At 34.5% G+C, this 72,089-nt stretch overlaps 1 pseudogene; it reads left to right on the top strand.

Annotated features, from left to right (window-relative positions):
- The first annotated feature begins 22,507 nt into the window (after positions 1–22,507).
- Positions 22,508–58,823, top strand: LOC149545301 (SNF1-related protein kinase regulatory subunit gamma-1-like; annotated as a pseudogene).
- Positions 58,824–72,089: the final 13,266 nt, after the last annotated feature.

The following is a 72,089-nucleotide window of genomic DNA, read 5'->3' as shown; positions in this document are numbered from 1 at the left end:
GCACCAGGACATAAAAATTCTAGTTTTTGATTGTAATATCTGTAAACAAAGATTTATTTGTATCTTAATTACAATAGACACCTTAATTTATTTATGTGTTTCATCTACAAAATCTTTACTCATCTTGTCATTTGCAAAAAGACATTGGCATTGTAAAGAAATTATTGATGTTAATCTTGAAGTGTAAATTATTGCTTCTAGTTCCTTTAATAAAACTAAGTTTCAATAAATATTTATCTGGCCTTGCATATTAAATGCATGGGAATTTTGTTAATCTATACAAGGATTTATTCAATTGGAAAACCTTATCACTGAATAGTTCAAAGGAAAACCATAAGATTTCTCAATGTAAACTTCCTCTTTTAAATCACCATTCAAGAATGTTGACTTGACACCCATATGATATATCTTGAAATATTTATAAGGGTGAAAGTACAAAGCTATGTCACCCTCTATGATATCAAAGAGGGTTATGGCCATACCTCTTTTGGCCATACATATGTGGCAATTTCACGTGCCAATGTGGCTTGTACCATTTTGGCCAAAACCTCCAAGTTTTACAAAAGTGTCAAAAAACACTTTGCAGCTACCATTTTCACTATAGTGGTTCTGAACTTCTTGGAGAGCAATCTAGATGTTTTGGCCATAATAGGTTAGTGGCTTTTTTTCCATTTTTAATTTTTTTAAAGTGTTTTTTAATTGGTAAATGTTAATGGTAGTCAAACTAACTATTTGTTACATGTTTTATGAGTGAATTATTTAGATTTGTTAATCTTTTAATATAGTTAAATTATTTTCTAGATTTGTTAGTAAATTATTTAAAACATAAGCAAGAATGTAGTCAAACATTAGGTAAAAATGTAGAAAAAATTTATTTAAAAATGTAGAAAAACATTAGGTAAAAATGTAAAAAAAATAGTAGTTAGAAGATGTAGAAAAACATTGGGTAAAAATGTAAAAAAACATTAGTTCAAAAATGCATAAAAAAATTAGGTAAAAATGTACCTTTATATGAAACTTAGAAACACTTTCACATTTATATGAAATTTAGAGAAATTGTTTAACCCTGTAGTTAAATCAAAATCTAATTTAGTCCAGAATTTTAATTTTTTTATCGCATATACATGTGTACACTTAGTTATAATTTAATCGAGAAATTTTTTTATTTTTTTTCGCATATACATGTACATCTATGAATATTTATTTTTCACATTTTCATGAGCACGTTAAAATACATTAAATATGGTCTCTAAGATAATTTTTTAAAAAATACATGCATTATATGATTGAATAGCACCATAAATTTAATGTTGTGTATTTATATGTACGTGTATTTCAAATTAAATTTAACTTCTAATTGTTTTAAGTTATACATTTGTATGTTTATATGTGTAAATATATATGCATGTGTAGATCTCTAGATATTTATTAGTCTTATAGATTCACACTCATATCCTCATACATTATATACATATATACATTATGGCATCTAGTTTTGGGGATTGTGGTCCTACATCCTCAAGGGATGCTACCATCCATAGAGGGGGTTAGAGTGCTGAGTCTGGCACAACATGTAGATTGACATCCTCCACTGAGGATAGAGAGTAGTTATTTAGAGATACACTTCCCATATTATCTCATGCTATAGAGGTTTTTGACTCCTGGCTTTCATCTTTTGCCACCTTCCCTAATAGGGAGAAGATCATAGCGATGTGAGAGGAGTTTTTTGTATGATTCCTACCATTGAATCATACAACCCTTTTGATGATATTAGTATTGAGACATTTTATTCTTCTCTATCTCACAGTGTCATTAGCACTATGAAGTATAGACAGGTTGACATTGAGGTCTCCATTGCCATGGTGAAGACCATGTATCCATTTTATACAAATAGAGCTAGAGTTAGAGGCTACTTTGTGACTAAGTGTACTAATGAGCTTGTCATACCATTCATATATCCTTATTGGTTGGCTACTCATCATAGATGGCCATAGAAGGATGAATTCCCTCTGTGTTTCTACAAACAATTATTTGCAAAATTTCATTTACACCATGATGTTGATTACACAAATTATCTAGGTCATGTTGGGCAGGGTGTAGGGAGACTTTTAGGTAGATTCAAACTAGTGGGCACTCTTGCACCTATTAACAAATGGGAAATGGTGGGTCCAAAACTTTTGGTTATGCTGAGAGGTCCACAAATGGTTGTTGCAGGCCAAAGTGTTCTTGATGACACAATCAAGATAGATTTATTCAAGCACCACCACCATAACCACATAGTTGCATGAGATTTATTTTGATCGGTGTGGTAGATATATGTTATGGTCTCGAGGTATCATTTCCACAACTACATCATCTAGCACATGTGTTGATGATTTATATGGGGTAGCAGACATACCTTCTCCACTAGAGGTTTCTGTAGTCTTAGATATGGATGCATTGCATTTTTTGTGATCCTATTTAGCATCTGATCTTTTGGATTCATATCAAGCATTATCTATAGTCATGGGGATTCCACTTTGTGATACTAGCTCTTAGATTAGTCATATTTTGTCATGTATTGTAAGATCAAAGGGTTTGTAGAGGTAGGATGACAATCCTACACCTTCTATTACTCATGCTACTCATGCTACTACATAGGCCCATATAGCACTAGCCCCAGCTACTCAGGAGCCTACAACACCAACCCGCGCCGCCCATCCCCCCCCAATCCCCCCACCCCCCCATCCCCCCACCACTTAAAATTTCACTGCTAGACAGCCTGGTCTATTTACCTCTATGCTTTTAGATGGCACTATTTACTTGGATGTTGATAATGTTTTATCATTCCATGATTCAGATATCAGTTAGATCGGCAGAGCATTGCATGATGCTACAGTAAATATGTCTATATGTTTAAATTTGTATATACATGTGTGTTTGTGTATGTGTTATAGGATATAAGTGATAGTCTGTTACGTTTTGGTGATCTATAGACATGGAAAGTTCCTACATGTCTTGAGTCTCAGGTATGTTACAATTTAAATATATATTTTATTTATATGTATGATATAATATGTGTGTACATAATTTGACACTATCATTTGATAGAAGGTTTAGACACAACTAATAGACCCTTTTTGGGACATCCAAGATCAGGAGGGGGATGTAGCCGATTGGATCATGGTCTTTTATTTTATACATGTTATTTTGGAGACATTTGATATAGTATTTTGGATATACAAGTTTATATGGACACTTTTATGTTTTATATGTTATTTCTAGACACATGTTTATATGGAGATTTTGATGTTTTATATATCTTATTTTGAGACATTTGATATATGATATTTTATACAGTTGATATGGGTAAATTATTCTCTAGATATATTTTATTGTATATGTACATGTCTTGGATGTTATTTCATAGATGTATATGTACATATGTTCATGTTGAATGTGCATGCATGTTTTCAATATTAATATTTTTAATAATGTTTATGTACATGTTATTGATCTTTTAATGTCTTAATCTTTTATGTTTATGTATGTGTTATTCATGTTTTTGTATATGTTATTCATCTTAATTCCTTAATCTAAGTGTAATTAACTATGTTTAATGACATGTCTTAAGGGGAGATCCTAAATTATACATAAGAATGTAGATTAATTTAATGTATTTTTTATTTCATAGATTTATGTATATATGTTCATGTTAAAAGTAGACATGTATGTTTTCAATATTCACATTTTTATGTATATGTTATTGATTTTAATGTCTTTATCTAAGTGTAATTGACTATATTTAATGACATATCTTAAGGGAAGATCCTAAATTATACATAAGAATGTAGATTAATGTATATTTTATTTCATAGATGTATGTAAATATGTTCATGGTAAATGTAGACATGTATGTTTTCCATATTCATATTTATGTATATATTATTGTATTTAATGCCTTTTAAATCCAAGTATAATTAACTATAATTAATGACATGTCTTAAGGGGAGATCCTAAATTTAATATATAATAAGAATGTAGATGAATGCATAGGTAAGAATATAACATTTACATGTACATAAGTGTCAGAAATATTCAAGATATGATAGGTTACTGAGAGGGGAGGGGTGAATCAGTAACCTTAAAACTTTTATTAATTTACCATACATCCATCTATTCTACTACATGCATTAGTTTTGAAATATAAAAAAATCATTACACAAGTGAACACGATAATTTGGTGACCCAAAAACCTTCCAAATAGAAAGTAAAACTAGGGTGGGGATGATACCCACAAAACTTCAATACTACAGCAAAAAGTCGGCCTTTTAAGGCTTACATTGACCACTTCTAGTGATCTGCCCTATTAGGAGCACAAAGGATTGCTAGGTCCACCTTGTTAGAGGATTTACAAACATAGAATGGAGTATGCACTCTGTTAGGAGATTTGTACAAAGACTGTTAAAGTCTACCTTGTTAGAGGATTTGAAAATCTGATTCACCTGTTAGGATGAAATGGTGGATCTTCTTGAAATTGATTATTGCTAATATCCCTTATACACTGATCACCTCATGTGATGGATATTACTTTTTAGTCTCTAAATTGACCTTGCTGTGTACCTTGAACTGCTGCTAATGATCTTTCGCATATACTTCACATTACTTAGCAATTCTTTTTCATTCCATGCATCATAAATATTCTCATTCATTATATCTGATATCTTACAATACATCTTACATATATACCTTTCAAACTTACAAAATTACAAGGTCAACCAAAATACAAGTAAAAGAATACATTACAGAGTCAGCCCAATTGTAAATAACTTGGGTTCACTGAACTGACTTGGTGACCTTTTGATACTCAACATCCACTGCATTAGTCAGCATCACCATGCACTTGATAGAAGTGAAGTCTCGGTCCATAGTAATCACTCGATGTAGTTGTGAACTCGGTAACCACTGGTGGCTCGGTAGATGAAGTGTCACTCGGTCGATACTGTTCACTGAGTTTACCTTGCTTCACTCAGTAAACACTGAATATTTCATTGCTTGGTAGACACTAAATCTTTCATGACATAAACTATCTACTTAGTAGATACTATGAAGCATGATAGATACTGAGAATCTCAATAAACACTACTAGACTTCACATTGTTTGTATTTTCTTAGTAGCCGCTATCTACTCAGTGTAAACTACAGAACTACTAAGTTTACAAGGTAACCACTAGATGCTCAATAAGTATACAGAATTGAGTAAGTGTTGTCACTAATGAAAAAATAATCATAATGACAAAAATCTCCCCCTTTGGAATTAGTGACAAAAAAACTTATGAATCAAAACTTACATTCTGATTTACTCTATTATTTACATATCTTACATATCTCTCCATACATATGGTATGCATAGCATTTATCTATACAATGTCTTTCTTATTCCTTATTCATCTCATATTCATAATGATAACAATCTTGTCTCCCCCTACCAACAATCTCATCTCCCCCTTTTTTACAATAATGCCAAAGAATGTATATAAAATAAATTTAAATTGAGATACCAAAATGTGAGAGAAAATTTGAGTGTACCTTGAGAATAAGAGACAATGTCTTATCCCAATTGTCTTGCAAAATCTTGCAAGTGGAGAGAGCCACTTGAACTTCTATAGAAAGTTTAATCATATGATCTACTATTGAAAAATTATTGTCATGAATCAATGTTTTTGAGTAGGAAATGCGTTTCTACATTTGATCCATGACTGGAAGAATCATATTTTGGATCTCAATCAATGTAGACTAGATTTTGGCTTCTTCTCTTAGTAACTCTGCCTACTTTTCAGACAAAAATTTCACCTTTGTGTAATGAGATGAGCTTGAACTATGGTCAAGTTATAACTTTTGAGTGCTATCTTTCATTTCCACTTCCAATTTATTCAATTTTTATTTGACTTCCTTTGTCAACTCAGTAACATCATAGATCTTGCCAAAAAGTGATGTTACATTTGTGAAAGCTTGCTCAAGATTGCTCAAAATTGAGGTTAATTCAACCTATTTTATTGCAATGTGCTAAGCAATGTGCTCAAGCACTTTATTATCAAATTTCTTTTCTGCCTTTTCAATGAGTTTCTCTTGCCCAGAAGTGTCCTCATTGAACTTATTTATAGCCTCTTCTAATTGCTACAAAATGTGTTGAGATGAATCAACATCAACACCAATAGCTTCAATAATTATATTTTTAGCATTTTCTATTATAGTATATTCTCTATTTCTCTCTTCTATGAGTTACTTCTACCTTACCTTTTTCTCTAGAAGCTGACTAACCATTCTCATTTCTTTGGCTGAGGCATTGTCCAAGTCTATCTTAGGAATAACAATTTCTATATCCAAGTCTATGTCTTCATCAATTTGTTTTCTAGTAAGCAAAAGTTTTAGAGGAGTCTTAAACTTCACTTCTGTGCTTACTTCCTTGCATTTTGAAATAGAAATAATAGCTAACATGGATGGACTAGTAGAAGATACTTGAATAGGTGCAACTGGAGGAGAGTTGAGAGAAGTACTAGTTGATTCCAAAATTGGTGTGCTTCCCAAGAATAATGTATAAATAGGTAGTGTACAGATTGGAATATTTACTATAGAAAAAATTGTAGAACTTACTATACATTGATCAAAGGAGGTTGACACAGTTGATGCTCTAGTGACTGATTGCTTGGGTGTTGATGAAGAAAGTTGTAGCTCAGTAGATGAAGTAATGACTACCTCCATAGATGATGCTCAAAGCTATGAGGAAGTAGGAGTAGATGATTTTTTTGATGTGGTCAATCCTGCTGAAGCTATCTCCAACCTTGATGATGTTGTACTCTTAAGTGGAGAGTGAGGAAGGGAAGCAATCCTTGTACTGCAATCTTCATTGGATCATCTTCTTCATCCTCTTCCTCCTTGTCTTCTTCTTTATCTTCTTCCTCCTTCTCCTCTTCTTCCTTCTCCTTAATCAATTCTTGCATGTCTTCATTAGTCATTGTAACTGAGGGAGTATTATCATCTTCCTCATCCTCTTGGTCACTATCATCATCCTTGATTTCTATAGGATCATCACTAGGATTTTGTAGATGATAGATGTTCTTCCATAGGTTTGTTGCATCTCTTACAACATGCTCAATTTCCTTAATTAAAATCAAACAAGTGTCGAATCTAATCATCATTCTTCCTTCATTTTTCTTCATTGTTGCCTTTATTTTTACCTCAGTGAGACTCGGTAGAAGATTCTTCAAGGATTGCTCATATATGTCCTTGGCTATTTGGGTGGCTAACTCCCACCTTGGTTGCAATATTACCAAAAAATCTTTGGACATTTGAGGGGCAATCTAGTTTGGGGAATACTTCCATTTTCCCATCTTAGTAAGTACCATTTCCTCAATCTACATCTTCTCTACATCTTTCCTTGTTCCAAACTTTAAAGCTTTGAAATTTGCAATGCTAGCTCCCTCTTCCATCCGTTTCAATCTTTCTTGGAAGGTCAGTTGGGGCTTGCTGAATACTACTTCACTTTTATTCTTACCTTTACCTCTTCTTGTGAAAACAACTATGGAGGCCTTGGGTGGCTTGGTAATGATTACCTTGCCCTTCTTCTTGACTAGTTCTTTCTCTTTCTCTAATTCTTCCTCTTCATTTTCTAGTTCTTGCTCCTCTTCTTCATCCTCACCTTTTCCCTTGGTAATCATTAAAGGCTCGGTAACAGTCTTCAACTTAGCAACCTTTCTCTTACCTTTATTGATTTCTTGGGGAAGTTTGATTTCCAATTCTATTATGGCTTTGGCCTCATCATAGGTTCCAAAATTTTGTTGCTCGGGATCTACTAGTTCATTTACCAATGCTTCAATAATATCCCTAGTTTCATCAATGTTTACCTCATAAGGTAGAGGTTTTACCCATGCAACTTGGGGTCTAATTGCATAAATATATACTTTGTCATAGTCAACCATAAAACAAACATCATCTTTGTAATCTTTAACAACTTTAGGATGGATTCTAAACCTGTTGTTAATTCTTTCCTTGAAGTCCTCAAAATATTTGTCCATTATACTATCAAAATTGACACCCATTTCTACTATAAATTCATTAATCTGATATAGAATAGGGACATCCTTTCTCCATACAATAGAACCTTTGGAGGGAAAGAATTTTTGTACATAGAAGAATAAACATGTCAACAAGGAACCAAATTTATAAGGGTTATTCTTGGATGATCTAATACTGTCCATGTTTTTGTTTAGCTACCTTAGCAATAGCTTAGACAAGTCATACTCCAAATTCTTCTCCACAACCTTAAATACCAGGTCTACGGTCTCACACAACACACTGTTCAATCAGCTTGAACTATAGATCTTGTGAGCTACCATATGAATTCCATATCTAAGTTCAACATTGGTAATGTTGCTAATCTTTAAGCCTCTGCCATCCCACTCAGCTAGGGTTTTCTTCTAAAGTTCATCTCGACCTAGGGTTTTGGTAGTTTTGGCTTTGCTGAGTATGGGAAGGCTAGTAATTTTGTGAATCATTTACTTAGTGATCAATATGGGTTGCTCCAACCATAACTGACCATTGTGAACATGGTTGAGAATATACCTAATCCATTTTATTTGAAAGCTTCTTGGCATATGGGAGATGTGGGTCAACCCTTTTGTCTCCAGATGTTTGTGCTCAGGTTTCAGAGAGCCACTAACACACATTTCTTCTAATGTGCTATCCATTTCTAGGGTTCTTATTTCTTGAATTGAACATTTGAAATAAGTTTAGATATCATTGATTAAAAGTACCTTTGGTGGAATTCATGATTGTGCACCATTAGGGTCTAGTGCCTCTACAACTGTGGGAACCAACTTGAAGTTTAGTACTTTCCATTCTATGCCCTTGACCAACATTTCTGATCCACATTTTGCCTTGCTGGTACTTGTGCTTGCGATAGCCATTATTTCTTGGTAGGTGATGAAAATCTTTGAACAAACTTTTTTATTTGCAAATTCACTCGAAATCACTTTGAAATCACTTGAATGCACTTGGAAATATTTTAGCTCTAAGAATACAATGAAACTAAGGTTGAATTTTGCCCATTTTGATAAAGAGTTCACCATTAATGATAGGTACCATGTTGGCATAATGTGTGACTGACTATCATCCACTAATCTAACTCGACATAAGTATCAACTTGGTAGATGAACAAAATTCCTTTTACTCTCATCCTTGCTCAGTAAAGTCATTAACCATTTTGCTTTGTAGAGTCTGATGCACTCATTGAAAGTTAAATTTTCTATGATCTCGGCATATCTACAATACTGATTGGATCATTTTCTCTCTTTCATTTGGAACTGCTCTAGATATAGCTTGATGATACAGTTCCAGATCTCCCTTTATGAATCTAATTGAAAATGGTGGAGTCACCCACTTCTTGAGTGACATGGCCATCATTTGAACTATTCTGCTCAGTAGATTTAGGAATCCACTGTTGTCTCATCTACTTCTAAATGTTTTCAACTTTAGCTTTCTTTTCATCTTTAATTCTTCCTATATTAATGCAATTTTTAGCTATATGGCCAAGTTCTATGCATGTATAGCATCTTATAGTAGTGTCCTTCTTCCTTAGGCGATGTCTTGCACAATTTATACCAATGTGTCCATATTCTCCACAATAATGACATCTGCACCAGGTATTGTAGTCCCATCCAAATATTGCTTTAACAAGTTGTTCAACTAGATTGAGTGATTTGGATCTACATTGGAATACCTTGTGACCATGCTTCTTGCATTTGTGACAATTACCTTCAAATTTTGGTTTATCCTTGCATTCATTGGCTTTGTGACCATGCTGATTGCAGTTGTAGCATTTTCCATTGAATTTTCCTTTTCCATTACTCTAGCATTTGTTTGATATGTGACCAATTTTTCCATAATGATTGCATGAGGGTTTTGAACTCATTTTTTCACCGTTTTCTTCATTGTATTCAAGTCCAGCTTTATCCTTTTTCTTATGAAGATTTTGCCCATTTTGCTGAATCAGTTGATTCATGTCTTCTTGTGATTTCATCATTCTTTAATTGATTTTCTTTTTATTATTTAGGTTACCTTGTAATTTTTCAATAATTTAATTTTCACATCTTAGTTCTCTCGGTATTCTTTCATTAATTTCCCTTTCACTATTTAGATCACTTCTTATTCTTTCATTCTGTGCTTTGAGAATCCTAATTTCTTCATTTTCTCCAGAGTTTTGATCCACGAGGTCTTCATTTTGATCGGATTGATTATTTCTTGCCTCCAAGTCTTCATTTTCCTTGTTTCTCTATTGCAAAACTTCACATAGCCTAATTGATTGGATATCTTGTTCTCTTTTAAGCTTTCTTACTTCTTCTTGCAGAGAGCCATTCTTTGCTAAGAGTTCCTTGATTGCCTCATTAGCTTCATCTAAACTACTTGATGGTAAAAGGCATTCAATATTTTCTTCAACATACTAATGGTCATTCATTTTTCTTGCAAGTTCCTTCCTTCTTTTTAGGGATTGGGAAAGATACTCTTTTGCTTCTTTGAGTTGAGCCATGGCCATTTCTAGATCTAGTTTTTCATTTTTGATTACCTTGTCAAGTCTAAATATCTCCATTTATCCTTTAGATCTTTGTTCAAGCCGTCAAACTTTATCCTGAGAACCACAGATGCTCTGATACCAATTGTTGGAAATATTCAAGATATGACAAGTTACCAAGAGTGGAGGGGTGAATCAGTAACCTTAAATTTTTTATCAATTTACTATACATCCATCTATGCTACTGCATGCATTAGTTTTGAAATATAAAACAATCATTACACAAGTGAACACGATAATTTGGTGACCCAAAAAATTTCCAAATAGAAATTAAAACTAGGATGGGGATGATACCCAAAAAAATTCAATATTGTAGTATAAAGTTGGCCTGTTAAGGCTTACATTGACCACTTTTGGTGATCTTCCTTATTCGGAGCACAAAGGACTACTAGGTCCACCTTGTTAGAGGATTTGAAAACATACAATGAAGTATGCACTTTGTTAGGAGATTTCTACAAAGATTGTTAAGTCTACCTTATTAGAGGATTTGAAAATCTGATTCACTTGTTAGGATGAAATAGTGGATCTGCTTGCAACTAATTTTTGATAAGATCCCTTATGTGCTAATCACCTCATGTGATGGATATTAATTTTTAGTCTCTGAATTGACGTTGTTATGTACCTTGAACTACTGCTGATGATCTTTCACATATACTTCACATTACTTAGCAATTATTTTTCATTCCATGCATCATATATATTCTTATTCATTAATTCTAATGTCTTACAATACATCTTACATATATACCTTTCAAACTTACAAAATGACAAGGTCGGCCAAAATAAAAGTAAACAAATACATTACAGAGTCAGCCCAATAGTAAATAACTCAGGTTCACTAAACTAACTCGGTGACTTTCTGATACTCGACATCCACAGCATTAGTAGACATCAGCATGCACTCGATAGAAGTGAAGGCTTAGTCTATACTAATCACTCGATGTAGTTCTAAACTCGATAACCATTGGTAACTCGGTAGATGAAGTATCACTTGGTAGATATTGTTCACTAAGTCTACCTTGCTTCACTTGGTAAACACTGATTCTTTCATTTATCGGTAGACACTAAATCTTTCATGACACAAACTATTTGCTTAGTAGATACTGTGAAGCGTAGTAGATACTGAGAAGCTTGATAAACACTATTGGACTTCACATTGTCTATATTTGCTCGGTAGCCACTGTCTGCTTGGTGTAAACTACAAACTGCTAAGTTTACAAGGTAACCACTTGATGCTCAATAAGTATATAGAATTGAGTAAGTTTTGTCAGTAATGAAAAAATAATCATAATGACAACACATAAGAACATTTAAAAAGTATGACCTAATGAATGCATGTTGCAACACTTAATTCATAAAAGTTAATACATACAAGAACATAACTTCGATTATATACAAACATAAAGAATGCTTATTTTATTTCATAGATGTATGTAAATATGTTCATGTTAAATGTAGACATGTATGTTTTCAACATTCATTTTTATGTATATGTTATTGTTTTTAATGCCTTACTTTAAGTATAATTAACTATATTTAATGACATGTCTTAAGAAGTGATCCTAAACTTAATATGTTATAAGAATGTAGATTAATGCACTGGTAAGAATATAACCTATACATGTACATAAGAACATATAAAGAGTATGACCTAAATAATGCATGTTACAACATTTAATTTATAAGTTAATATATATAAGAACATAACTTAGATTATATACAAACATAAAAAATGTATATTTTATTCCATAGATGTATGTAAATATGTTCATGTTAAATGTAGACACGTATGTTTTCAATATTCATATCTATGTATATGTTATTGTTTTTAATGCCTTAATCTAAGTATAATTAACTATATTTAATGACATGTCTTACGAAGAGATCCTAAACTTAATATGTTATAAGAATGTAGATTAATGCACTGGTAAGAATATAACTTATACATGTACATAAGAACATATAAAGAGTCTAACCTAAATAATGAATGTTACAACATTAATTAATAAATGTTAATACATATAAGAACATAGCTTAGATTATATACAAACATAAAGAACATGTATCATATAAGAATAGAAAGGTTATTTACATAAATACATAACAACATTAACAATCAATAAGAAAATATAAACAATGTATATAAATACATACAAATTTACTAAAGGGGTTGTCTTAAGGAGAGGTCCTAAGAGGTGGTACTAAGGGGATGTCATAATAGGTGGTATTAAGGAAAGGTTAGGTAATAGGTAGTCCTAAGGGGATGTCTTAATAGGTTTTCTTAGGGGGAGGTCCTAGGAGGTTGTCTTAAATGAGATATCCATGTCTAATTTAAATAAAAATAACAAAATATGTCTAATTTCACCTATCAACTTGATAAATGATCCAATGTAAACAAATTTATAAAAAAAATATCCTATCAACATTAAATGTGAAAGTATAATCTAGCTAATTGACATAATTGAACTAGAGCTCTAGAACAAGTACATAGGTAAACTAGAGCTCCACAAACATTTTATTGTTAGGATCCTCTCTAGTTTTTATTCTTCTTTGAATTGCTTTAATCTGTAACTTTTTTGCTATAACATGGTTACTATAATGTACAACTTTTTCTCTAGGCTTGTATTCAATAAATTCAATACCAATATCAGTTACCCTTGTTTTTTGATAATATTTTCGTTCAATAACAACTGATCCAATTGGATATGATTGTCCATTAGCATCTATAGTTCCTTCTAGCAACTTGTTTTTTTCCTTTTGTGCATCTTAATAGATAATAGTCCACATTTTTTGCATTATCTGGTAAGGCTTGAGTTACATATATATAGAAATACATAAATATAAATTAATTTTAAAATGAATATACATGTATATTAATTTATATATATGTATATATGCACAAAAACTTGCCATAACTAAATTAGAAATGCAGTCATAATTAGCTGAATATGTAGGATCATGAATGTCAATGTCAATGTCAGCATCTTCAAAAGCAAGCTTTCTAACGATCTCCTTTAAATTCCAATGTGAAACATATCTAGTCACAATATTTTCACATACACTCACTAGGTTGTCCTTAATACAGTCATCACAAAATCATATTTTCTCTCTTACTTTGATTACTGGAGGTTTATGGTTTCCTGTAGTCATCACTTGATGTAAACTTCTAATACCAGGAATTGTTTAACAATTGTAAGGATTAGATCGATCTATATCTATTACAAATAAAAAAGGTAATTGTCATATTTTAAAATAAATATTTAATAAAAAACTCAAGAATTTGAAAAATAAAATAAAAATAAATATAACTTAGTTCATCTTTCACTTCCCAAAAGTAACACTTATTGTATTCAGTATCTCAAGTAGCAAAATGAACGTTGCACCATTCAACAATTTGATTTGCACTCTCTATCCTATTCCCTGTATGTATGTACAACATGCATATATATAATTTAAAATATATGATACTAGCATTAAACATGCACATTAAATGCATATTTACCTACACATCCATGTTGTCAAAGAACATGCTTTATACATTCTCCTACTCCATCATGCTCCCCTTTTCTGTGTCCACTTTCAAAGAAATTCCATAAAAACCTAACATTGGTTTTAGCATGTTGCATTACTAACAAATTAAATACTTTTGTAGATTTGAATTGTCTTGTAAACATGAAACATGATAAGTAGAAACAATTATGCATGTACATGTATCAAATCAAAATAGACATGTACAAATAAATATAAGTTAAAATAAAGTTAAATAAATGTGTAAGTTCATGTATACTAACTTGCACATCCATCAGACCAAATCTAGTGCTCTAAAACATTTATTCCATGATTTCTAATATCTTTAGAGAACATTATAAAATAATGAGCGACATAACTCCTATCATGAACTCTATCATCACTAATATAGAAATGAACCTCTTTGATGATGATGCATTCATTTTCATCCAACCTTTCTATCTCATCCACCTCAAATTGTGCATGTCTATAGGTCACTTGTAAAAATATTGCAACTTGTTCAGAATGATAATATTGCCCTTGAAGCTCTATTTGAGGTGCAAATATATAATTCTTAGAAAATCCTACAAGTAAAAGTATACGGCTAGCTGAAAACCAAATTTTGAAATCACGAAACTATTTAGCTTGCCATTGTGCACTATGACAATGTTGGATATGTGGATATATCAATGGATGGAACTTGGCCATAAACTCATCATAATGCAATTCTCTTTCCTTCAATATATTTTTATTTGGATTCATCTCCTATCTTATTTTGGTATGTCTCATATTCATATCTCATCCATGAAACTAGTGTCAATTCATTAATATTCTCAATTTACATTTCAAAAAATTTGCATAAATCTCCACAATCTTCACACTAATTTTTGATGCATTGCACTTTGAATTCATCTGAATCTTCTAATTTATCACATAATATGGACTTCACAAATTGTGTTGTATAGTTAGGGATGACCAAATTAAGATCAAGTACTACCATAACTTTTTTATATGATTGTAAGTGTAGACCAAATTCAACATGATTTTGAAAACAACAAGTTTCATGCATCTTATTTATGCATAAAAAGGAAGAATGCAAACTCTCAAACATTCTTTGACATATTTTGACATATAAAAATTCTTGCTTGAATGTTTGGAATAATTAACTTTGAGTTATATCTATGAAATGTTTTGGATGTTCAATTTTGGTCCCTGTCTCTTTATCTTTAATTTGTATAGTATCATGTATGTTGGAAGATACATGAGAATGTGTGGTCCAAAGTTCAATCACTTGTCTTTTTACATCTTTAGAAATTCTATCTTTTTGAGGAACTCTACAAATATTCACCCAGTTATTCTCAATGTTAAGTCTCATATCTTTCCTCCTAAATAACTTGACAAATAATTGTGCCTACCCAAATATACTTTTATCTTTGAAATATTCATCCCACATGTTCTAAAAATACTTTCTAATAGTTTTATCATTTATCACATCTTTAGATGGAATTTGGTTAAAAAGTAGTTCCTCATCCGAACCCATCAAAATTGTTATGCCTTCTAATTTGTTTCTATCAATAGAACTGCCAATTTCTTCCTCTTTATTACTTTCATTCTCTTCATGAATCTCAGCCTATTCAAGAATTTTGCTAGGTTGGTTTTGGTTACATTTTGTATGACCTTTCATTTTGTCATCTCTTATTCTATTATATTTCCTAGATCTTTTCCTTTTACTGTCCATTGAATACTTTAATCTATAGAGAAAAAAAAACTTAATTTAGATTTCGCTAAACACCAGCTAATGCTCCAATATATAATACATAAAAATAAAAATAAGTAGATAAGAAAAACACCTTAAAAATATTCAATCCATTGCAATTATGATTAAATCTGCAAAATAGTTGTTGAAAATGGCTTCAAAATTCATTGTCTTTAGAAAATGCTCTTCTATTTTTTTGTTGTTTTCTATATTTATTAAAAAAGAAAGAAAAAACAAATCTTATTTTATATGAAACAACAACATTAACCACTAGCAGTTTGATAGGCTGACAGGGGTTTCCACCAAAACCTTTTTAGCCGAAAGTGTTTTGGTCATAATTGTCTGTGGCATCCTAGGTGGCAACCACACAAGAAAAAATAAGAACTTCTATAAACCTCTCACTTTAAGGCCAATTTGGCCTACTAAATTGAATTTTTTATTAAACTAAAAATATACTTTTTTAGTCTTGGAGTCAAGATTATGATCATATAAATTTTCTATTATTTTGATTAAGGATAATATGTTATAATTTGAAAATATCACAAGTAGGTATTTTAAGATTTAGGAAGATTTCTATTCAAAAATAGGAAAAAATTAGTAAATCATGTTAAAAAATAATTATTTTTTAGTGTTGCACTAGAGGAGAGAGTCTTCTTCAAAAACATGTAATTTGTTTAAAAAAATATTTAGATTTGATGGAAAAAGTTTGATAGGAGGAAAAAACTATCAATTTCTAATAACTTTGACTTTGACCTATTGTAACTTGAAAAATATAAGCTGAATTTCAATTTTTCTTTTATTGTGCACTAGGTATTCATGTCAACTCTAAAATGTTCCATAATCAAACCAAAACATGAACATTTGCATACATTTGTTTGATAGGGAAAGACTCTATATTTTTAGCATCTTTAAAAAATTAAAAAATAGACTTTAAAAAATAAAAAATAAATAAAATTTTCACTCATTTAAAAAAAAAAATCATATAAAGACCATTATATAGATCTCAAAGTCAAGAATATTCTCATATAGAATTTAAAGTGATTTAATTAGATATAGTATATTGTAATTAAAAAAATCTACAAGCACATATTTTAACACTAAAGAGGATGTCAATTTTGAGAAATAAAAAAATATTAAAGCATATCAAATAAATAAAATTAATACGACATTCTAGAGGAGAGCATCCTCTTCCAAAATCTATAATTTTCTTTTGTTTAGAATATATTTTTTGAAAAATGTGGTGGGAGATGGAAACTATCAATTTCAAGTGAGTTGCAATTTGAATCATCATAAAAGAGAAAAATTAGGTCTAAAGATAAATTTTTTTGGACTATTCTAGCTATATATATTATCTACAACATAGTTTGAGACAAAAGGGAAATAAGTTTATTTCCATATAGTTTTTTGGTGGGAACTAGACCTTTAATTTTTAGTATTTTTTAGCAACTAAAGTTATCTATAAAAATAAGGAAAATATATGAGTTCTTATTCCAAATAATTATTAAAAATTATAATAATAAACTTCATCCATTTCTAAAAATTACATTAGTTTACTTCATTTACAAATTCTAAATAATATTACTAGTTTTATGTCATTGAAGGTGAACAATTATAGTTTTTTCAGCCTTTTCCTTTACAAAAGGGTGACATAGGTTTGTGCTTTTACCCTAGTTCTTGATGTAACCTAATTTATAGAACTATCAACAATTGTGCACATTCCATATTTGAATTGTAAGTTGTTAACTATATTGAAATAATTTGTTAAATGCTTGAGAGATTATTCTTTAATCATTGCACATATAGAAAAATAATAGTGTTGTTCTTACCATCAAGTGCAATAGAACCTATTCCTTTGAATAAGCAAGGAGTGTTATTATTAAATCTAATAACACCACCATCATACCTATATAGATTGAAAAAATTATTCTTTTCTCTTTCTATGTGATGTGAATATATATTTTCCATCACCCATTCATCCCTACTTTGTTCACATGTAACTAGATATTTTTATTCATCTACACATAAGGATCTCTATTGGGAAATTGGTCAGTGCTCTCCTCAAGATTTATGACAAGGTGATAACAACCTCTCATGGATTCTATATGTAAGAATTTGGCTTAGGCCAAAATTCAACCAAGAACTAAAGAACTCAACACAAGCACACAGTAGACCAAAATAGGCAGAGTATGATCAAAATGATGATATTCATTCAATAACTGGATACAAGAGTACACTAGGAGTTCCTGAATATAAAGGCCTCGGGAGAGCTTCTAGAATGCATAGAAGTCAACACTATGATATGTCATACAACCAAGCACATGTCCACCATATATGGATTATCCTCCATTAAGCATGAGATTAAGTGCGATGATGTGAGGATAAGACTACAATGGTGTAGCATGCAAATCAATGGAGTAGACAACATGTGCTAAATAAGGAGTGTGGAAAACTATGTTGTCATCATGACAACTCAGTGAATGATGCATACTCCTGTGTTGTAGACACCATGTGCATAATTAGAGTTGCGTAACTCAATGAGAGTTCACAAACTCCTAAGTGTCTCACCTAAAATAATAATAAAATAATGCATTAACCTAACTAAAACTTAACTAAGTGTAATAAGTAAATACTTATTTACACCAACACCCCCCCTTAAGTGAAAATTAGGAGAATTCCCTTAAGCTTACGTAATCTAGGATGAAATGCAATATGGGTCCCAACTACTAGGCCATGTTAGGTACCCATGTACGTAATGATATGCAAATCTCTCATAAAGTGGGGAAAGAGGGAAAACTTCATGGGAAAAACCCTCCCCCAAAAAGAGAGATAAAGAAGGATGCATTGATGGATGGAGTAATCAGAACCCCCCATTATGACATACATCCAATATATACATAAGAGAATGATCAAAAGAGTTAGAGAGATAGGATGGGCTCCCCTCCCCAAAGAAGAAAGCTGAACAGTGACTACTCTGATGAAGAAGCTGATCCAAGACTGCAAAATGGTGTTCCTCCCCTTAGGAACAATGCCAAGGGTACAAATGAGACATGTTCGCTATGTGTCAAAAGAATCCCATGGATAAGTGATGTCTCTGAAACCTACTCAACTGGCTGAAGAACCTATCCTAAAGAACTATCTATCTTTCCAACTAATGAAGAACCTTGTTGCAACTACTGATCATAAGTATCCACAATCACTTCAACCTGTGATGATTTATCATGTAGAGAATGCATAAGAGAGTCTGGAACCCTTGTGACAATTGAAGAAGGTAATTATTCATCAAGAAGAAGAGGCAAATCATCAATACTGTCTCCCAAATCTATCACTGAACCTGTATCTAGAAGACTAGAAGTACCTTGTTATTCTGGACCTATCACTATGGCTATGTATGCATGTGGACTGAACTAAAGAAGTGACCTCTCACTATATCTGTCGATAGAACTCCATGTGTCTAAAGCTGTTGAAGCACTACCATTGGTGTCACTATCAGTATCCACACTGTATGATGTGCAAAGAGGAGTAGAGGATAAGCTTGGTGAACTTTCCTCAAAATGTGCATCTTTCTCCAAAAAAATTTGATGTCTTAGGATCTAAAAGTCTATATGCCTTCACACCATCTTAAGGAACAAGGCTAAGATGACTATGCCTTGCGACCCTTGGAAGATCTGTTTGCCCATGCAGGATAAACAAAAGACTCTAAAGTGTGTCACAATAGGTTTTCTGCCACACCATGCCTCAAAAGGAGCTTTTCCATCTAAGGCAGGATGAGGAGAATGATTAAGAATATGAGTGGCACTTGAGATTGCTTCGACTTCTAATGATGGATCTAGAGACTTGGCATGAATCATGCAACTTGCCATAGACTTAAGAGTTCTAATACTCAAAGCTGCAACATCTGTCTTATGCGGACTGAATGCTGAAGGAATTTGAAGATCAATTCCCTCATGTCTACAAAATTCTTTAAGTCTTCTATGCACATCCATGTTTCCATTGTCCATGTAGAGTACTTTGATGGCCTTTCTAGATTTTTTTTCTACATGAGCCTTGAAGTCTAGAAATGCATCCAAAACTTCATTATTACTATGCAAAAAGTAGACCCAAGTGAACCTTGAAAAGTCATCAACTAAGGTAAGTATGTAGTGACCCTGGCTAAATGCAAAAGGACTTGCTAATACCATGTGAACCATTTGAAGAACACTTGTTACTCTAGAAGACTTCCCTCTTTGTAACTTCCCCTCTGGATGCATATCCACTAAATTTGATGAACATTTACCCTTGGAAAAGTAAATTTGAGGTAGACCTTTGACCATGTGGTATGTGCAAAGTTTTTGAAGATAGCGATGGTCAAGATGACCATACCGCTCATGCCATAATTGAATGTTTGAATGAGATTGAGTTAACCAGGCCTTTGAAGAAGATTTGGGCACAAAATGTGAGAAAGAGTACAACCTCTTGTGATTATTCACTTTCCCTATTGTAAGCAAGGAATTGTCTCTAAGACTATGTACTTTTATTGAGTCAGAAAGGAACTCAACTCTGTGTCCATCTCCAAAGCGAGTGACTTGGTAGATTGAAAGGAGATTTGAACTTAGGTTTGGAACATAGAGAACCTCTTGAAACTCTCCATTTTCCATTTCCATGTTTCTTTTTCCTTCAACTTCCATTTTTCTATCATTCCCCATGAAGATGTGCGGTACCCTTGAGTGATTCAATGAAGAAAAATCCTCTCTTGAAGAACCCATGTGATATGAGGCACCAGAGTCAAATATCCATTCTTTCGAAGAGTTTGCATTTGCCATGAATGCTTGCCCTTTGCCCTTTGAATCTAAAGAAGATCCCTTCTCCTTGTAAGCATTGGGAAATGGAACATTATGTTTCCTCATGATGTTGGTCAATTCATCAATATGTTTATTATAACACTCATGCTCTTCATGACCCAATTTCTTGCAATAAGCACACTTCTTCTTCTCCTTATTATTGTCCCCTTTCTTATTGGAATTCAAGGACTTTCCTTATTGAGGTGTTGTCTTTTCTACATCCTTAGATTTGATCTTCCATTTCTTCTTACCCTTTCCTTTATTTGAAGACTATCTAGCTGAATGTTGAGAACCCTTATTGGCCACCAATGCTTTGGACTAAGGTGATTTGAGAATCCCCATTCTTTTCAACTTCTTTTCTTCATCATCCAATAGTTTAGCATATTCATCAAAAGTGACTTTCTTATAGACAAACCCTAAGGTAGTCTTTGAGGTGTTAAAATAAGATACAAATGTGGAATATTCAAATGGCAGCTTGTTATGGATGAGATAGATCAATTTGTCATATTTTATAGAACTCCCATAATCAGTAAGCTTTTTCCTTAATTCATTCACCTTAATGATGAAGTCTTGTATTGAGTCATACGACTTAGGATCTAAGGAAACAAGCTCATCTTCAATCTTGAACACATCCTCTTCAGAAACTTTCCCATAAAGGCTTTCAAGGGTATCCCAAGCTTCCTTGGATGTAGTACATTTCTTGATTTGATACATGATTTTATCATCTACCCCTAAACATATATCACCTAGGGCTTTCCTATCCATGGCTACCCAATTTGAAATTTCACTTATTGATACATGATCACCTGCTAGTTTAGGAAGAGTACCATCCACATATTGTGAAACTCCATTATGCATTAAGTGATACAACATTTTGATGGACCATGTAGCATAGTTATGAGGAGTTAATTTAGGAAACTTAAAGTTGCCCATAATGCAAAAAAATGAAAGAAAATTGCAAAAAAGAGAGAACACAACACCAAGAATACCCCACCTTTCACTAAATCAAGAAACCCCCCCCCCCCCAAAAAAAAAAAAAAAAGATACTTTGGGCACTTTATCAATAGTGCAATTAAAATGGGCCACTTGCCAGTTTTGGCCTTTGTAGGCTTTTGATTTTTCTTGTTACAACCTCTTAATAGAGTACAAATTTGAAACTTTACAATGTGCTACAATACTGAAGCATTACAGAGCATTTGAAGTTGCAAATTGTGGGATTATCCAAATACAATCACCAAAAAATGCAATTTTCAAAAATTCCTTACACCAAAACCAAAAAATAGCTACACCACTGAAAAATTTAGAAAATTTTACCCAATTTCAAAAAAATTGCACTTGATTTGGAGTCTAATTGTGTGAGTTATGGCCTCTTGAAGTTAGACTACCAAAACCAAAATCAATTTAGTGAGGGGTTAGATGGGGTTAAGCACCAGAAAAATTTGATGGTCATACAGACATCACAGTAGTTGAATTGGGCCAAAAAATGATGGTCATACGGCCATTAATTTTAGGCTCATAAAATGATGATGTTAGCACAAAATTGAACCCACTGGATGACATGGCAGTATGGATGGGACACATCACTGTCTGTACTATATGGATGTGTATGGAAATCACTGCCATGGGGTGCTAATAGAGCATACGAATGCTGACTTTGCTACTTAAGTGTTGGCTAAATGTGTAGGTGGTATTGTCTGTGTGGATGTCTGCATGTGGCTAAGTCACTGCTGGCAGTACTGACAGTAGGGATGCTGACTCAGTGATGGTGACTGACTTTCACTACTGACTGAGGTGAGACATGGCCAATGATGCAATTGCTTTATGGCAGACTTGTTAGAGTGTGGGCAGAAGCCAGTTTTTATATTGCGGGTGCTAGAAATGAAAGCGATTGCCAGAGTTTGCTATTATAGTCCCACATCCATAGGACAACACAATATGCACTCTTTAATAACCTTCACCTGCAGAATGCTGAGCAATGTGGAGACGGTGGAAGGGGGATCCTGGTCAGGTTTCTCACCGTCAGTTTGAGCGTAGTGCCAGCCAATGTGGTTGGAATATGTAGACGCCGATTGAGCTTGGCTTGTGGGTAGATAATACTTGCCAAAATTTGACTGGGTGTTGTACATTGTTTGCAGGGTATGGCTCGAGACTTGTTTAAGCTAAAAATTAAATAAAAACTCCTACAAAAATAAATATAATATTCCAGCAAATGTGCAGTATGGGCTCTGATAGCCCGTACTGCAAAAAAAATTTCTTTGATGGGAGAATTAATTCTGAAAATACTATCAAAAAAATACCCAATAATAACAAAGAAGAATAAATTCAGATCCAAAAAATGAATTAAATAGATCTAAAATAGATCATACCCAATTTGCAAATCGTTGCCTTCAGGTGCCAATTTGCAATTTTTTTTGCCTCACGATCAACTTTTACCCAATATAGGAAAATTTATAGTCAATCTTCACCAAATTGATGCTCTGGGCACAACAAAGAGGTCAAATCTAGCTCTAGATGCTCCCAATTTCTATGGATCCTCCATATTCAAGTCAATGTGTTGAAGCATGAAAGGTCTCAAATAGCTACGTGATGAGAATCCTCCTTAGCTCTGATACCATGTAAGAATTTGGCTTAGGCTAGAATTCACCCAATAACTAAAGAACTCAACACAAGCACACAATAGACCAAAATAGGTAGAGTATGATCAGAATGACAATATTCATTCAATAACTGGATACAAGAGTACACTAAGAGTGCCTAAATATAAAGGCCTCAGGAGAGCTTCTAGAATGCATAGAAGTCAGCACTATGATATGTCATACAACTAGGCACATGTCCACCAGATATGGATTATCCTCCATTAAGCATGGGATTAAGTGTGATGATGTGAGGATAAGACTACAATGGTGTAGCACACAAATTGGTGGAGTAGACAACATGTGCTAAATAAGGAGTGTAGAAAACTATGTTGTCATCATGACAACTCAGTGAATGATGCATACTCCTATGTTGTAGAGACTATGTGCATAATTAGAGTTGCATAACTCAATGAGAGTTCATAAACTCCTAAGTGTCTCACCTAAAACAATAATAAAATAATGCAAAATAATTAAATAATGCATTAACCTAAGTAAAACTTAAGTAAGTCTAATAAGTAAATACTTATTTACACCAACACTATATGTCTAGTAGTTGTATAAAGAATTAAAATTTTCACCTTTTGGTGCAATAAAAAGTACACTACTAGCAAGGGGTTGGCCTAGCTCACTATTAGGCTTCTAAAAGAATGCACCAAGACTTGGCTGTGGAAGCAACAAGTTGATTAAAGTTATAATTGATAAAATATGAAGGTTGACACAAGATTTCCAAGAGATCCACATTTCTCACATGTATCATGAAGGAAATGGCATGGAAAATGTGCTGACTAAATTTGGCCATAGTGTCATGCACATTGTGGAATGGGATGACATCAGGTTCTTTCCATCATTAACTCAAGTTGTGATAGAAAGGGAGTGTACCTTTATAAATACCATATGAGTAATCAAAATAGGTGGCAAGCATTCTTTTCTCCATGTAAGCATGTGAACAAGATGTTTCATAAAGGGATTTTTTGGCATAGTTAATTATTGAATTGCATTGTAGTTTTGGTTTCATGAATATTGATTACTACTGTAAAAGGATGCAAAGGTTGGACTTAGAAAGATGTAGAAAATGATCTAGTAATGATAAAAATGACAAGTTAATGAATTCCCACACAAGATACAACTTGAAATGACCATTTATGGATGGAAATAGGGCACTCACACATGCTATAAAGAATGGTTTTTTTTTAAAGAAACATTACGGACTTATGATGGTCATGCAATGCTTTTTCATTTTATTTGTTGAGGTTCTTCAATTTATACCCTAAAATGTTAGAACCAACAATAACACTATGTCATCTAAAGAATTAGTGGTTGATCTAGGTGAGGGTATTAGAAATAGTGATCGAGTGGGACCATTGGGTGTGGAAGATATCATTCAAAGTAGTGAGGCTAGAATGGTGTACTTGAAGGAAGGAAACCTTTAATAGTAAATGAAGGGAATGGTAAAGCATGTTGAGGTAATATTGATGTAGTTCTTCTAGACTTTGAAGGATGAGAAGGTGACTGTCAATGGCATGAGTTTCAATATTTTGGAAAAAACCATCACAAGGGCTGGTGAATTTTCTATGGAAGGAAAGAACTAACAAAGGTAGGCCAAGGTCAATGAGGAAGCTAGCCTAGGAAAATTCTTCAAAGGCAAGGAGGAACTAGATATATTGCCTAGAGGGTTTTCTCAAGTAGCCCTTCCTAATTCTTGGGACGTCATCTTCTATGCTATCATGTAGTACATCACCTTGAAGGATCATTTTCAAGTACTCTACTACTACTATTCCCCATCCTAATTCATTTTAGGAATTTGAACCACATCTCCTTCTTATTTTAGTTATTTTATTTGTTGGAGAATTTTATTTTTAAGGCTAGGAGGAAACATGAGAAGGGGCTGATGAATAAAATTTATAGCCAACATCTTTCCTTGAATCTATTAGTTTTGGTTAACCCTCTTGCCTCTGTTACTCCCCATGCCTTCCTTGGCACTGGCCCAAGCCATAGGAAGTTCAAGAAAACCCCTACCCTAGATGTCAAAATTAACCCTAAGGTTAAAATAAATTTGATATAGTCAGATTTAGACACTAGGAAGGGTAACCAAAGTGTTAGGAGGTCCATAAAATATCTCTAGATGGAAAATTTTAAGTCCCTCCCATGCATGATTCTAGCTTTGAATCCTCTAAAAGTGATGCCAAACCTACTAATAAGAAGAGAATTCCTCAAGACAAACACCTATCCCCAACCCTAAACCACTCTCATGTCTCTGACACCCTCAAGGATACCCTAACTAGAAGTGGGGGGAAGATTACTTCCCCATGAAAATAAAACCCTAGAAGTGTTGGGATGAAAGAAAAGCATAGCCATAGCAAGGTGAGACTAGAAAGGCTGGATAATTCCATCATGGGCTTGGTTAACAACCAAAATACTATCTACAAGAGGTTTGAAACCTTGGTGGATTTTTCTACCAAGGTCATGCACTCCATAGTCACCACCCTCTATTTTTTGCAGGTGAACAAAGAGGAGAAGAACCTGGGAAAAGTCACTGAGACCACTCGATCCATCTATGGGTTCCTAGATAAGGATTGGTTAAAGAATATCCTAGACAAACAAATTAAAGTGGAAGGGGAGGATGGGAACAAGGATGTGCTTGAGAAGGATGATATCCATGGGATCAAAAAGTGTAGCAATCCCTGTGTCTTTTTATTATTTTTATTGTGTTTATAATTATGCCTATGAACTTGGTACCCCATGGGGTCTTTATGTTTATGCCAATTAAGGGGGCTTATAGTAGAATTTTTTTAAAGGGTTTTTGTTTTATTTTATAGTCTATTATGCATATTACTTTAAAGACTAGTAGTACTATTTAGTTGACTATGGACTTTTTTTCTGAAGTTTAAAGTTGGTATTGGTTAGTTGACTGTGAGGTTACCTCCAATTATTTCATTAGCCTTTTTGTACTTTGGGGTCAGCCCCTCATCTTGTTGGCTGCTATTAATTATTTCAAAAAAATAAAAATTACACTTAAAAATTAAGTGGCATCAGAGCTTGGTCACAAGTTTGACACCCTGAGTAACATAGAGGGGGATATTATTGACAAAATGATCATCACTCCCCTTGAGATTTATAACAAGGGGCTAACTTCTTCATGTGTATTTAATATGTCAAGTGGTCATATAACGTATAGAAAGGTAAGAGTTTTGTGCAATGAAAAATACACTTATAATTCCCTCGTGTCTAATAAAAATGAATATAATTCTATCTTCACTCTTTACAGATTCATCATCAATCACATGTTTACTAGAATTTAATACTCCTTAAGCTATTTTCTCTAAAACTATCTAGTATTGAACATTGGTGTTCTTTCTAAACATCTAGAAGAAAAATGACCAACCTTATTACATGAAAAATCACTTTAAAAGAAACTTCCATTCATGCTTACCTCCACCTTTATATACTCTAATAGTAATCAAGCTTTCCAAGTCTTCCAACTTTCTTTCCTCTTCCTCAATCTCTTCCAAATCCCTAGCATATCTAGATAGATACTTAGAAAAATAAAAAGTTGATGAAATATCCCTATTCTCATGCCTTTTCATATCATTTGAATTAATTATCTTTAAATGCACATTCTACCTTAGGTAAATTGTCACCAAATCTAGTATTTTCAAAAGAATTGCAAACTAATGAGTCTAGCTATTCACCTTACATATTATTCTAATTTTTCAATCACAAGACATTTTTTCTTAGGAGAAGCTTCAAAGGATCTTAATATCTTGAAGACAATATTATCTTTATCCATTATTGTACCACTACATCTGATTTCATACAATTTCTCTTTCACTTTTTTTATTTAGGTATTGCTATTCTTATCTTCACTCATTCTTAGAGATTCTAGACTTCCTATGAAACTTTGCAACTTTCCTTTCTTCACATAGGCATATTCTTTATATAGTGATTCTAGTTTAACCCATTTATGTCACATGTTGTGTCTAATTCCATGATATTAATGTACTCAAGATCTAATAGTGCATTACATAATCTCCGTTACTTCTCATTCTATTTTAAAATTTCTTCTTCTCATCAATGCTACATTTAAGTGTATTATAGGGAGGTTTTCAATCCTTCTTTATGACTTCTCAATATTTAATTACCATGAATATCAATGAGTAATCATCCTATTGGTCTAATTTTTGCATAATAATTTTTCCTAAAATCATGGTATAAAAATTCAGATGTAAGTCCATTTGTTAGAGCCTAGGGTTTCTAGTTTTGGTCTTGTATTTTTGATACCTTTGAAAATATATGTTTAAACCATAGGTCATGTTCTTTTAAATTTGTCTTAGTGACAAATCTTTCAAAAGGTCTGAATATTCTCTTCCCACTTATTTTGAAGTCATTTTTGAGTACCATTTTGAAGAGTCTTTCCCAACATTAGATCTTGATTGGATCAACGATTATCGCATTGTCATTATAGAGAATTATAGGGTTATTTATCATCATGAGAAAGTGACTAATAGAAATTGGAAGTGCAGTGTCATAAAGTCAAAACTAGCACTAGAAAGGCATAGTGTTTTGAAAAGATTTAGTCACGTGATTTGTCTTGTAGTCATCACTGTCAAAAAGGACACATGGAGCAAGTTATGATAGATGTCATCAAAAGCCTCAAACTTCTTGGTGACTCACTATATCGCGATCAAGAAATATATGCATCATGTTGGTAGTGATGTAGCAACTGATCAAAAATGGAAGAAAGGCAGTGGCTTTCGATATTGACAAGTAATGACAGAGTTCCCATGTGGAAATCATAACCATGGATATTGATTGAACTGAGAAAGGTACTCATTAATGTATCATGAATGATAGTTAGATTTTTCTATCACCAAGATTTAGTAGTTCACTAGAGGTTGCTATGTTTCCATAAAAAATGTAAAGCTTTTCTAGTAATGACATAATGACTCATCAGGAAACTAGTTATTTGGCAGTAGTTACAGAAGGTGGGTCCCATTGAATGCTCTATCATAAGTGAGTTGTACAAATCCTATGACATGGTGGCATCTTAATAAGAGCCTAGGAACCAAATTTTTTAAAGTCCATCAGAGGTCACTATGTCACAACCAAAAAAGATTTGTACTTCATCAATAGTGATGTAGTGACTCATCTGAAATTAAGGAACACGACAAGACCCAGGTGACAGTTATCACAATGGAGAATTAAAAAGTAATATATTTGCTAGATAGATAGGACTTTCCCATGTCATCATGAGTGTGGACCCACCTCTAAGTCAGATCAAAGATAATAAATCAAGATAATTGGATCTTGGTTAGATCAATGGTTGTCACTAAGTCATTATAACAATCTACATCCTATTTACTCAACATGACTTGCTGATTGAGCGACTCACCAAAGTTTGCATGATTGATATGAAACTACTTCACCATTTGATCGTATAAGATCTATAGTTATCACATGCTCCCTATGAATAAGTGCTCAAAGTTTAATGATAGCGACATGGCTAGAAGGAAAAATTGGTAGTGGACCCACCAACTATATTAAAATATTTCTTTTAAATGTCATCCATTCAATCAAGGTGAGATCGATGGTTAATGCTATCTTGCATAGAGGATTTGCTTGCTTTTTATGCATAGTGAGATAGCAATACAGTGACACATGTATTCAAAGAAAAGTGGGTCCAGTTCAAAGTGCCAGTAGTAGAGGAAAGGTGTAGATGGAAGGATTTCATTGTTTTAACTGTAAGCATGTTGAGAAGAAGATGAGTCAGCCCCATTTTAATTCTTGGACCATAGGATTTTCTAAGATTGACATTGCAAATTTAAAAAGAGAAGGTAGTGCCACCATGTCTTCCATTATAGTTCATTTATGAGATATGAATGCTTTGAGTGTGAGTAGAAATAGAGCATATCATAGAGGATCTCAACATTTTCACCTTACGTGAACAAGACTTTGAGCTTTCTAAGAAAAACAAATCATAGAGAATATTGTGTTGAAGCTTGAGTCAAAGGACTCAAGGTGCAAAAATTTCTCAATTGTTCGCAAAACACTGCAAAGTCATAGAGAAAACAAATAGAAGATCAAGTAAATTTTTGTGAAAAAACAATCTCTATAGAATTTCAATTCCTACAAATTATATTCAAAATTCCTCCAAAGAAGGTTTTCTCAAGACAAAGGGACTATCAAGCTAGAAACATTCATGATGATTTTTTAGAATTGCTTCTTGAATCAACCACTTAGATAGTTTAGGTTAAGAAATTGACTTCCTTAAACCCTAGGCTAAAAATTGTAGATGGGTTTTATGATAAGGGGAATTGGGTTAGGGATGCAATAACTTCTCAAACTAGCCTTGTTTTATTTTAAAAATGGTTCTTAGAGAGGAATCTATTCTCCTCGCATTCAAATGTTTGGAATTTTAATTTGGGAAAGTTAGTGGTTCCTAGTGTCTTCATGGATTGTGATTTGCTTGAAGCCATTGCTAGAAATTATGACCAGGCAATTAGAGTAGTAAGAAGGATTGATGGTTTGCCCCTAGTTACAATTAGTCCTGATAAAATCAGAGAAGTCTTTTTCTTAGAGCCCTTAATAGATTACCATGTGCCAATTAATTTACATGAATTGGAAAAGGAATATGTGGCTAAGAAGGACGTGATTAGGAGAGGTGCACTGAGGGCACATATTGGAACAATTAGAACCTTGCCAATGATCATTATTGCCTCTAGGGAACCTTTCAAGAAGGAACTTTTTACTTCCTGGGCTGTAGAGGTGTACATGACCTTGTGCCAAGTTTTTGGTGAGGATGAGCAAAATGTCATGCCTATCAGTTTCATGTATATGATGATTTAGATTTATTTCTTCAGGGTAGATGTTGTTTTTTATTTTTCCACTTATTTTGCTGACAAAATTCATGTTGTCTTGGTTGGAATTGTGAAAGGAAAAGTAGAGAATACTTTTGGTCATTACTCTTTATTGATGCACATGTTTTTGTTTAAGGGGGTGACATATTTTGGTAAGGAGATGGATTTGAATAGAGAGTAGGATGGGGAAGCACTACCAATCCAATTATGGAGTGTTGATATGACATAGGATGTTGATGATGCTAGTTTTATTAGATTTGATAGGTACTTCACTTCTAAACTGAGATGCCTCATATTAAGTGATAATCCAAAAATCCCTAAGGCACTAATGAATCTCATTAGGCCTATGGATAACCCCAATGATTTGAAAGTTTCAAACAATTGGGGAGATATCATCCCTTGCTCTATTTCTATTGTGTTTAGAGTTTATGGTTTCAAAGGGAATCCTCATGTGTTGCCTTATCAAGTGCCTTTCAAGGTAAGAATGGCTGAGGTTTTATGGCAGTTAGGAGGCTTGGAGGAGACTTACATATTGAAAAGGACACTGGGGTCAATTTTCCCTACTTGTACTGTTGCACACTAGTTTGTAATTACCAAAGGGTGTTAGTTCTTTTTGTATAAAATTTTGGATCAATATAAAGTGGCTATTTCCCATCCCTATTTTTGTGATACTGAGGGGTTTTACAATTTGATCTTCAGGCTTAGGGTTAAACTGGGAAAGATAAAGCATGTCATAGTATCCAAAGGACATCATAAGAAATGAGTTCTCATTACAAGAGAAAAAAACCAAAAAGGAGAAATGGAGAGTTTACTCTAGAGTTTTGGAATTCATTCACTATTTTGATAAAAATTACAGTCATCTAGATAAAGTTGTTATAGAGGTGGATAAAATCAATAAACTCATGAATTCTTTGCCTAAGATAATGGAAGTAATGAATGAAAAGAAAAAATATTTTATTGACTCTTACCTAGATAGAGCTAGGGAGGTCACGAGAAGGTTAGCTTTTACTCCTAATGTAGGAGCTAGTCACTGGTTGTTTAAAAGAGGCTAGGCTATACCATAATTCAGAGTAGGAGGGCCACCATGGATAAAGGAAAGAAAATAATGGGATCTACTAGAGTAGTCCTACAGGAAAGTCTTGATGATCCTTCTCCCAAGAGGCAAAAGATAATAAAGGAATGGATCCCTCATGTAGATGAGTATTAACCTACTCAATCCCCTCTGAGAATAGAAGAAGAAAAGCTCACTAGGGAATAGATTGAGAAAATAGGGTCACAAGGAGGCATATTCATTACCCAAGTAGAATTGGATGAGGGAAACCCTCAAGAGCCTCCCATGCCAAGTTTAGATTTAACAGTAAGCTTATTATAGAGGCAAGGAATTGGACCCTATATTAGAATAGGCAAGTCATCAATTTTTGTCTAATGACAATTTTGTTAAATCTAGAGCTTTCCACAAATTTGCATGGAGGGAAAATATGAGCAATTTTGAAGAAAGGTGCAATAAATTGAAAGCAAAGAATCCAAAATTGGAAAGCTAACTTGCAAAACCAAATAAAAGAAGAGATGATTAAGGAATTCTAGAGTATAAGCTCTCATGAGGGAAGATAAATGGTGAAGGAATAAAAAATTTTGTTCTTACCTAATTGGGATATTGCTAATGCCTTGGTATTTAATTTAGTTTCAAATAAACTTGATCTATAGGGCCAGAATAAGAAAGACTTCAAGGGCACTACTTTCAGTGAAGACCAAGTTTCATTGATCATTTTGTCATTGAGGAGAGGATCAAGAGCTACACCATCATAGCTAGATGCATCTGGATTAATGGGAAAAATTATTGTTAGAAGAGTAGCTGACACTTCCCATGTACAAGTAGCACACATGAATGTGAGAAAATCTCATTTTGTTTTGGCGATTATTGAGAGGGAGGAAAAGACAATGCTTGAGTTGTAGAGTAAATATGAGAAAATTTTGGAGGCCTATAATAAAGAAGTTCAAAAGAGGATTGAACTTGAGAATAAAGTAATGGGCAGGTATACAAGGCCAAGAATAACATATCGTTTTCCTCCAGTGGAACATTTCAAATCCACTTCCCTTATAGAAATACTAGACAGACCCCAAAGGCAAAAATACCACACAACTAAGGATTTTGAAGAAGAAAAAAGAAAGCTATGGGCATATAGAGTTAAATGTACAATATGAAGAGAAATTAAGAAAAGCTCTCATGTACTTGGCATACAAAATTGAGTGGCCATTGTTTTATGATCAATTAGCAATGGTGCTAAATTTTTTGGAAGAATTGAGAGCAAATGATGAGGTTTTAAAGCCTATTATGAATAGATGAAGTAAGAAAAGGAGAAGGAAAGAACTGAAATTCTTGTGTTAGTCTATCATAAGGTCATCCCATGATTAAATTGAAAGGATCTATGATATTGTTACTGATTTTCCAAATTTTGATGATAGGAGGGTTCATCTATAAAGAATAATGGTTGGCTACTTGAGTAAGTACATGACCCAAAAATTTGATTTATTTCCTCATGCTACAGATAGAAAGAATAAATTGAAAAGAAAAGATGAATGGAATAAATAGTTAGATGTTTTATTTTTTTTGAGGATGAATGAAATCATAAATGAAAAAGGGCATGCTTGATGGGCCACTTCATTTGAAGAGTTAGGAAAGGCGCAGTTATTCTTTGATTCTTTGAAGTAGGATTTTGTTACTATTGATAATGAAGCTGAGTATATGCTTAAAAGGAAAAGTGACATTTTTCAATTCAACTGCCCAAATGATGCATTATTTGACACATGGATGGCAGATATTGCTTTTGATGAGCAATTTGAAGAAGTTGAAATAGATGAGGATGAGGTAAAGAGTGATGAGGTGAAGATTATTGACACAATAGAACCAGATCTAAAAGGTGAGGAAGATGAAGGTCACCATTTAGTTCCAACTATAGGCACAAAACCCCAAGATGTGTACATGACATAAGAACAATCAAGAGTAAAAGTAGTATTTTCTATCCAAGATGAAAACATTGAAATACAAGGGTAAAAATTGATTTACAAGTGCCATAGCATGATTCATCATTGGTAAGCCTAGTAGCTACATACTCCAAAGATTCAGAATAGTGGTAGCAAATTAAAAGATCCCATATCTTGTAATAATGTAATATTAATGAGGTCAACCAAAGAATATATTGATGTGTTAAGCATTCTCTTACACTTTGTTTTGTTTTTTGTAGACTATATTTCTCTTCTATTTGGAAGGACACTTGTTAGTCACATTTTCCCTTTGCTTGTTGCAACTCATTCCAATATAAATGAGTTTTCAAGGCAATGTGAGGGTCCAAGACTTGCATATTTTTTAGTCTCAAAGAAAATACTGTTAGTCCGTTCATATGTAGTTGTTTTTCTGAGTTTATTTTCTATTATGTGCCTTCTAACAATATAAAGAAATGATAGAATCAACAAGATATTCTAGGATTCTTAATGAGTTTCTATTGGTTATTGTATTAGTCATATAAAAGGATAATGCAAAAGGGTATTTACACTAGATCTATATCACAATTTTGTATCTCTATTTCATGAATTTGTTAATTTTGAAGTCATTTGAATAAGGTTCAACTGGTTAAAAGTAGTCTAGATGGGTTGTATATTTCTTTATAGTTGCTTATAATTCAAAGGATTATGTAAATGCCTTAGTAAATCAATAGAATTCATGAGTTTATGAGAAGGATATTTCATAAGAATGGAAATTGGTGATTATAGTTGATACTTTCATTTAGAAGTTATCTAAAACAAGATCTCCTGCCAATAATTGACTCTTTGCCCCCATGGATAAGGCACTGGTTACACAAATAAGAAATAATTGTCATTAGATTTTGCCCCTACATGACAAATAAATTTTAATTGCAAAATCATTTTCATTTCATTTTGTCAAGGCCATAATGCTGGTCATCACTCATTTATGTTTTGTTTCTAGGTCTTAGGTAGCTTCTATTTTCCAGGAATAATTGAAAACTCAAGGAGAAATATGACCAAATATTCTTAATAGGTATGTGTATGAATAAGAGAATGTTAGTAAATGGATAAATTAAATATGTGATAGGGATAGAAGTTGAGAATCATAATGAAACTAAATTAAGTTTCATATAACAACATCCTAGTGAATTATCCCCTAGGTATACTCACCTTGGTTTAGTAGAACCTAAAGAGTAGAAAACCATCCTTAGTTTTGTTAAAGTTGGGCCCAAGTGATTTGCACATGTAATTGTCAATAGGAAATAGCTAATCCTTAGATTGTGTGAGTACCATCACTTTGGTATTGAATATTTTGTTATTCAGTAATTTCAAACACGAACAAAATGGTGACTTTTTTAGGGGCACACTTAGTATTGTCATAAATTAGTGTGTCATTTAAGATCTATGTCTCCCTTGGGTAGAGTATAAGGTAGGAATTTCACATAGAGTTTCCCATGGATTTGGAGATTATATTCATTTTGCATAAAACCATTAGTAAAGCATTTGTCATTTGTTTGGTAATTGTTCCCATTTTGATAGGGTGGGTGGCGAATCAAAATTTTTAACCAATGTCAGTACTTGAAAGTTTTTGTTTCAAATTGTTGGTATTTGAAAACACTGGAGGGTTTTCAATTATCCCCATGAGAATATGACACATCTAGGGGAAACTAACTCCCATTATCAACATATCACTTTAGACACAGGGCCAACTATAAGGCTTGACCCTTCTTCTTCTTCAGGCTCTGCAAAACCTAGGTGGGTAGACCTATAGATTTTTTATATGGTACTAGTTATCAAAGCATAGACTGAATCTAATATGAAGCAGATAAAACCCTTATTTCTCTTGATAACTCATGAAATAAAATCAATCTATAGTAGCCAAATGCAGATCTAGAAATCTCATAAGTTGAGTGAGGGCATTCTATTATAGCTCTTCAACATGAAAGGGGAAAAGCATTTGATTATTGATGTTGATCTTAGCAAAACATGATATAAACAACACAACCTTATGATTCTTCAAAATGATCAGTGCCTTATCTATTAGGAAATTCACACAAAACCCTAAAACACATCCCTAAAAGTCACTAACATATGCCATACATCAGGACTTCTTGATCTATCTATCCACTTTGTGAATTAGACATCTGCATCCTTCTGAACCTCATACTCGACTTATCCCTTCATGAAATCTGAAATCCTATGATGATGAATCAAGCATTTACATAACTCTTTGAGTCACAGGAAAAATAAATCAACATATACAACCAATAGGTTGCAACTGAGTTTCATATTCTTTGTTTACAAAACACAAAAGATCACAAAAAACATGAATGGGAGACAAGATATTAGAATGAAGATTGACTTGCTGCTGCTTTATCATTCATTTCCTTGAAACAAATTACAATAGGATGCATAAAATTTAAATGCAAAGCTACCTAATAGATCAGATTATTTGTATTCTTATTTCTTGCTATTCATTACATGAGAAATTTGATGGGGACACAACCTAACAACAGAATAGACACAATAGAAAGGGGGAATTATATTAACTGAGAAAATATGCTAGTACAAATAGTGCAGAGAAAATAAACTTCAAAACATGCCCTACGGGCTTACAATAGCATAAATCTGGAGAATATTTCTCCTTTTAGCACCTCCTCTCAAGCTCCAATCCCAACTGCCTTTTACAATGCCAAAATTCTCCTTAAATAGACCCTGGAGGGTTAAGGACTAGGAGTACATTCTAGAAAGTGCTAGTAGGCATCCACCGACAAAATAGAAGGTTCTAGAAGCCGCGTTAGAAGTCGGTGCAAATCTAGAAGAATCCAGAAACGGTAGCCGAACTTCCGGGAGGCATAACTTTTGAACCGTAGCTCTGATTGATGAACCGTTTACATTTTTGGAAAGCTCTTGAAGCGCTCTATAGCCCTATGGACAAGCTTTGCTCATTTCCCATTTTTCGACCCTTTTTGAGGTCATTTAATGCCCCAAACCTGACTTTGAAGCATTCTTAGGAGGTCTCCAAAACTCGAAAAACTACAATAACTTTCAAACCGTGGGGCCTTTTGACCTGATTCTTTTTTTGGAATGCTCTAAATCTCAATTACATTCATCTGGCCAAGTCACACCTTTTAGGTCACCAAAATGATGGCCAAATTGCATGCTCCTTTTTTTTGGGATTTTTAAATGCACTAATAGTTGAACTATGAGAGTTGGAACCTTTATTTGAGCCAAATGGGTATCCAAAAATGTAAAGACATGAAATAGAAACTAGGTCTAAGTACATTTTTTGGGTGACACAGGATTGCCCTTATACCTCTGGATGCTCCTGCATCAGACACCCAGGGTAGATTGAAAAGTGACCCTGTCACTTTATGGATGGTAGAGGAAATCCCAAATGAGAAACCTCAGCTGCTGAAATCCAAGTTGAGTCCTCGATCGGTTGTCCTTTCCATTTAACCAAATACTCTTCATACTGCCTGTTTTTGGTACTCCTACCCACACGATGATCTAGAATGTCTTCTATCTCCTCCTTCTTAGAAGCAGGAATTGGACATGCCTCTAAAACAAGCTCTTCATTTGCACCATCATCATGATACTCTGTTAAATCTGCAATGTTGAAAATGGGAGAAATGTGAATACCAGCTGGCAGCTCCACCTCATATGCATTTCTTGAGTTATGTTTCTTCAAAATTTTGCAGGGGCCAAATTTCTTCATTTTCAGCTTGTTGTAAGTACCAACTGGAAATCTTTCTTTTCATAAGTGCACCATGACTAGATCCCCTACTTGGAATTCCTTATGTCTTCTCCTTACATCAGCCCTAGCTTTATACTCTTGATTCATCTTGATAATGTGTGCTTGAACCTCCTCATGTAGACGCTTGATGTGTTCAGCAAATTCCTTAGCTTTAGCACTTGTTCTCTCCCCTTGTTCTATCTTCCTCAATTATGGCGCAGTCCTTGGGCTATTTCCATATACAATTTGAAATGGTGATTTTCCAGTACTCCTATTTACAGAGTTATTATAAGCAAACTCTGCCTGTGGTAGAATCAAATCCCATCCCTTGGGCTTATCTCCAACTAAACATCTCAGCAAATTGCCCAGACTTCTATTTACCACTTCTGTTTGGCCATCAGTCTGTGGGTGATGTGTGGAACTGAATTTCAAGTCTGTTCTCAACTTCTTCCACAATGTCCTACAGAAATACCCCACAAATTTAGTATCTCGGTCAGAAACTATACTCCTTGGAAGACCATGTAGTCTTACCACCTCTTTGAAAAACAAGTCTGCAATATGGACAGCATCATGAGTTTTGTGGCATGGAATGAAATGTGCCATTTTGGAGAACCTATCAACCACCACGAATACTGAGTCATTACCCCTTTGTGTCCTTGGCAATCCAAGAACAAAATCCATACTTATGTCCTCCCAGGGCCTTGATGGAACAGGCAATGGCTGATATAGGCCAGTATTGTGACTAAACCCCTTGGCAACTTGACAAACCTGGCAACTCTGTACAAACTTCTTCACATCCTGTGTAATTTGAGGCCAAAAATAATGTTCTCTAAGAATGGCAATGGTCTTATCCCGACCAAAATGTCCTGCCAGCCCTCCACTGTGTTTCTCCTTAATCAGATTTTCCCTCATGGAACTCCTTGGAATGCACAATTGACTACCTTTGAACAACATGCCATCCTGAATCAAATAGTCTAACCACTTGGTTCTATCTACAGCAACAGGTTCTTTACAAGCTTTCCATGCTTCAGCAAAATCAGGATCCTCAGGGTACAAATTCTTGAGTTCATCAAGCCCAACTACTTCAACCTGCATTGTTGTAAGCAACAACTGTCTCCTACTTAATGCATCTGCAACCCTGTTAGATTTTCCACTTCTATGCTTCAACACAAATGTATAACTCTGCAAGAATTTTACCCACTTCATATGCCTCTGATTCAACTTACCTTGGCTATTTAGGTACTGTAATGCTTGATGATCAGTATACAAAAAAAATTCCTTTGGCAATAAATAATGCCTCCATTTCTTCAAGGCCTGAACTATTGCATAGAACTCTTGATCATAAACAGAATACTTCTTCTTTGCATCATTCAATTTTTCACTAAAATATGCAATAGGCTTACCTTCTTGGCTTAATACAGCCCCAATAGTGCTACCACTAGCATCACAATCCACTTGGAATACTTTTCTAAAATCTGGAAGTGCTAACACAGGCTGTTCAGTCACCTTCTTCTTCAGCAATTCAAAACTTCTCGCAGCTTCTGCAGTCCATTTGAACTCTTTTCTATCCCCTCTTATTGTATCAGTTAGAGGTGCACATATGTCACTAAAATTCTTAATAAACTTCTTGTAAAAACTAACCAGACCATGAAATGATCTTACCTCAGTAGCAGACCTTGGAGTAGGCCATTCCAAGATGGTTTTTACCTTCTCTGGATCCATTTTGAGACCTTCAGGTGATATAACAAATCCCAAATAGACTAACTCCCTTTTTGCAAAGACACACTTCTTTAGATTAATTAACAGTTTCTCTTCCCTTAGCCTTTCAAGGACACTACGAATATGCAGTAAATGTTCTTCCAAAGTCTTGCTGAAAATTAAAATATCATCCAAATAGACAATAACAAATTTTCTCAAGAACTTCTTAAGTACCTCATTCATGAGCCGCATGAAGGTGCTTGGGGCATTCGTCAATCCAAAGGGCATGACTAACCACTCATAAAGACCCTCCTTGGTCTTGAAGGCTATTTTCCACTCATCTCCTTCTCGAATCCGTATTTGATGATAGCCACTCTTCAGATCTATCTTTGTGAAGTACTGAGCTCCACTCAAGCAGTCCATAAGATCATCCATCCTTGTAAAGGAAATCGGTACTTGATGGTTATCCTATTTATAGCTCAAGAATCTGTACACATCCTCCACTCTCCATCCTTCTTTGGTGCAAGTACTGCAGGTACTGCACATGGACTTAGGCTCTCTCGAATCAAACCCTTCCTCAACAGCTCCTAAACCTGTCTATTTAACTCCTCTGTTTCAGTAGGAGTCATCTTGTGAGCAGCCTTGTTAGGCAAAATAGCTCCTGGAATCAGATCTATTTGATGACTGATTTTCCTTACTGGTGGCAATCCATCTGGAACATTATCAGAGATAATATCTCCAAATTCTCCTAGTAAATTTGAAACTTCAAATGGTATTTCACTACTACCTTCTTTATCTTTCCTAGGAATCAAAGCATAGCACATGCGCTGATGTTTCATGCCATCTAAAAACTTCCTTCCATCAACAAGACAAATCCTAGCACTGCTACATACCTTTTCACCTTCCTTTTTCATGGGCTTCAATTTGTGGTGAACTCCATCCTTTGTCAGAGAATATGTGTTTGCATGTCCATCATGTATTGCATGTCTATCAAACTACCATGGTCTACCCAACAATAGATGGAAAACATTCATCGAAATAACATCAAAGAGAACTTCATCATGGTAACTTCCAATTTTGAATTTTACTAAAAATTGTTCACTTACCAGGACCTTATGATCATCTTTTACCCAAGAAATCCGATAGGGCTGGGGATGTTTCTCCCTCTTGAGCTTCAGCTTAGAGACCATCTCTTCTGATACCAAGTTATCAGTGCTACCACCATCAATGATCACATCACAAAATTTATCCTCACACTTGCATCTGGTACGAAACAAACTCCTCCATTGTCCTAGTTCATTCTCACCACTTAGTAGGACTCTTTCATTTACCAAGGTCTCTCCTCTTTCTACATCCTCTAAATGTGATGATTGTGCATCCTCATCCACATGAGCAACCCTAGCTTGGCCCTTAGCTCTCCTATCTGTCCTTCCTTGTCGTTGAGGGCATTCAAAGGCACGATGACCTTCTTCATTGCAATGGAAATAGGTACCACAGAAGCCTCCTCTTCCTTGTCCATGTCCTCTACCTCTTCCTCTTTGATTTCCAAAGTCTTGATTACGGGAGCAGTTAAAACCCTCATTCCTCTGGTTCCTGCAAGTACCCTCATCTTCATTTCTCTTTTGAGTTTCATTGCAGCCTCCAGATGATCTACCGCTTCCCCTTCCTCCTTGACCGCACCCTCTTTGTCTTCCTTCAAACCTTTTACTCAGCTTCTCTTCAACTCACAGGGCAAACTGGTATGCTTCTTCAACGCTGGTCATTCTTACCAAACTTAATTCCTCCTGGATGCTAGGTCGTAACCCACTGATATAACGAGCAACCTTCTCCTTATTTTCTTCTGCATGCCCTGCTCTAATTAGGAGTCGGTAAAACTCCTCTATATATTCTTGGACTAATCTTCCTGCTTGCTTTAACCCATGCATCTTCTTAAACAGATCAAGCTCGTAGTCCACAGGAATGAACTGCTTCTTCAATTTGTCCACCATGCGATCCCATCTTGTAATATTCTCCTTTCCTCTTCTAAGTCTTTCCAGTTGAACCTCTTGCCACCAGATTTTGGCATGGCCTTTCAGTTTGGCCTTTGCAAACTTAACCCTATCTGGGTCCCTTATATCCTCATACTCAAAGTATTCTTCCAGTTCATTGATCCAATCGATCAACTCATCTGGTTTCAAATTTCTCAAAAATATACCCACTTCAATTGTAGGTCTTTTCCCAAACCTAGTAATGGCCCTAAAAAGCCTTTCCTCTACAGGATTCAGAACTTCCCTGTCAACTTCCATTACTTCCTCTTCATTTTCATCCTCACTATTGTCATCTACGGCAATATTTGCTCCTCTACGAAGCTCCTCTTGCAATGCTTGTACCTGTCTCTAGAGGGCTCTAACCTCCTCAGGATCAATAGCTCTGGCCCTTCTGCCACACTCTCTTCATGGAGGCATCTTCTAACTTGAACCCACAACCACACAGTCCTGGTGCAAACTGCCTCACAGTCGGCGCTCTGTCTACACACTCAGGAAAACCCGCTCTGATACCACTTGATGGGGACACAACCCAACAACAGAATAGACACAATAGAAAGGGGGAATTATATTAACTGAGAAAATATGCTAGTACAAATAGTGCATAGAAAATAAACTTCAAAACATGCCCTACGGGCTTACAATAGCATAAATCTGGAGAATATTTCTCCTTTTAGCACCTCCTCTCAAGCTCCAATCCCAACTGCCTTTTACAATGACAAAAATCTCCTTAAATAGACCCTGGAGGGTTAAGGACTAGGAGTATATTATAGAAAGTTCTAGTAGGCATCCACCGACAAAATAGAAGGTTCCAGAAGCCGCGTTAGAAGTCGGTGCAAATCTAGAAGAATCCAGAAACGGTAGCCGAACTTCTGGAAGGCATAACTTTTGAACCGTAGCTCTGATTGACGAATCGTTTACATTTTCGAAAAGCTCTCGAAGTGCTCTATAGCCCTATGGACTAGCTTTGCTCGTCCCCCATTTTTTGACCCTTTTCAAGGTCATTTAATGCCCCAAACCTAACTTTGAAGCATTCTTAGGAGGTCTCCAAAACTTGAAAAACTGCAATAACTTTCAAATCGTGGGGCCTTTTGACCTGATTCTTTTTTTGGAATGCTCTAAATCTCAATTACATTTGTCTGGCCAAGTCACACCTTCTAGGTCACCAAAATGATGGCCAAATTGCATGCTCCTATTTTTTTGGGTTTTTCAAATGCACTGATAGTTGAACTATGAGAGTTGGAACCTTTATTTGAGCCAAATGGGTATCCAAAAATGTAAAGACATGAAACAGAAACTAGGTCTAAGTAAATTTTTTGGGTGACACAGGATTGCCCTTATACCTCTGGATGCTCCTGCATCAAAATTTGCTGAAGAATGGTATCACAGATTTGAGAGAACTCAAGATTGGAACCATGAATGGTCTCTCAGTCACAAAAAACTGGAACCAATTGGTTTCTTAGTAACAAAAACTGGAACCTCTAGAAAGAATGAAAGATAGACAGATATAGCAAAGGAAAGAATCTTAGATCTGATCTTCAAGTGACAAGTGTCCATTTGAAATGTAATCCTCTATAACTGAGAAACTTCTTCCTTCCATCTCCCATTCTGATCTGATCTTGTTTCATCATTTTTGTTATTGACTTGCAAAATATCTTTGTTGAAATGATGAAACCTTGTTGAGTCACCAAAATATCTAATTTACCGATTGAAATGTGTGAAAATGAGTTTTTTATTGAATGAATGTGATTAGAAGTTGACCCAAACTAAATTTTTACCACCTTTTAACCCAATTCAGGTCATCACCATGCTAGGAATCAAATCTAAACTTCCATTCCTAAATATTGTTACAATCTAGGAACCTGGGAGAAAACCTAGTATAGCTCGAACACATTTCTACCTATACAAAATCTAACTCCAGAAATGGATAGCTCATCTTTTCCCAATTCTAGCAGTATATAACATCGCCTATTTTGGCTTCCAGAAACCCACTAAAAGTCTGTTTGAAAATAGTCTCCTCTGTCATGGCACTCATGTCTGCACTTTAAATTTTAAATTTCAAAAATTTTAAAAAAATTTAATGTCTGAACATTAGAATGAATCCCCTTTTTGATTTAATCTAAACATGAATCCATTTTTGAGTAAAAATATTAAATATTACATTTTAGAAAGACATTTTATTTTTGCCCTTGCCTTCCAATTTGAGTCAACAAGGTTTTACCAACTTTTTTGCCACGTGGTAGCCTTTGATTTGCCGACCATTGCTCTCAGATGCCACATAAGTGCTGCAAGGACCCGTGCTATGTGTCAAAAATTTGCTTCCCCGCATTACTTAAATTCCTACAACTTCATATTGCAGGGAACCGCCGCTCATCCGATCTTGCCATGCGGCAGCATCTAGTGAACTTGCTTGAACTTGCACGTTCTTGCCATGTCATCACTCCTAAGACCCACACTGCCACATGTTAGAAATGCGCTTCCCCACATTATTTAATGACCTTGTAACTTTTTTTGCAGGGATGCGCATGCCGTCGGATCAATCCACGTGTCATAATCCTAAGCTCCATCGCCACATCAACGTGTTGGCATCTTTGTGTAAAATTATGCTTCGTCCCCTCTGGTTGACGTCACTTCCACATTGACCACATGGGCGTAGGGTTTGCCTTTGAAAGGTGTGTCTTAGAAGACAACAACCAAAGTGTGTGTTAGAATATTTAAAGAGTTGAAAAAGGTCTCATGAGCATATTGCCCCCTTTGAATGGTCAAAACCCTAATCCACTTGGAGTCTACTTGGCCTCCACCTCATTGACACCTCATCAATCCTGAGAGATCCTAGTCCTTTATCTTACATTCAATCTTAGCCATCCATTGCATCTCATTTCCTATAAAAGGAGATCCCTCTCCTCATTTTCATAAGCACTATCTACCCCATTGTTATGCTGTAGGAATTCTGAGGAACCACATCCCATGGGCAAGAAAATCATCAACCACTTGGTGATTTGTGAGGTTTGCATAGTGCTATTTTGATTTCATGTTATGCTTTTTACATGTTTATCTTGCATTATTTTGAGGTTTGCATAATCATGTAGGAATGTGCATTAGTTTCTTAGTGTTATTTCCTTTAGTTACATTTTTATACAATACATCCCCTATACTAACAACATAGTAGAATATGAGGCTTTGTTGTTAGGACTTAGACTAGCTCATAAGCATGAGATAAAATTTTTACATGTTATAGGAGATTTTGAATTAGTTGTATCCCAAAAGAAATGGTTATGTGTCAAGGAATAAAAGGTTCAATCAGTATAAGAACATAGTATGGGACATGATGGAATATTTTGATGCATTTGGGATAGTTTGGAAGGATAGAACTAACAATAAAATGGCACATTTGCTAGCAAATATAGCAATAAAACCTAATGATATTACATTTGTTGGTATATCTAAAGTTTAGATTCAAACTAGGCCTTCTATTCATGATAATGTCCACAATTGGCAAGTATTTGAAGATGATAAGGACATTCTAAGATTTTTGAATTGTGAAAATATGTTGTCAGGAAAAGAAATTGATTTGTGCAGCTTATTTGCAAAATATAAATGGAAACATTTTTTTTTTTGGGTAGGAAGTTGTGCAACTAAAGACTAACAAGATCCCATAGGGTTTACTTGTCTTAGAAATAGTTTTTGACAACCAAGATAGGTCAAAAATGGATACTAGTGAATACAATGCTAAGGACCTAGAGGAGGTAAATTTTGGAGTTGTAGAGGCACCAGAGAAGGTATATATTGGTAAGAAGTTATCCCATAAAATAAGGCAATGTTTAATAGATTTTTCAAGGAAATATAGGCATGTGTTTGCATGGTCATATGATGACCTAAATGCTTATAGAGAGGATCTATTTCAGCATGAAATTCCTTTGAAACTAGATGCTAAACCTTTTAGACAAAAAAAAAGGGCAATAAATCCAACCTTGGCTCCCAAAATGCAAGAAGAATTGATCAAGTTAAGGGATACAGGGATTATAAATCCTATTATACATTCTTCTTGGGTGTCCTATTGGAAATGATTGAAAAGATCATTGATAGAAAAATGATGGAATAGGTAAAGAATATTTTCAATCATTATTTTTTCACTGATGTCAAACTTTCTATTTGCAGGAATGATAATTTCTTAAATGATCCAAATACTATCACTTAGTTGATTGATAAGGAGGAGTTAATCAATAAGAGGTAACTAGAGCACCTAGAGAAAAGGGTTGAAGTTATGTTATTATAATGAAGTAAAAGGATTAGCTAATACATTGATAAAATAGTGTATTGAAGACATACTCTAAGATACAAAGGATGGACACACGTAGATACATTAGAATTGTAAGGTGTAGCTAATTCAATTGCAAAGCTTAACTAAGTTCATCTATGAGTGTTGAGAAAATTCTTTGTTCAAACTGAGAAAATGCAAAATCTAGTGTGTGCCAAGTGACCTTTGGGTTCTGATTAGCAAGTCTTTAGGTGTCGAGTAAAAAGGTCTTCAAGTGTTGAGCATCAAAAAAATATAGTGGATGCCAAGCAAAATTGTTTAGGTGTTGAGTATTAGTAAAAACAAAGTTGATGTCGAGCAAAGCAATATGTATCAAGCACTAGTATTTCAATAGTCTTGAGTTGTTACATTATTTGAAAAGTTAAAGACTTGCCAGATTAGAAATGATAAAGTGGTTACATTGAATTTTGTGAACTAGTTGGGTGATAAGGATGATGAGTTGGTGTCACAAAGCTTTATGCAAACCAATTTTAGGAAAATATCTAGATGGATTTAACATAATATGTTAAAGGCCTAAACTATAATCTACTAAGTGTATCATAGTTAGGCAACATAGGATGCAAGGTAGAATTTGAAAAAAGAACTGCCAAGATCTATGACTCTCATGGAAGTCTACTAGGAAAAGGTGATCAGACTAGGAGTAATTTGTTCTATCTAGATATGGAAGATGCTTCTTGTCTTATAGTAAAAACTAATGATGTATGGTTGTGGCATAAGAGGCTATGTCATGTCAACTTTGAAAATCTAATCAACATTAGCAAAATGAAGAAAGTCAGAGGATTACCAAAGTTGAAGAAGCTTGATAACACAATGTGCAAACAATGTCAACAAGGGAAGATGGAAAAGTCCAGTTTCAAAAGCAAGACCTATACTTCCAATGAACTATTAGAGTTAGTTCACATTGACTTGTGTGATCCTATTGAAGTGCAAAGCTACAAAGGTGATAGATACATAATGCTATTTGTGGAAGACTACTAAAGAATGATGATAGTGATGTTCCTAAAAAAAAAAATCTAATGCATTCCAAATGTTCAAATAGTACTTGGCCAGAGTTGACAAGGAGACAAGAAAGAGCTTGAAATGTCTAAGATCTGATAAAGGAGGTGAATTCACATCAAGAGAATTTGAAGAATTTTGCAATGAAAAAGGAATCAAAAGGTAGACATTAGCACCTAGGACTCCACCATAGAATGGTATAGTAGAAAGAAGAAATAGATCAGTAATTGAGTATGCCAAAACCTTAATGATGGAGAAGAATTTTGCACTCAAGTACTAGAGAGAAGTTGTAAGTACTACAGTCTACACACTCAATAGAGTTAAAATCAAGAAATGTACACATGTAACACCTTTTGAGCTATGGTATGGTCATTCACCTAATGTTAAACAATTCAAAATATTTGGATGTAAGTTCTATATGCTTAAAGAGTCTAGGAATGGAAAGTTTGATGCAAAAAGTGATGAAGGCATATTTCTTGGTTATTCCACTAGAAGGAAAGATTATAAGTTCTTGAATGTTAACACTAACAAAGTTGTAGAAAGAAAAAATGTAAAATTTTATGAGCTTGCAAAATTCCAAAATGTTGAATGTGCAAAGAAAATAGAGGAATACAAGTCCTTTGTATACTTCTATGAAGGAATGCCTAATGAAGGTGAAGCTGCAAATAAAAATGCAAATCATCAACAAACTTCAATATCTACTAAGTCACAGATAGTGAATGTCGAGTTGCATTCAGATTTCGAGTTGTATAATATAGAAAATGCACATTCAAATTTTGAGAACAGCACACATGAAGGAGATGAAGAATTACCTTATGGAGATATGCTTGGTGATTCAGATGTTGAAAGGAAAAATATGGAAACAAGGACAGAATCAAGATTGGTGAGATATGTGAGAAGACACCATCCAATAGAATAGATTATTGGAAACAAATAGGCTAGACCAATGACAAGGAATAAGCTTAGAAGTGAGATATGTCTACATAGCAAAGTGGAACCTAAAATAGTAAGTGAAGCTCTATAAGATGATGATTGGTACAATGCTATGAAAGAAGAGATAGAGCAAATTGAAAAGAATAAAACATGGACCTTAGTTCCTAGACCAACAGATAAGAATGTGATTGGAACCAAGTGGGTGTTCAAAAAAAGCTAGATGAAAATGGTGAGATCACAAGGAACAAATGAAGATGAGTTTGGAAAGGGTATGCACAAGAAGAAGGATTGGATTATGGAGAAACTTTTGCCCCTATTGTAAGAATGGAAGGAGTAAGAACCTTACTTGCATATGCTACTTATAAAGCTTTCAAAGTCTACCAAATGGATGTAAAATTTGCATTTCTAAATGGTATACTAGAAGAGGAAGTCTAAATAGAGAAACTAGAAGGTTTTTTTGATAAGAACAACAAAGACAAGGTCTACAAATTGTATAAAGCTCTATATGGGTTGAAATTGTTAGGAATAAGGTGTCTCAACCTTGGATAATTCCTATTCTTATTATTTGTTTTGTAAAATGTATTTTCTTGCAAATAATGTTGATGTGTCAACATCTTGAATTGTGTATAAGGAGATCATGGCTAAAACAGTTATGACAGATTTCTATGACACATAAGAGCTATGTTAGGAAGATTCTATGATAGGTGAAGACATGTGGCAATTGATAACTTTGAGTATTGTACACTCTACCCCAATAGTAAAATTTTTTTAGTGTTCCTATTTTCTCAAAGAATTGTAAGACCCTAATACGGTTATCTTTGGGAGTAGCCCTAAAAGTGAAGCACATGTTATAAGTATTTTTTAGGGTTGTGAAGAGTAGTGATGCAAAAATTTTTATTGTTGGTACTAAATGTTGCTACTGGAGTCTTCTGTTGTTGTTTTTGAACTTGCATCGCAAGTGTATTGTAACCTTGTGTTGAAGATAATACATTGTGTAGGTTTTGGAGGGGTGGGGTTGTTTTACCAAAAGGTTTTTTGCCACCAAAAAATCTTTGTGTTATGTGTTTCTTTCTCTGTCTATTTTTTTTATGCCTGCTTGGCTAAAATATTGTTGTTTAAATCATATTGAATCTATAAGTGTAAAAGATTTTAATAGGATTTGCACCATACTTCTCTTAAGAGATTAGTGTAGGAAGCTATTTTTGCACCTGAGTTTCCTTATAGAAACAAGCCCCTAGAGCTTGGTATGAAAGACTTCATAAGTATCTAGTGCAAATAGGCTTTGAGATAACTGATGACAATAGCAATATGTACATTAAATTAGAAGAAGGTAAGGACATCCTTATATCATAAATCCTTGTGGATGACATAATATTTGGAGGAAAATAAGTGCTTAGCAAGGATTTTTTTGACAAGATGAAACATGAATTTGAGATGTCAATGTTTGGAGAAATAAAGTTATTTGTTGGATTGCAAGTAGGTCAATTGAAACATGGTATATTCATGACCCAATCAAAGTATATTAAAGAGATACTAAAGACATTTGGTCTAGAATATTCCAAACTTGTCAACACACCAATGGAAACTAGACACAAGCTATCCAAAAATGGTGAATCTACTGAAGTCAACTAGACAATGTACAGATCCATGATTGGAAAGTTATAATATGTTGTACATAGAAGACCAGAAAAAGCATTAGTAGTTGGAATAGTGGCAAGATTCTATACTAACCCTAGAGAAAATCATCTCATGGTAGTGAAAAGGATAATGAGGTATCTCAAAGGGATAGATGATTTTAGTTTATACTACAAGAGGAGTGACAAGTTTGAGTTGAATGCCTATATTGATGTAGATTAGGGAGGAAACATTGATGAAAGAAAAAGAACTAGTGGAGGAGAAGTCTTCTTACGAAAGACACTAGTTACTTGGACTAGTAAGAAACAAACATGTACATCACAATCCACAACAGAAGTAGAATATGTAGTAGCAATAATCAATTGCACAAACATTGTATGGCTCAAGCATCTATTGAAGGGAATGAAGGAAGACATAACCAAGCAAGTGATACTATATTGTGACAATAAAAGTGCTATAAACATATCCAAGAATCTATTAATGCATGCAAAAACTAAGCACATTGCACTCAAGTATCACTATGTTAGAGAATTGGTTGAAGACAAGCAAGTGAAGATGGACTACATTCACACAAAGGAACAAATTACAGATATCTTCACTAAACCATTACCTAAGGATGCTTATGAGTATATTAGAGGTAAGTTAGGGGTAAAACCCCTAACCCAAGCTATTTAAGCAACATAAAATTTGCCCTACATCAAAAGGAGTTGATCATTGATAAATAATTGATTAGAGGGAGAAATGAGAAACTGAGTAGCATGTAGCTATAAAGGATCAGACGTAAAGAGAAAGGATACCATAGCAAAGAGGGAGAAGCATAATAAAGGATTTAGTTTGTATCAGCAAATGAGTGAGATATGATATAAAGAGGGAGATTGTTGGAAATGATTGAAAAGATCATTGATAGAAGAATGATGGAATAGGTAAAGAATGTTTTCAATCATTGATGTAAAATTCTCTATTTGTAGGAATGCCAATTTCTTAAATGATCCAAGTACTATCACTTAGTTGATTGACAAGGAGGAGTTAATCAATAAGGGGTAACTAGAGCACCTAGAGAAAAGGGTTGAAGTTATGTTGTTATAATGAAGTATAAGGATCAGATAAGACATTGATAAAATAGTGTATTGAAGACATACTCTAAGACACAAAGGATGGAAACACTTAGATACATTAGAATTCTAAAGTGTAGCTAAGTCAAAAGAAAAGATTAACTAAGTTCATATGTGACTGCCGAGCAAGCTAGTTCAAGCCGAGCAAATTCTTAGTTAAAATTGAGAACATGCAAAATATAGTGTGTCTAAAGTAACCTTTGGGTGCTGAGTAGCAAGTCTTGAGGTTCCGAGTAAAAAGGTCTTCAAGTGCCTAGCATTAGAAAAATATAGTTGATGTTGAGCAAAATTGATCAGGTGCCGAGCATCAGTAAAAACATAGTTGATGTCAAGTAACACAGTATGTGTTGAGCACCAGTATTTCAATAGTGCCAAGTTGGTGCATTATTTGAAAAGTCAAAGAATTTCCAAATAAAAAAGGATAAGGTGGTTACATTGAATTTTGTGAACAAGTTGGGTGATAAGGATGATGAGCTAGTGTCACAGAGTTTTATGCAAACCAATTTTAGGTAAATATAGATGGATTTAATTTAATGTTCCTAGAAGAAACAATTTGGAGTGAAAACAATATCATTTTTCTCAAAGCCAATTCAAGTTAAGAGTAGGAAGAATTGAGTAGGAAATGAAGAAAAAAACTTCTTTCTAAGGAGTTATAGGTCAGAGATCAAAAAAATGTGTGGTAGAGTGTGGTTAGTAGAGGAAGCCAAGAGGAGGCCAGTGAGAAGTGTTAAAGAAAAGACATAGTGAAGGAGAATAGAGCACAGAGACTCTAATTTGATCAAGTGACCACATGGAGTTGAATGCATTGGCATAATGACCAAAAGACTCAAGGTGATAGATCTTGAAGGGTGAACAAGCTATCAGATTTGCAAGGAAAAAAAGCCAAGCAAAATTGAAGAATTGAAGTGTGATCTAAGATCTAAAAGGTATAAGTTGCAAATAGTGTCAGGTCAAAGCTATCTAATACTTTCTTACCATTATATTAGATATTAAAATCCTATATTGATAGGTTATCTTAAAAACTAGGTGGTGAAGCCTTTGAGAAGGTTATTGAAATTCCTATGGAATTAGGTGGGCCTAATAGCCTTTTGTAAATCCTTTACAAGGGTGTGATGCAGGAGCATCTAGAGGTATAGGGACAATCCTGTGTCACCCAAAAAAAATGTACTTAGACTTAGTTTCTATTTCATGTGTTTTCATTTTTGGATACCCATTTGGGTCAAATAAAGGTTCCAAATCTCACAGTTCCACTATCAGTGTTCCACGTTAGAGTATTTGAGCACCATAGGATACGTGAAAATGCCTTAAAAATAGGAGTATATAATTGAGCCATCATTTTGGTGAACTAGGAGGTGTAAATTGGAAAAATTATTGTAATTTTAATTTAGAGCATTCCAAAAAAAGAATCAGGTCAAAAGTCACCATGGTTTGAAAGTTATTGCAATTTTTTAGTTTCCGGAGACCTAAGAATGCTTCAAAATCAGATTTAGGGAATTAAATGACCTCATATAGGGCCAAAAAATGAGGGATGAGCAAACCTAGTCCATAAGGATATAGAGCACTTCGAGAGCTTTCTGAAAATGTAAACGGTTTGTCAATCGAAGCTACGGTTCAAAAGTTATGCCTCCTAGAAGTTTGATTACCATTTTTGGATTCTTCTTATTTTGCGCTGACTTCTAATGCAGATTCTAGAACCTTCTATTTGGTCAGTGGATGCCAACTAGCACTTTATATGATGTATTCCTAATCCTTAACCCTTTGGGGTCTATTTAAGGAAATTTTTGGCATTGTAAAAGGTAGTTCAGAGTGGAGTTTGAGAGAAGGAACTGGGAGAAGAAATTATCTTCTGATTTCTACTATTGTAAGCCCATAGGGCATGTTTTGAAGTCTATTTTGTCTATTTTTCATGTAATAGAATATTTTAATTGTCAATAAAATTTTCCCTTTCCATTGTGTCCATTCTGTGCTAGGTTGTGTCCCCATCAAGTGGTATTAGAGCAGGTTTTCCTGAGTGTGTAGATAGAGTGCCGACTGTGAGGCAGTTTGCACCAAGATTGTGTGGTTGTGAGTTTGAGTTAAGAAGATGCCTCCACAAAGAGAGCGTGGTGGAAGGGCCAAAGCTATTAATCTTGAGGAGGTTAGAGCCCTCCAAAGGCAAGTCCAAGCATTGCAGGAAGAGCTCTGTAGGGGAGCAAATGTTGCTGCAAGTGATGAAAGTGAGGATGACAATGAAGAAGAATTTGGACCAGAATGGGAAGTTGACGAGGAAGTTATGAATTAGGAAGAGGAAAGGCTTTTTAGGGCCATTGCTAAGTTTGGGAAAAGACTTATTTTTAGGAAATCTGAAACCAGATGAGTTGATCAACTAGATCAATGAACTAGAAGAGTACTTTGAATATGAGGATATCAGGGATCCAGATAGGGTTAAGTTTGCAAAGGCCAAACTGAAGGGCCATGCAAAGATTTGGTGGCAAGAGGTTTAATTGGAAAGAAATAAAAGAGGAAAGGATACAATCACAAGGTAGGATCCCATGGTGGACAAATTGAAGAAGAAGTTCATTCCTATTGACTATGAGCTTGATCTGTTTAAGAAGATGCATGGGTTAAAGAAAGTAGGAAGATCAGTCCAGGAATATGTGGAGGAGTTTTATCGACTTTTGATTAGATCTGAGCATACCAAAGCAAATAAAGAGAAATTTTCTCATTATATCAATGGGTTGCGACCTAGCATCCAAGAGGAATTAAGTCTGGTAAGAATGATCAGCATTGAAGAAGTGTACAAGTTTTCCCTATGAGTTGAAGAGAAACTAAATAAAAGGTTTGAAGGAAGAGAAAGAGGACACAGTCAAGGAGGAAGGGGTAGTGATAGGTCATCTGGAGGTCAAAATGAGACCCAAAACAAAAATGAAGATCTGGGTACTAGCAGGAACCAGAGGAATGAGGGTTTTAACCGCTCCCACGATCAAGACTTTGGAAATCAGAAAGGCAGAGGTAGAGGACATGGACAAGGAAGAGGAGGCTTCCATGGTACCTATTTCCATTGCAATAAAGAAGGTCATTGTGCCTTTGAATGCCCTCAATGTTAAGGAAGGATGAATAGGAGAACTGAAGGCCAAGCTAGGGTTGCTCATGTGGATGAGGATGCATAGTTATTTTATTAAGTGGTGAGATTGAACTAGGATAAAGGAGGAGTCTATTCCGTACTAGGTGCAAGTGTGAAGATAAATGTTGTGATGTGATCATTGATGGTGGTAGCACTGATAACTTGGTATCAGAGGAGATGGTCTCTAAGCTGAAGCTGAAGAGGGAGAAACACCACCAGCCCTATCAGATCGCTTGGGTGAAGGATGATCATAAGGTCCTAGTAAGTGAACAATGTTTAGGGAAGTTAAAAATTGGGACTTACCATGATGAAGTTCTCTGTGATATTATTTTGATGGATGTTTGCCATCTATTGTTAGGTAGACTGTGGTAGTTTGATAGGCATGCAGTACATGATGGTCATGCAAACACATACTCTCTAACAAAGGATGGAGTTTGCCAAAAATTGAAGCCAATGAAGAAGAAAGGTGAAAAGGTATGTAGCAATGCTAGGATTTGTCTTGTTGATGTAAGGAAGTTTTTAGATGGCATGAAACATCAGCGTATGTGTTATGCTTTGATTCCTAGAAAATATAAGGAAGGTAGTAGTGAAATACCATTTGATGTTTTATATTTATTAGGTGAGTTTGGAGATGTCATCTTTGATAATGTTCCAGAAGAATTACCACTAGTAAGGCAAATTAGTCATTAGATAGATTTAATCCTAGGAGCTAGATTTCCTAACAAGGATGCTCACAGGATGACTCCTACTAAAACTGAGGAGCTAAAAAAACAAGTTTAGGAGCTATTGAGGAAGGGTTTGATTTGAGAGAACCCGAGTCCATGTGTAGTACCTACGGTACTAGTACCAAAGAAGGATGGAGAGTGGAGAATGTGTACAGACTCTCGAGCTATAAATAGGATAACCATCAAGTATCAGTTTCCTTTGCCAAGGATGGATGATATTATGGACTATTTGAGTGGAGCTTAGTACTTCACAAACATAGATATCAGGAGTGGCTATCACCAGATATGAATACGAGAAGGAGATGAGTGGAAAAATACCTTCAAGACCAAGGAGGGTCTTTATGAGTGGTTATTCATGCCCTTTGGATTTACGAATGCCCCAAGCACCTTCATGCGACCTATGAATGAGGTACTTAAGAAGTTCTTGGGAAAATTTGTTATTGTCTATTTGGATGATATTTTAATTTTCAGCAAGACTTTGGAAGAACATTTATTGCATATTTGTAGTGTCCTTGAAAGGTTGAGGGAAGAGAAACTGTTAATTAATCTAAAGAAGTGTATCTTTGCAAAAAAGGAGTTAGTCTACTTGGGGTTTGTTATATCACCTGAAGGTCTTAAAATGGATCTAGAGAAGGTAAAAGCTATCTTGGAATGGCCTACTCTAAGATCTGCTACAGAGGTAAAATCATTTCATGCTCTGGTTAGTTTTTATAGAAAGTTCATTAAGAATTTTAGTGGCATATGTGCACCCATGACTGACACAATAAGAGGGGATAGAAAAGAGTTCAAGTGGACTACAATAGCTATGAGAAGTTTTGAATTGCTAAAGAAGAAGGTGACAAAACAACCTATGTTGGCACTACCAGATTTTATAAAGGTGTTCTAGGTGGATTGTGATGCTAGTGGCAATGCTATTGGGGCTTTATTGAGCCAAGAAGGTAAGCCTATTGCATATTTTAGTGAAAAATTGAATGATGCAAAGAAAAAATATTCTATTTATGATCAAGAGTTCTATGCAATAGTTCAAGCCTTAAAGAAATGGAGACATTATTTATTGCCAAAAGAATTTGTTTTATATACTGATCACCAGGCATTAAAATACCTAAATAGCCAAGGTAAATTGAACCAAAGGTATATGAAGTGGGTAGAGTTCTTGCAGAGTTATACATTTGTTTTAAAGCATAGAAGTAGAAAAGCTAATAGGGTTGCAGATGCATTCAACAGGAGGCAGTTGTTGCTTATAGTTATGCAGGTTGAAGTAGTTGGGTTGGATGAATTCAAGAATTTGTACCCTGAGGATCCTGATTTTGTTGAAGCATGGAAAGCTTGTAAAGAGCCTACTGCTATAGATAGAACCAAGTGGCTAGACTATTTGATTCAAGATGGTATGCTGTTCAAAAGCAGCCAATTATGCATTCCAAGGAGTTCCATGAGGGAAAATCTGATTAAGGAGAAACATAGTGGATGGATGGTAGGACATTTTGGTTGAGACAAGACCATTACCATTCTTAGAGAACATTATTTTTAGCCTCAAATATCACAGGATGTGAGGAAGTTTGTACAAAGTTGTCAGGTTTGTCAAGTGGCCAAGGGATTTAGTCACAATATTGGACTATATCAGCCATTGGCTGTTCTATCAAAGCCATGGGAGGGCATAAGTATGGATTTTGTTCTTGGACTACCAAGGACATGAAGGGGTAATGACTTAGTATTTGTAGTGGTTGATAGGTTCTCCAAAATGGCACATTTCATTCCATGCCACAAAACTCACGATGCTATCCATATTGCAGACTTGTTTTTCAGAGAGGTAGTGAGACTACATGGTCTCCCAAGGATTAGAGTTTCTGATAGAGATACTAAATTTGTGGGGTATTTCTAGAGGACATTGTGGAAAAAGTTGAGAACAGACTTGAAATTCAATTCCACACATCACCCGCAGACTGATGGTCAAACAGAAGTGGTAAACAGAAGTCTAGGCAATTTGTTGAGATGTTTAGTTGGGGATAAGCCCAAGGGATGGGATTTGATTCTACCACACATGGAATTTTCTTACAATAACTCTGTAAATAGGAGTACTAGAAAATCACCATTCCAAATTGTATATGGAAGTAGCCCAAGGACTGCACCAGAATTGAGGAAGATGGAGCAAGGGGAAAGGACAAGTGCTAAAGTAGAAGAGTTTGCTGAACATATCAAGCATCTACATGAGGAGGTCCAGGCACACATTACCAAGATGAATCAATAGTATAAAGCTAGAGATGATCAAAGGAGAAGACATAAGGAGTTCCAAGTAGGGGATCTAGTCATGGTACACTTAAGAAAGAAGAGATTTCTAGTAGGTACTTACAACAAGCTAAAGATGAAAAAATTTGGCCCCTACAAAATTCTGAAGAAACATGACTCAAGAAATGCATATGAGGTGGAGTTACCAGATAAAATTCACACTTCTCCTATCTTCAACATTGCAGACTTAACAGAGTATCATGATGATGGTGCAGATAAGGAGCAGATGTTAGAGCCATGTCTAATTCCTGCTTCTAAGAAGGAGGAGATAGAAGACATTCTAGATCATCGTGTGGGTAGGAGTACCAGAAATAGGCAGTATGAAGAGTATTTGGTTAAGTGGAAATGCCAACCAATCGAGGACTCAACCTGGATATCAGCAGCTGAGGTTTCCCATTTGGAATTTCCTCTACCATCCATAAAGTGACAGGGTCACTTTTCAATATACCCTAGGTGTCTGATGTAGGAGCATCCAGATGTATAAGGGCAATCCTGTGTCACCCAAAAAAAAAAATGTACTTTGACCTAGTTTCTGTTTCATGTGTTTTCATTTCTGGATACCCATTTGGGTCAAATAAAGGTTCCAACTCTCATAGTTCCACTATCAGTGTTCCAGGTTAGAGTATTTGAGCACCGTAGGATATGTGAAAATGCCTAAAAAATAGGAGTATGTAATTGAGCCATCATTTTGGTGAACTAGGATATGTAAATTGGCTAGATGATTGTAATTGTAATTTAGAGAATTCCAGAAAAAGAATCAGGTCAAAAGTCACCACAGTTTGAAAGTTATTGCAGTTTTTCAATTTCTAGAGACCTCCTAAGAATGCTTCAAAATCAGATTTAGGGCATTAAATGACCTCATATAGGGCCAAAAAATGGGGGACAAGCAAAGATGGTCCATAGGGCTATAGAGCTCTTCAAGAGCTTTTCGAAAATATAAACGGTTCATCAATCGGAGCTATATGAGTTGTCAAAGAGATGGTATTGTTATAAATTTGTTCAACACTCCCCTTAGGGCTTGTGATAAGGACTTAACCACCTCCTATATACTATAAGCTGATTGGTTTTATTGGGCATTGATAGATCACTCTATTGGTGCAACAAAAATCCCACTCTAACAAGTGGTATCAGAGCTTAGTCACAAGTTTGAATCCTTAGGTAATGCTGAGTGGGAGATTGTAAGAAAAATTTTCAATGCTCCCCTTAGGATTTTTGAAAAGGGGTTAACCACCTTTTGTGTACTATAAGTTGAGTGGTTGTATAAGGCATTGACAGATCGATCTTTTGGTGCAAAGGTAGCCCTGCTCTAACAAGTATTTCATTTTGTGTCATGATTAACACTATGAGAAAACAATAGATGTCATAGGGAATGTATTGTTGAAAAATATTAACCATATATAAAAAAATATCCTTAAAATATCATAAAATATTCCTAAGTAGAAGGTTAAGTGTTATTTGTGTCTAGTCAAGTTATTTTAGCATGAGCTCAAGCCCTATCATCAGTAGAAGTCTCTATAGTATTAGCCTGAAAAAGAAGTGTGGTCATGATCATCATAATTAATATTAGGCTCCTAGTTATAGTATGAACTATTATTAGACACATAAAAATATCTAAATGATTAAAAATATGTAATTTTTTGATATAATTTAACATTAATGATGTTATCTTTTCCTCTGCATTAAATGTAATTAATATTTCATTTAATTAAATAATAATAAGAAATTTGGAAAGGCAACTCAAATTACATAATTAAAACTCTAAACATGAGCTCTAATTAAATATTCAACTCACATTTGAAACATTGGTAGATTTATAAGAGAAACCCATTATATTTGTATGCATCTCATAACACATCATTTGATTATGGTGGCTTTCATATCTAAAAAGAAGTCATCCTAAAAAATGCTTAAGAACTTTTCTTCCATGTGTGACAAGTTTCTTTATTGCTATCCAAAGGTTAAGTTAACCTAAAGCATAAGAGAAAATTTGTATGGATGGTCACCATAAACATGTCATTTTATAGCTCAATCCAATGATAGTTTAAATATTATCATTCACATTTTCTCACACACACACACACATACACACACACATTTATATAGTTGTTGCCTGACTTTAAGTCACTCATTTTTTAAATTTATTTTTTGTCAATATTGGTCAGTTTAGTCAATCTTGAGTCTAGGTCTAAGTTGTTATAGGTAGGCCATCCTTTTCAGGTTTCCCTTTCTCTTGATCTCTCATTTATTTTTCAGGCGGGTTGGTTTAAGTGTTGTCATGTCAGGTATGTGATAGCTCCTAGCCCAACAAAGATATCATGTTTTATTGATGATCTTCTCAGATAAAGGATATACAAATATTTCTTATTTTAGAGCTTCATGGAGCAGTATGTACAATCTAGAAAGACATTTGGTTACTAAGGGCTCTACAAATTGGGAAGATCTCTAGTGGTAGAGATCAATTCAGATGCCAATCTTGTTGAAGTGGTTGAATTGCTTGCCAAGAACAAGATATTGAGTGCACCAATAAGGGATATAAATGTGCTAGATGATGCAACTTGGATTGACAAGTAGATTAGGATTGTTGAGTTTGTAGGAATCTCTGTGTGGATGCTTCAACAGTCTCAAGTGTTTGGAATAAACTCAAATCCTAAAGCTAATGCTACAAAGGGAGGTCACTTCTTTGAAATGTTGACATCCTTAAAATTTTATGGGGAGACAAAGGTCAAAGACATATCAGGATCCTTCCGTTGGGTTCCATTCCTACCTATACAACCATCTAACTCATTTTTAACAATGCTTCTCTTGCTTTTGAAGTATAAGATGAAGAGTCTCCCTGTGGTTGACATAGGTGAGGGAAAGATTGAATTTTTTTTTACACAATCTACTGTAGTGCATATGCTTTCTAAGTGTGTTGGACTCCCTTGGTTTGAGACTTTGGGAAACAACACACTTTCAAAACATCTCCTTCCAGTAATGAAACTGGATCAAATGGTCAAGTTCATTGAAGATCAACCTGTTCTCCAAGCATTCAAATTGATGAGTGAAAAGTGTGTAGGGGGGTAGAGTATTCCAAGTTAGATTTTGGACATGAAGAGTCAAATAATTCCAATAGAGACTATTGCAATACTTTGAGGAATCTTTTTCATTGAATTCATAAAGAATGATACCATTAAAATGGTCAAGGAAGTAAAAATTAAAAGAATAGGAATCAGAAAAGAGTTCTTATTTGGTAATGCAATGATAAAAGCTAATATAGAACATTCAAAGAAGTTTATTCTCATATATTAATGTATAAAAGATGGATTTCTTGCATAAATAATCATTGAAGGGTTGATATCTCAAAGTATTTAATAAGGAAATGGAGGTATTCTTGAAAGTTTTCAAAATGCATTGGATTCAAAATACAATGCAAAGTTTTTGTGGAAGGATGGATTTGGGCAAAACTACTATTAAGGATGATCACTATATTACTCTTCCTCCATTTGGGCTTTCAACTTACAAATTGCAAAGGAGCACCTGGACTTCTACTAGTTGTGTTGACTAATAGCAAATTATCTCTCTGTCAAGCTCGATTGATTCTTGGTTGAAAAAGCTAAGGTTTTAGAAAAAGAAACAAAAAATGCTGTGACTACTTTGCTGAACTTATCCATAAATGAAAACAGTGAGACTAAAATTGCAGCTGCAGGAGCCATTGAACCCCTCATAAACGTACTTAGAGGAGGTAATCCTGAAGCAAAAGAGAATGCCACTGCAACTTTATTCAACTTATTAGTCATAGAGGAAAATAAAATTGCCATTGGGCAGTCCAGTGCTATATCACCTTTAGTGGACCTCCTAATGAATGGTACTCCCCAAGGAAAGAAGGATGCTTCCACTATTTTATTTAAATCATCCATCTTACATGAGAACAAAGGTCGTATTGTACAAGCTAGTGCTGTTAAGCATCTCATTAAACTCATGAACCATGTGGCTGGAATGGTAGATAAGGCAGTTACCGTTTTGGCCAATCTATCAACTATTCAACAAGGTTGTGTTGCAATAGGTGAGGAGCATGGCATTTCTACTTTGGTGGAAGTGGCTGAAATAGGGTCTTAGAGGGGAAAGGAAAATGTTGCAGCTTCCATTCTACAACTTTTTACAAATAGCAATAAGTTTCGAGCTCTAGTTTTATAGGAAGGTGCCATTCCACCTCTAGTTGCATTGCCTCAATCTAGAACTCCACGAGTAAAGGAGAAGACACAAGCCCTTCTTTTACATTTTAGGGATCAACAACATGCAATTCTGAGAAGAGGTGCTGATAGACACATGGATAGGCATTTTGATCGGATCTGATAGTTTGTCAAGTGCTAAATCTTCTTTCTATGGCTTCTTCACTCGCTCCATTCATTGCACCACTGTTGGCGATGGAACCACCTAAAACAACCTCATCTCCCACCTAGGTCAAAAGCCTCTTGTATGAGTTGATAAAAATATATATTTTGAAGAAGGCCTTGCTACTTCTATCATGAGGGAGGAATATGTAAATGTCAAAGATATGGTAGATGTAACTAGTGAATACAACGCTGTAATATGCTGTCATTGTCACCATTATCATTCTCCACCATTGTTTGGTTGATGTTATATCACATTTCAAGATTGATATCATGGGAATAGTTACAACAATGATCAATGAACTTAGGCAACATGTAATGTTGGAGTAGATTTAAATAACCAATGTTTTTCACATTGTTCTGTTGATCATCTTCTGTCATTGGATGTGGATTTGACTTATTAGTTTGGCATTGTTAATCACATGATTTGTTGGTTATATTTGATGATCTATTTTGAATCTAAAGATATGAGTAGAGGAAATGATGCGACTCCAGAAGCCCAATGGATATAGCTCAAATGTTGGTTAGAAATGAATAGTTTCAGAATTGAGAAGTCATTATTCTTGTATTCCTTCATTTGTGGTGATTGTTTGAGTTCTCAAATTTGAAAAGTCTTTTTCTTTGTATTTTGTCTCTTTGTATTCAAAGAAGAGGAAAGGTCATTGGCTCTTACGAGCCTGTTATTGTAAAGATCTATAGATTCTGTAAAGTTATCAGTAGAGAGGGCTTTTCCTTTTCTACAGACAGTCAGAGAACTAGAGTGGAGGAGAGAGCACATTTAATTTCTGTAATTTCATTCATGTATTAAGATTAATGTTTAATTTCCTTTGTAATAGGTTTGGCTATAGTCTGCAGGCAAATATGATTAGAGTATTGTATCTGTGTGTTTAAAACAAGGAAAAGTTTTGTTATGAGTTAGAGTACTTGGGCAACACTTTTCTGATTACTTTCAATCGGAGTATTGTTATGATCAGTTTTGAGCACTTTCTTGTATTCTTGGTCAAATGGTGATTGGGAGATAGATCAAAGTACTGTCAACTAATCCTATTGCAAAGGTTTGAATGTTCAATCTTCATTTTTTTTTATCTCATGTCATTGCATTTGCATAACAAATAGCATTCTTGCATCACCAATGTTGGGAAGTAATAGGATGTGTGAGTTCTTGAAATTGGATAGGATTAGAATCTAAATTTTCCTGAGTTAGTTCTGCATAGGATTAGCTTGGTTTTGCCTCTGCTGTTCTCTGGTTAAGAACATACCCTGCAGTAGGAATTAGAGATTAAACATAATTCATTGAATATCATTTACACAGGGAGTTGTACCTCAATTCAAAGGGAAACTAGATATTCTTAGAAACGGTTTCCAACTGTTGTGTAAAGTTGTTCTTTGTTATAAGTTTGGGCACATAAAAAGAGGAAAAGAAGAAGAAAAATCTATTTACCAACAATAGTATATAAATGTATGTATGTATATATGTACATATATATGTATGTATGTATATATCAATCCATCTTACATAACATTCATCGTAAAAGAGTATCCTTATCATATGATAATTTCAACTATCTCATTCACATTTTCACATACAAAACTCTCTCTCTCTCTCTCTCTCTCTACATTAATCCATCTTCAGTTACATTCATCATATAAGAGTATTCTTATAAAATGTTCTAGTTTAAGGCTTAGATTGTTCTAGATAATGTTGTCTATCCATATTGTAAGTTGTTTTACTTATTGGCCAACTCAAGAAAAATAGTATATAATGTTTAATATATTGATATTGTTCTAGATTTTCATAAATGCATATCTAAATCATCAAAATCCTTATAATTCTTTTAGGCTTCTCCTTACATAGTTGTAGATCTAAATTTATCAATGTATTATATGTTTCCAAATACAAGGCAGAGTAAGAGACTATGGTAAAATGTGATGAGATTTGTAATGACTAATTGATCATAACAATCTATTTGAAAACCTATAAAATAAAAAAGTCCCAAAAATAAAATATATTTGATTGGTTCAAGATTACTCTTCTATCCATGAATTATCTTACATGTTGTGACATAATCAAATTATTATTTTGTTCAATATAACTACATACATATTACGAGATTATTAAAAAAATTGATATTATTTAAATATTAAATAATATATCTAACATGAAAAACAAACACAACTTAACTTTTTAAAATGAGAAACCAACCTTGACTAGCCTAACTAAATGATAAAAGAGTTATTATTAATTAACATTATAAGAAAAAGAAAAATATCACCAACATTTATGATAGAATATAATCATTCTCTACATAGAAGATAGGAAAATTGTGAAATGTTCAAGAAATTAAAGAAGTATGATTTCCCAAATTGATAATAATTAAGGAAAAACTAAAACAGCATCAGCAAATAAGATACTAGACAAAATATAGTGACTTAGATAGTAAAAATAGAAATATTTAGTGTAGTACTGCAGGGAATTAAAGAACTTTGATTTTACCTTCAACATTTAGTTAGAATATAGAAGAGAGGAGTATTTTTAGATCTGAAAAGCAAAAACATATTTTTACTGACCCTTGGATTCGGAGAATAAATCATAGAATCAAAATGTATGCACTTAAAAATTGCTAGTGCAGAAATAATTAATAATATATATGTGATAAATTTGTTTGCAGGCATAGCGTGAGGAATAGATGTTTTTCTAAGGAAAGGATTTCGTATCTGCTACATAATTAATAGAGAATATTTTGTAATGGCTAATTAAAGAAGAATTATCTGTTAGGCAATGACAATGGCTGGCGAAAAAGGATTTGTTCGAAGTGAAGATTATGAAGACCACAGACAATGGCATTTCCAATGCTAGCAAAATAGTCATATATGTCTGAAATTTCTTATGTAAGGAAGATCTTGGAGTTCACCCAATGAACATTTTGGAATTTTGCAAACTAACGATTTGGAATTCTTTTCGTAGCATGCCAGGAGAGGATCTTTCTGATTTGAAGGTAGGAACTTCTATTGTTTTGTTCTTGTTTTATCTTCTTCCTTCATGTTCTTCCTTCTGCATGCATGTGTTTCTTGAAGTTTCTATGCAAACTAAGAATATAGAAAATCTTTAATTTTTTCCTTAAGATGAACATAAACCAAAAAGTATTTATGAGAGTTGGGTGCTTCATTCATGCTAGAATTTATAGAAGAAATCGTATACATCATCAGGACTAAAAAAAAAAGGTAAGTGAATGCCTTTGTTTTATATGTGTCATATATCTTTAAAGTCGTCACTAAAATGGTAGTGTAGAATGAATATTTGATTAGGTTGTTATTGTTATTTTGTGATGTTTAAGTGGTTGTTTTTTGTTAAGGTAAACCTTTCGACCATTCTTTAAGTAGATAGGATTTAAACTCATAACTTTGAATAGATATCTTTCCAACCATCCATGATCTTGTAGTATAAAATAATGTTATAGATTCTATAGTAATAATGCTATATTATTTTGTTATGTTCATAAAAGAAATTGTTTAACAATATTTTTAAAAAGATATAATAATTTTTCTATTTTAAAATATATTGATATGAATTTTAAGAATAGTTTTGACTTTCTTATATGAAATCTGAGCTGTTTTTAATATAAGTAATGTACTGAGAAAAAATGGGATCCAAAGTACGTTGTTGGCATTAGCACCATCCTCATTGAGGGTGAGAAAGGAAATTAAAATGATGATGAGGAATAAGGAAATTATGGGATCCAAAGAAATCTATTGACTAATATACAATGAGGCAACTTGTATACCCCCTGCTTAAGATGAAAAGGAAAAAATTCGATAGAAACTTAAGAAAATTGAAACAAGGGTGTCTACATTTGATAATAAAGGAGATAATTTAAAAAAAAAAGATTTATACAATAGCCTTATAAAAGAGGCAAGACTATTTTTATTCCAGGCAAATAAATTATGGGAGGATGTCTTGCAAAATGTGGAATAATATCCTTGAAATTAAAATATCTCAGTCACAAGACATCTACCTCCAAGAAGAGTGTATTGAACAAAAATAATATCTCTAAGGAAAAAAGAGGGAGAAGGATAATGATTCGCCACTTTAACCCCTCATTGCTCGGTGAAAAATGGATTCTTGATGAAGGATGAAACATTTTAAACCCCCAATAAATGAAATTTTTTTTATGTTCTTCTTTCTGCATGCATGTGTTTCTTGAAGTTTCTATACAAACTAAGAATGTAGAAAATCTTTAAATTTTTCCTTAAGATGAACATAAACCAGAAAGTATTTATGCGATTTGGGTGCTTCATGCATGTTAGAATTTATAAAAGAAATCTTATCCATCATCAGGACTTAAATAAAAATGTAAGTGAATGCCTTTGTTTCATATGTGTCGTATATCTTTAAAGTCATCTTTAAAATGGTAGTGTAGAATGAATATTTGATTATACTGTTATCATTATTTTTTGATGTTTAAGTGGTCATTTTTTTGCTAATTAGAAGGAGGGAGAAATAGCAAGAGAGAGAGTGTATGAGGGAGAAATAGCAAGAGAGAGAGTGTGTTGAGGGAGATAAATCTGAAAGAAAAGGAAAACAAGAAGGAAGCAAGAGGGAGAGAAATAAGAAGAGGAGTGAGGAAAGTGTGGAGATGAAGAGATAGAATTTGATAAATATTTTTGAGGTGTGTGTGTGTGTGTGTGTGTGTGTGTGTGTGTGTGTGTGTGTGTGTGTGTGTGTGTGTGTGTAAGATCAAAGAGAAATAGAGAAAATGGAATATCGATAATGAGAGGTAAATGGTAAAGAGAGGGGTAAGATGAGAGAGACATAGGGAAATGAAATTGAGTGTGTGTATATTAGAAAGATATAAAGGTTAGTATAAGGAGATAGATAGGGGAAGTGTATGTATCAAAGAGAGATGTAGGCATATAAGAATAGAGAGATATAGAAATATAGAGTAAGATGGAGAGGAAGAGATAGACATGATGAGATGTAGACAATTTTGAATTATTGACTTTAAATAGCTAAGTTGTCCATTTTGTATAGGAAATAATAGTTAAAGGGAGTAAGATGAATATTATTAAGAAAATATGGGGGGTAGAGAAGTGAAAAGATTTATAGAGCTAAAAATAGATAGAGAAACATAGGAAGATATAGAGTATATATGGATGGATAATAATCAAATCAAAGTAGCTCAGATAGTTATGAAGGAAGAGGCAAAGAGGAGGCAACTCTAAGGGAGAGAAATAAGAAGAGTAGAGGAGGGAGATGGAGAGAGACAATGATAAAGATATATTACGTGATATATGAATAGCAGATAGATAGATAAATATAACACATACATAGAGTACATCAATAAGAAATAGAGAAAATAGGATAAAGATGCGTATGCATAAAATGTAAAGAGGGGTAACATAAGCTAGAGATAGGGAGGGAGAATGGAGTGCCTATTTGTTCGAATAAGAATTATATAAAGAAGGGGGTAGGGAAGTAGACATGAAGAGTTTGTGAATAATTATTCAAGAACATCATCAAAAGTATACAAGACTATTGGCTTAACCCTTGCACCCTTTAAAGGTGCAAGTGCTAGTTGTATTGTATTTTTTGCATTTTCCTACAATCAATCATTTTTGCCATATGTGTTAATCATTCATCTTATCTATACACCTCATTAAACCTATCTATTTTATAGATCATGTTAGCAATCATGCAATAATTAAGCTTTGTACCATTAATACTAGACTTATTTAATTAGATCTATTATATGCACGTGTATACACAGTCATGGATGTGGAATAAAACCCTTTTTATATATTTGTTAGTGCCCTTGTTCTCAAACAGATGCATCATTATTACCTTGGTCTTATTTATCATATTAGCTTAGTCTTATGTGTATTTGTTCTCATGGATACCAAAATGGGCATGTTGTCACACAAGTGTTAATAGCCATAGAGAGTTATATTGCTATTATCTTGATCCTATTTGTCTCACTAGTTCCACCCTATGTATGCTCATGGTCATCGATATTAAATTAGGGCCCTCAATTCCCTTTTGATGGGTGTGTTCAGACATTGATGGATGCATCATCATTATTATGTAATGGTACTTGAACTTACTTTAATAGATATAAAATTTTGAGCATGTATAAATTCTTGAATATTCACTACGTGATTCACGTGTTAAGATATGTGCAATAGAGACTACCATTGCATGATAAAAAAAATTCTCTAACAATTGTATAGGGAAAGTTTCCACGATCACAAAAGGTCAATTTTATGGATCTAATGATTTTGCAGGTGTGAACTTCATTTAAAACTATGAATGTGACGCTTCGCAAAGAAAAGAAATTTTTTCAATTTTACCCACATACTTTGACTATCTAGAGCATTTTTGTATTCAAAATCTTATAAACATTGTTTTATTTAACAAAATGAAAATCATTCTTTCATTATGTAGGCACACTTTTTAGTACCTCTATATCAAAATTTCAATATTTGATTGTCTTGGTCGGTTTTCCCATAAGTTGCCTGAACTCTCTTTAAACATGATGTTGTAAAAGATGAAGATTAAAGTTCTAGTGCATGTAGACACCTAAAAATCCTTTAGAAAATAAAGTATTTTTATTTTCTGAAAAATTCCTGATGACATCATCATTTATTAATTAATTAATTAATTAATTTTTATGCCATTAAATCCTTTTATCTTAATTAAAAATATTTAATTAAGGAATCCCTCCCAAAAATGTTTAAATCTTATTTAAACATTATTTCCTTATTTATTAATTATTTAATTAATAAATTGACCAAAAATCCTAAAATAAATAAAAAATTTATTTTTTTCCCAAAAGTTGGCCAATTTCCTTATGACCAATAACCTCTTCCAAAATCTTCTAATCCTTCTTTAATTTTGATTAAAGGCTAATCTCATCATTTCCTACCCCTAACCCCAACTCAAAATATTTAATTAAAATTAAATATTAATCCTCATGTTTATTAAAAAAGTTTTAATAAATATCTCCTCAACCCAAACCCTTGAAATAAATAAAACTTTATTTATTTCCTAAAAATCTAATTTATCCTCATCCTAAGAAGTTCTAGACTCTTCTAGAAAGTCTTCATCCTCATCCTAGGAAATTCTAGACTATTCTAGAAAGTCTTTATCCTCCTCCAAAATCTAGACTCTTCTAGAAGATGTCTTTAAACCTAATCCTAATCCCCTCCTAACCTTGTCACATTCCCTAAACATGGGTTAAAACTTACTAACCCAAGCCAAAGTTAACAAATATCTCCTCCTTCACCCACCCTCATTAAATGCCATCCACTTGCCTATCCCTAAGCTAATCCTAAACCATCCTAATCCATCCTCTAATCATTTGCACAAGCCTAAGCAAGCTTAAAACCTTCCTAATCAAGTCCAAGTCGAATTTGCTCTCATCACCCTCAAAATATCTCAACCATAAAACTTTATGAAGTCCACTAGGTCATAAATGACTCTTACAAGCCCTTTTATTGCTCTTACAAGTCATTATGAGGGTCTTTATGAAGATTTTATCTCTTGAGCCTCCTTTGTTGACTCATCCTTGCCCTTTCCTCCATCCTCTCACCATGTGACATGTGTCACTCCTTGATTGGCTATAAGGAAGCACAATCCATGTGCTCTCCTCTCATGCAATCTGAGCCCTCCATAAGCTTTTTCCCATCCTTGCATCTTAGCCCTTGATCCCTCAAGCCCTTTGCCTATTTAAGGAATCCTCTCCCAAGCCATTTTAACACAATCCATGAAGTAAAGTCATAATGCCATTTTGAGAAGCCATTTTACATCCAAACCATACACTCACATCCAAATTCCAACTCCATTTGAAGCCCTTTTTGAAGCATAAGCTTGAGCATACATCCTATCTATTTAGACAAAGCCACTCAACAAGAGAGCTTCTCATTGAGAGAGTCCATTAATGGCTCATATTCTCAATTGAGAGTTCATCTTAGTCTATCTTGAAGTTTATGAATTTTGTTTAGTTTGTAGAAGCTTTATTTAAATTTGGTTTCTATTAGCATACTAACATTGCTCATATACATTTTGGCACGCCTAGTGGGACTCGAACCCACAATCGCCTGATTAGAAGTCAGAGCTAGTTGATCAGCTAACCCAGCATTTTACAAAGCTTCAGTTTACACAAGTGCCTCGAATACAGAACAAAGCAGCAGATGCTATGGCTACTATAGGCTCGCTCTTGGAAATTCCCCAAGCAGCTACACAGTATGAGTTTTTAGTGGAGCAGCTCCTCACACCCGCCTATGCGAATGAGGATTCAAACCGTGTTTGTATCTTGGTTGGTCCCCAATCCCCTTGGTACCATGAGATTCACGCTTACCTTAACGATGGTATCATATCCCCTCACCTCACACGTACCCAACGCCAGAACCTCATCCGAAAATCATCCCGCTATGTTATCATAGCCAATACCCTATATCGTCGGGGTTATCACGATACTCTCTCTCGATGTTTAGACCAAAATGAGGCCGCGATGGTGTTAAAGGAAGTACACTCTGGACTTTGCGGTGCCCACACGAGTGGTATTGTCCTAGCGCGACAAATCCTTAGAGCAGGCTACTATTGGCCTACCATTGAAGAAGACTCCTGTGAGTTTGTCAGAAAGTGTCTCCCATGTCAGCAGCATGCAAATCTTGTGCATGCTCCAGCACAGGATCTACAGCCTATTGCACCACCTTGGCCTTTCGCTTGTTGGGGCCTTGATCTAGTTGGAACTATCACACCCCTCTCATCTGATGGACATAAATGGATAATAACAGCTACAGACTATTTCACTAAATGGGTGGAAGCACTCCCCCTAGTCTCAGCTACAGGAGTTCAGGTCTCCAAGTTCATCTTGTACCACATTGTTTGCCGCTTCGGCATCCCATCCACCATCTTCACTGACCACGGAGGTAACTTTGAAAATCTCAACATGGAAGAATTATGCACTTCCCTCTGCATCCATCACCGCTTTTCTAGCCCATATTTCCCACAAGGTAACGGCCAGGCAGAGGCAACTAACAAAACCCTCCTCAAAATTCTAAAGAAAGTTGTCAATGATTCCGGCCGTGATTGGCACCTACAAATAAATCCAGCCCTATGGGCCTATCGAACTTCCTTCCGTACATCCACAGGCACAACTCCATACTCCCTAGTCTATGGTGCTGAAGCAATACTACCTATAGAGGTTGAACTTCCCTCCTTGCGCATATCTTTGCAAGGGCAAATATCAGATGAAGAATATAGAGTAGCTCAGCTCACCCAGCTAGATCTCTTAGATGAGAAGCGACAACAAGCCTATGATCATCTCACAGTCTATCAAACTCATCTCAAAAGGAATTTCAACAAGAAGGTGCTTCCACGACACTTTCAGCCAGGTGACATGGGCCTTAAAGAAAACATGAAAGTCCAAGCAGATCGAGAAAAGAAAGGCAAGTTTGAACCTACATGGCTTGGTCCTTATGTTGTCACTGCTTCCTTTGGCTCTGGAGCTTATTAGCTATCTACACCAGAAGGAGAACTCTTGAATGATCCTACTAACATCATTCATCTCAAGAAGTTCTATGCTTGAAGATCCTTGGTATACCAGGCTTTTGAAAAATACAAAAGAAAAAAAATAGTAAAGAGAAACAAGCGTCCAATGGTGAAAACTTGGCAATTCAAGCACCTTGGATAGGTACCTTGGTGAAAACCTGGTAATTCAGGCGCCTTGTGTACTAAATACTAATCCATTATCTATCACTATCCTATCCCTCATCCATTTACCCACCATCCCATAAGACACACTTGCTTGTTCCCTTGGTGTTCCAACCAAATATCCAAAAATCTGATGAAGCTTGTAAATACCTCCTGTACAGCTTGTAAATCTTGTACCAAAGCTTGTATTATACCTTGTAAATCTTGTACCATACCTTGTATATCCAAATCTTGTCCAAAGCTTGTACCATACTCCAAATTGTAGATAATCATGTATCCTAGCTTGTATCCTATCACATGCACCCAAAGAATTCCATTTTCCTTAAGCTTTTCGCAGACCATCTACCTATCCACCTATCACCTATTATAGACATCCCATCCTTCACAAACATTTCCATCTCACAAAAACCAAAACATGAAAAAACTTGTACATTTGTAACATATCTTGGTCTATCAGCTTGTACATCCTCTTTAGCTTAGTACCATTGTATCTATCTAGTGTTCGTGTCAGTTCGTCCTTGATCAGCATCTTGCACCCATCACACATCTTGGTTAGCTATTCCAACGCATCCTTTAGCTAGATTTCTTGTCACCAAAGTGTTATCTTTCTTAGTTCAGCTTGCCAGACGCATCACTCATCAAAATCCACCAGCTTAGGTGCTCTCCGATAGGTCCTTGCAGGATATAGCTTTCCTCATGTCTGATCTTGGTCCGTTAGTACCTTGTCCTACCCATCTCGTTGGCAAATGGCGCTCTTTTGGATTTTCACTTTCTTTTGATTTGGGATCTTCCCTTTTGGGTCTTGAAGTATCTTTTCCAAGCAATCTCCTTGTTCCCTCCTCAAGGTTGCCACGATCTTCCATATCATGGTATGCTTCGAATGGGGCAATTAGAGCGTAAGGTCTTGATCAGGTCTTTCATTTGTTTTTCTTTTCTGCTTGTGGGTTCTCCAGTGTCGTTTCCACGCTGCTTCCTCTAGGATTCATGTGTGATGTTGGGGCAATCCTTGCGTGTTTGTTTTGAGTCAGTTTGTCAGTCCTTTGGATGGTTGGTGAAAAGGCCTTGATGTTCTTAGTAACCTTGGCAATTAACCAATAGTCCTATATTAAATCTAGTGCTCAACTACATGGTGGTACTTCTCTTTGAAGTATCCCCCCGCTCAAAAAGCTTCAATGGTTTTCCTTCATCTCCATTATCCCCCATCCATATCCAGCATCCATCTCTCCTACCCCAGCTGATGCATCAGTATCTCTTTGAATCACTCATCACTCTTAGCTTTATTGATCCACAATCCTAGTCTTAGGGATCCACCAATCCAAATCAACCCACCAAGCCTCATCTTTCGAGATCCACAATCCTAGTCCTAGGGATCTCCGAAACCCATCTTTCGCCAATCTAACTCTTTGAAATCCTGTTGCATCAGCTTTATAATCCCCTCATCCATCTCCCTATCCTGGATTCTTTTTTATAGCGCTCCGCTCCTTCATCCTCTACAATCCCTAAGATCTTAAGCTTGCTTCCTCTTGTGCCTCTGATTCTCCCTTTATCATTCTCTCATAGTAAGAATTTGAGCTAACTAAACCTCTTCTCTTAATCCAATTTGAGTCTCCTTGCTCATCCTAGATTCTTGTATTTTTCAAGAAGCCACCAAGCCTCGCTTTCTCTCCCCGCTGCCTTCTTGAGGGGGCATCTCATAGTCCATTCTCTCCTCTTCTGCTCTAGCCTTGGGCATCTTATTTTCTTATCTTTGATGTCATGCCACTTGCGGCATCACATCAAAGAGGGGCAAAATGTAGACACCTAAAAATCCTTTAGAAAATAAAGTATTTTTATTTTCTGAAAAATTCCCGATGACATCATCATTTATTAATTAATTAATTATTTAATTAATTAATTAATTAATTTTTATGCCATTAAATCCTTTTATCTTAATTAAAAATATTTAATTAAGGAATCCCTCCCAAAAATGTTTAAATCTTATTTAAACATTATTTCCTTATTTATTAATTATTTAATTAATAAATTGACCAAAAATCCTAAAATAAATAAAAAATTTATTTTTTTCCCAAAAGTTGGCCAATTTCCTTATGACCAATAACCTCTTCCAAAATCTTCTAATCCTTCTTTAATTTTGATTAAAGGCTAATCCCATCATTTCCTACCCCTAACCCCAACTCAAAATATTTAATTAAAATTAAATATTAATCCTCATGTTTATTAAAAAAGTTTTAATAAATATCTCCTCAA

This window comes from Cupressus sempervirens, chromosome 7, assembly GCF_028749045.1.
Source record: "Cupressus sempervirens isolate cs-2001-9-10 chromosome 7, ASM2874904v1, whole genome shotgun sequence".
NCBI classification, from domain to species: Eukaryota; Viridiplantae; Streptophyta; class Pinopsida; order Cupressales; family Cupressaceae; genus Cupressus; species Cupressus sempervirens.
Note: the sequence above shows the minus strand (reverse complement) of the source record. Positions and strands in the feature narration are given on the sequence as shown.